Below are 63,013 nucleotides of genomic sequence, written 5' to 3' on the forward strand. Positions count from 1 at the left end.
AGAGACTACAGGCAAGACTGGGGGCACTACCCATGAGTAGGGCCGTGGAACAGCTTAGGAAGGCGAGGGGCGTGGTGTACGAGCATGGGGAAAAGGCTAGCAGACTGTTAGCGTAGCAACTCAGGAGGAGTGGGGCGGCCAGGGAAATAGGTAGAGTGAGGGATGGGGAGGGGCGCAAAGTGGAGGACCCGGCAGGATTGAATAAGGTATTCCGGGACTTCTATCGCAAGCTGTATACTTCGGAGCCGCCGGAAGAACCGGAGGAGATGAAAAGGTTTCTGGACGGGTTAACATTCCCAACAGTAGGTGGGGGCGAGTGGATGAGCTGGGGGCCCCGATTAGAGTGGAGGAGGTATTGGGAGGCCTAAAGGCCATGCAGTCGGGGAAAGCCCCGGGGCCGGATGGATACCCAGTAGAGTTCTATAGGAAGTTCTCTGAGCTGGTGGGCCCGGTCTTGGCGAGGGTTTTCAATGAGGCAAGGGACAGAGGGACCCTGCCGCCGACAATGTCGCAAGCCACTATATCACTGATATTGAAGCAGGGTAAAGACCCGGAGGCGTGCGGGTCCTACAGGCCAATCTCCCTGATTAATGTTGACGCCAAGCTCCTGGCAAAGGCTCTGGCGGTTAGAATGGAGGACTGCGTACCGGAGGTGATTGGGGAGGACCAAACTGGGATCGTGAAAGGTAGGCAGCTGGCAGCCAACCTGAGAAGATTACTTAATGTGATAATGATGCCCCCGGCGGGTAGGGTTGTGGAGGTTGTGGTGGCAATGGCCTTTGACTGGGTGGAGTGGGACTATCTATGGGAGGTGCTCGGACGGTTTGGGTTCGGGGAGGGATTGGTGGATTGGATCAAATTATTATATCAGGCCCCGAGGGCCAGTGTCAGGACTAACAGAGAAGTGTCGGAGTACTTTAGGTTGTACCGAGGGACCAGACAGGGCTGCCCGCTCTCCCCGCTGCTGTTTGCGCTGGCCATAGAGCCGCTGGCGATTGCACTGAGAGCCGCAGAGGGTTGGAAGGGGATGGTGAGGGACGGGGTAGAACATAGGGTCTCTCTTTACGCAGACGACCTGCTCTTGTACGTGTCGGACCCAGTGGCCGGGATGGGAAGTATACTGGGAATGCTGAGGAAGTTCGGCCAGTTCTCAGGATACAACTTAAATACGGCCAAGAGTGAAATGTTTGTGGTACAGGCAAGGGGCCAGGAGAACAGATTGAGAGGGCTACCGTTTAGGCTAGTTGAGGAAAATTTCCGGTATTTGGGAATCCAGGTGGCACGAGACTGGGGCAGGCTGCACAAGTTAAATTTGGCCAGGGTGGTGGAGCAAATGAAGGGAGAGTTTCGGAGATGGGATGCACTCCTGCTGTCGCTGGCAGAGAGGGTGCAGACTGTAAAGGTGACAATCCTCCCTAGATTTCTGTTTGTTTTTCAGTGCCTCACGATCTTTGTCCCACAGTCCTTCTTCAAAAGAGTTAACAGGATGATCATGAGCTTTGTCTGGGCGGGAAAATCCCCGCGGGTGAAGAAGGCGATGTTGGAGAGGAACCGCAGCGAGAGAGGGCTGGCCTTGCCGAGTCTGATTAATTATTACTGGGCGGCCAACATCGCTATGATAAGGAAGTGGATGGTGGGTACGGGGTCTATCTGGGAGCGGGTGGAGGCGGCTTCGTGCAGGGACTCCAGCTTGGCAGCCCTGGTTACGGCTCCTCTACCGCTGCCGCCGGCCAAGTACACCACCAGCCCGGTAGTGGTGGCGTCCCTGCCGATATGGAGCCAGTGGAGGAGGCATGTAGGAGACGGGGGCGTCGGTTTGGGCGCCAATCTGCGACAACCATCGGTTTGCCCCCGGGAGTATGGATGGGGGGTTCCGAGTATGGCGGCGGGCGGGGGTGGGAAGGGTGGGTGATATGTTCCTGGAAGGGAGCTTTGCGAGTTTGAGGCGCTTGGAGGAGAAATTTGGGCTGGTAAGGGAAATTATTTTAGGTACCTACAGTTTTTGTTTCTTATTTAGTGGCATCCCCCATACAAACTGCAGAGGGAGCCCCTGCCACCTCCCGAAGCCAAAAATTGTTCTTTAAGTACTGAATAACGATCCACAGACTATTGCTAGGTACCTAGAGTTGCGGGACTTTGTTCGTAGACAGGTCCCATCTTTCCCACGCCTCCCGCCAATGGGGATCCTAGACAGAATAGTCTCTAGGGGGGAAGAAGGGGAGGGTAGAGTCTTGGGTATTTATAAGGTGCTCATGAGGGAGGAAGGGTCCCAGACAGAGGAACTGAAACTTAAATGGGAGGAGGAACTAGGCGGGGTAATGGAGGACGGGCTGTGGGCAGAGGCCCTGAGTAGGGTCAATTCGACCGCGACATGTGCTAGGCTCGGGCTGATTCAATTTAAGGTCGTTCACCGGGCCCATATGACGGTGGCTCGGATGAGCAAATTCTTTGGGATAGAGGACAAATGCGCTAGGTGCGCGGGAGGACCAGCGAACCACGTTCACATGTTTTGGGCATGCCCAAAGCTGAGGGGGTACTGGGAGGGATTTGCGGGGATCATGTCCCGGGTGCTAAAAACAAGGGTGGTGATGAGTCCAGGGGTGGCAATTTTTGGGGTTTCGGAAGACCCGGGAGTCCAGGGGGAGAAAGAGGCCGATGTTTTGGCCTTTGCTTCCCTGATAGCCCGGCGACGAATACTATTGGCGTGGAGGGACTCAAAGCCCCCGAAGACTGAGTTGTGGCTTGCGGACATGTCGAGTTTCCTGGGTATGGAATAAATTAAGTTCGCTTTGAGAGGATCTGTACAGGGGTTCGCCCGGAGGTGGCAACCATTTATTGACTTCTTTGCGGGAGAGTGAGCGTCAGCAGGGGGTGGGGGGGGGGGGGGGTAGAGTAGAGTAGAGTAGGAGGGAAAAAATGGCGGGTAGTACCGGTGGGAGAGGAGCGGGCTTGTGCAGTATGTTACGATTGAAGTATTGAAAGTACATGGATGTTTGCACATTTTTGCCTTTTTTTTGCTTTCTTTCTGTTGATGTCTGTAACTGTTTACAAAGCCAAAAACTACCTCAATAAAATTGTTTATTAAAAAAAAAATATGTGCTGTTTAAAACTTCAGTTAACTTACGTGAACCACTTCTGTGTCTGTGGGTTTTGGTTTAATTTCAAGCTGTGTCAGCATTATAATTAAAAGGTAATGAACTCCAATTGGCTTTATTGGTTGGCCAATTGGAGTATCAGCTCCCTCAATGATATCTCATTGAGGGGGCCCATATAATCACCTGTGTAGGCTTTGTGAGCCAGTCTTAAGTTGACTGGACTGCTAGCAGCACTGTTTGTAGCTGCTCCTGTAATATCGTTATTGTAAATAAATATTGGTGTGGTGACGGAACTCCTGCCTCCCGTGGATTACTACAGTGGCGACGAGGTAAACTAAGAATTTTGCGGAGACCAGCTGCCGCACTCGGAGGGTAAGCCTTGCCATTTTAAAAATGCCGTTTTTTGGAAGGTTAGAGGCATTCGACCTGGCTATTGAGGACTGGTCCCAGTATGTGGAGAGAATGTGTTACTTCTTCCGGGCAAACGATATACTGACGGAGGAAAGGAGACGGCTTATCCTGCTGTCGGCGTGCGGACCCTTAGCTTTTGCCATTATACGTAGTCTGACTTATCCCGATGCGCCGGACACGAAAACTTTCCGGGAAGTAACGGAATTGGTGAAAGAGCACTCCGACCCAAAACCACCCCTCATTTTGCGTAGGTACAGATTCTACACAGCGAAGCGGGAAGACAGGGAGTCAGTCACAAATTTCTTGACCCGCCTGAGAAGGCTGGCGGAAAAATGTGAGTTCGGCCCGACGCTAAATGAAATGCTTCAGGACCGGTTAGTGTGTGGTATAAACGACCTCACAATACAGAAACGCCTGTTGGCGGAAATAGAGCTAGACTGCAGGCAGGCGTTACAGCTCGCACTGTCCCTAGAAAAGGCAGCAAGTGGGGCACAAGAACTACAGGGCACGCCAATGGAGGTAGATACCTGTGAGAGGGACTACCACAACGGGTCCTGCTACCAGATAGCCGCCCTCAGGAAAATCCTGAGGAATAGAGGGAAAAAGGAAAACCCCAGAACTGCCCCCAAGTCTGCCAGGACTAACTGGAGACAGAGGGAAGTACCGTCTGAGGCTCCCCCAACAGAGAAGGACCGTTTCTGGCACCAGACAGAGTGGGGTAACAACAACAGAAACCCTAGAAGGAGGTGGTAAAAGAGAAATAGCAAGTGGGGACGCAGGGAAGTACACAACCTAGACATCCCATCCTCCTCCGAAGAGGAACAATTATATAATATTGCAACGAAGAAAGTAGAACCCATTAGGATTACCCCACGGGTGAACGGGCGGCCGACAATAATGGAAATAGACACGGGTGCGGCCGTATCAGTAATGGGAGTGGCAGCATTTAGAAAAATCAAAGATGGACTCCAGCCACTAACCCTAACAAAAACATTGACGAAACTTAAAACCTACACGGGGGAACCCCTGGAAGTTCTAGGCACAACTCATGTACCTGTAGAATATGAGAAACAATTGCTCAGATTACCGTTGACGATAGTAGAGGGCTCCGGACCAAGCTTAATTGGACGGAACTGGCTGAAAGACCTAAAATTAGATTGGATGAAAATTTTCCAGAGTGGAAGCGGGCAGTTGAGTGGAGTACTCCAAAAATACCCGGAGGTCTTCCAGGAAGGTTTGGGGGAAATCATAGGCACCAAAGCAACTTTGCACGTAGACCCAGAAGCCCTTCCGAAATTTTGTAAGGCCAGGCCGGTACCTTTTGCATTAAGAAGGAAAGCAGATGACGAAATAGAAAGGTTACGGCGCGACGGCATTATCAGACCAGTACAATTCTCGGAATGGGCAGCGCCGGTGGTACCAATTTTGAAGCCAGACGGCTCGATACGTCTCTGTGGAGATTTCAAGCAGACAGTAAACAAATACGCACTGCTGGACAAATACCCAATCCCGAAAATAGGCGACCTATATGCCAAATTGGCAGGTGGGCATTTGTTCACGAAACTGGACATGAGCCACGCCTACCTGCAGTTAAAACTGGACAAGGGTTCCCAGAAGTTTGCTACGATCAACACCCTGAAGGGCCTTTTTCGTTATACTAGGCTACCTTTCGGAGTGTCATCAGCCTGCGCTATATTCCAGCGTACGATGGAAAATATTCTGCAGGGACTACCGCAGGTGGCGATTTATTTGGATGATGTCTTAATCACGGGTAGGACAAACAGGGAACACTTAAGGAACCTGGAGGAAGTGCTCAGGCGTTTCGCAAAGGCAGGCGTACGGCTAAAAAGGGAAAAATGTGTTTTTCTGGCCCCACAAGTGACGTACCTGGGATATAAAGTAGACGAGTCAGGCTTACATCCATTAGAAGACCGAGTAAGGGCAATAAAAGAAGCCCCAGCTCCCACCACGGTCCAGGAGTTACGATCATTTCTAGGGTTGGTAACCTATTATGGAAAATTTATTGAAAACAGGGCGTCCATCCTAGAACCCCTCCACCAGTTACTACAAAAGGGGCAAGAATGGAAATGCTCCACCCGCCAAAACCGTGCATTTAGGGACATTAAGGAACAGCTGTCATCCGAAAATGTCCTAGAGCATTATGACCCAAGGAAGGAGTTGATGGTCACTTGTGATGCATCCCCTATGGGGTAGGAGCTGTCTTAGCCCATAGAGGAAGGAATGGGGAAGAACGGCCAATAGCCTATGCTTCGAGGACCTTGGCGATGGCTGAGAAGAAGTACGACCAAATCGAGGAGGAAGAACAACTTCCAAGGAGGTCATCAAGGAAAAGACGGGCACCTATAAGGTACACCCCGCCCACTTCGGAGAACGACCCGGCGGACGACACGGAGGTGACAGACCCAGACATGAGGTGCAGGAAGAAGCTCAGAGGAATGCCAGCTGGCAGGAATCCCTCGGACCTTGGGGGGGGGGGGGGGGGGGGGGAGGGGTGTAATGAACTCCAATTGGCTTTATTGGTTGGCCAATTGGAGTATGAGCTCCCTCAATGATAGCTCATTGAGGGGGCCCATATAATCACCTGTGTAGGCTTTGTGAGCCAGTCTTAAGTTGACTGGACTGCTAGCAGCACTGTTTGTAGCTGCTCCTGTAATATCGTTATTGTAAATAAATATTGGTGTGGTGACGGAACTCCTGCCTCCCGTGGATTACTACACTTACAATGTGAAAACAAAGTATTTAAAGAAAGATTAGGCTGGTGCTTAGCAACCAGAGCCCACACTGAAATGCATAAATCCTTGTAGTTCAGTTGGAAGGTGAGAAGAAAGCAGCTCTCACAGAAACTGCCTGGGGAGAGGCAGGACAATTTAGTAAGGGGCAGAAAACAAGTCCCAGAAGCTAAAGAACAGATAGTTCTAGCAACCAGGGAATGAAAGAGAAGTTCCAGGGAGTCTAAAGTCAAAATCACCTCATGATCCATTGGCTGGAGTTTGGACGTGGAGTTGGGAGGCAAGAACAACAATTTGACATTATTCAGCTAGCGATGCTGGCATGCGCAGGGGCAGTTGCCTGATGATTGTAATCTTCCTTTTCTTTAATTGATATGTTTTGTTCGCTTTCCTGCCCCACACCTCAAAAATGCTGGCGGTTATCCAGGCAGTTTTATTTCCCTTGTGCTTTGTGCGTTGTGTCTTGACTTTCGTGAAGCGCCATTGGCTTCTTGGACTTCCCAATCACGAGCAGCAGCTTTTCGATGCTGTCCATGTTGGTGCACAGCATAACAGTGACACATTCCTTACTCTGCTTTCCACTATTACACGTGTTCCATACTGATGCTGCTGTGCATTGGTGGTGGAGGGAGTGAATATTTGTGGAACGGATGCCAATCAAACAGGCTGCTTTGTTGTGAATGGTTTCAAGCAGCACTCGTACAGGCAAGTGGAGAGTATTCCATCACACTCCTGACTTGTGGATTGTAGATTGTGGACAGGTTCTGGGAGTCAAGAGGTGAGTTACTCACTGCAGGATTGTTAGCCTCTGACCTGCTCTTGTAGCCACAGTATTTATATGGCTAGTTCAGTTGAGGTCTGGTCCAGGACTTTGATAGTGGGGGTGTCAATGATGGTAATGCATTAAATGCCAAGTGCCGGTGGTTAGATTCTCTACTGTTGGAGATGGCCGTAACTGGCATTTGCAACATTAAATATTACTTGCCACTTGTCAGCCCAAGCCTGGATATTGTCCAGGTCTTGTTGCATTTGGACATGGACTGCTTCAGTATCTAAGGAGTCAGGAATGGTAAATAACATTGTGCAAACATCCCCACTTCTGATCTTAGAATGGAAGGAAGTTCATTGATGAAGCAGTTGAAGATGGTTGGGTCTAGGACACTACCATCTTCCTTTGTGCAGTGGAGAGTATTCTCCCGATTCCCACTGATTCCAGTTTTGCTTGGACTTCTTGATGCCACACTGGGTAAAACGCGGACTTAATATCACTCTCACCTCACCTCTGGAGGTTAGCTCTTTTGTCAATGTTTGAACCAAGGCTTTACTGAGGTCAAGAGCTGAGTGGCCCTGGCGGAATCCAAACTGAGCATCATTGAGGTTATTGCTAAGCAAGTGCTAGGGCTGCTTGATAACATTGCTGACAACCCCATCCATCACTTTACTGATGGTTGAGAGTAGACTGATGGGGCAGTAATTGGCTGGGTTGGATTTGTCCTGCATTTTGTGAACAGGACACACTTGGGCAATTTTCTAACTTTGCTGGGTAGATGCCAGCGTTGTAGCTGTACTGGAACAGCTTGGCTAAGGGTGCAGCAAGTTCTGGAGATCAAGTCTTCAGTGGTAGTGCCAGAATATTGTCAGGATCCATAGCCGTTTGCAGAAATTAATGCCTTCAGACATTTATTGATATCACATGGACTCAATCAAATTGGCTGAAGACTGGCATTTGAGATGTTGGGGACCTCGGAGGAGACGGAGAATAATCTTTCACTTCGCACTTCTGGCTGCACATTGCAGCAATGCCTCAGATGTATCTTTTGTACCGTTGTGCTGGGATTACTCCATCATTGAAGATAAGGATATTTTTGAAGCCTGCTCCAGTCGGTTTTTAATTGTACTATCAGCATTCACGATTGGATGTGGCAGGACTGCAGAGCTCAGATCTGATTCATTTGTTGTGGGTTCGCTTATCTCTATCACTTGCTGCTTATGCTGTTTGGCATGCAAGTAATAACGTGTTGCAGTTTTACCAGGTTGACACTTAATTTGTAGGTATGCCTGGTGCTGTTCCTGGCATGTCTTCCTACACTCTTCATTGAACCAGGATTAATTCCCTGGCTTGGTGATAATGGTACAGCCGGTGATATGCCAGGCCGAGGTTACAGATTGTGGTTGAGTATAATTCTGCTGCTGTTGATGGCCCACAGCACCTCATGGTTGTTGAGTTTTGAGTTGCTAGATTTGTTCGAAATCTATCCCATTTCACACAGTGGCGGTGCCACACAGCACGATGGAAGGTTTCCTCAATGTGAAGACGAGCTTCGTCTCCACAAGTACTGTGTTGTGGTTACTCCGACTGATACTGTCATGGACAGAAGCATTTGTGACAGGCAGGTTGGTGAGGCTGTCAAGTATGTTTTTCCCTGCCCCCAAGTGTGGAGACCTGAATCAGTGACATGGCGGGATTTATAAAACTGGAAAGGGTCAAATTTGCCCTGAGAGGATCAATACAAGGGTTCTATAAACGATGGCAGTCTTTTCTGGACTTCCTGGCTCAAAGATCTTGGTCAATAGCAGCAGCAACACGGGGGTGGGGGGGGGTTTCCTTATTGTAGTGTCTATTCTGTAACTTTATATTGTGTTAATTTGCATTTGCGTTGTTGTTAAAATGCTGTGTTGTTCATGGAGGTGGGGCGAATGTTTATGATTGTTAATATTATTGTTATTTTTGGTATTTTACTAAGGTGCGTTATTGTTGTATAAATTCAAAATTTTTCAATAAAAATTATTTTTTAAAAAAAAGTATGTTTTTCCCTCTTGTTGGTTCCCTCACCACCTGCCACAGATCCAGTCTAGCAGCTATGTCCCTTAAGACTCTACCAGCTCAACTTGAGAAGATTGCTTAATGTGATCATGATGCCCCCAACGGGCTAGGAGGTGGAGGTAGTGGTGGCTATGGATGCTGAGAAGGCCTTCAACCGGGTGGAGTGGGGCTATTTGTGGGAGGTGCTTGGACGGTTTGGGTTCGGGGAGGGACTGGTTAATTGGGTCAGACTATTGTACCAGGCACCAAAAGCTAACGTTAGGATGAACAGGATAATGTCAGATTATTTCAGACTACATCGCGGGACCAGACAGGGATGCCCACTCTCCCCATTGCTGTTCGCGCTGGCCATAGAGCCGTTGGCGATTGCATTGAGAGCTGCGAAGAGGTGGAAGGGAATGACTGGGGGGGGGGGGGGGGGGGGGGGGTGGTTCGAACACAGGGTCTCTTCTATGCGGACGACCTGCTTCTGTACATGTCAGACCCACTGGCCCGGATGGAAAATATACTGGAAACATTGAAGAAGTTCGGCTGGTTCTCAGGGTACAAATTAAATATGGCCAAGAGTGAGATGTTTGTAGAACAGGCAAGGGGCCAGGAGAATAGACTGAAGGAGCTGCCATTTAGGCTGGTTGAGGAAAGCTTCTGGTACTTGGGGATACAGGTGGCACGAGACTGGGGCAGGTTGCATAAGTTAAATTTGACTCGAGTGGTGGAACAAATGAAGAGGGAGTTTCGGAGATGGGATGCACTCCCGCTGTCACTGGCGAGGAGGGTGCAGACTATAAAGGTGACAATCCTCCCTAGATTCCTGTTCATCTTCCAGTGCCTCCCGATCTTTATCCCACGGTCCTTCTTCAAAAGGACTGGCAAAATAATCATGAGCTTTGTCTGGGCGAGAATATCCCCGCGGGTGAAGAAGGCGATGCTTGAAAGGAGCCGCAGCGAGTGAGGACTGGCATTGCCGAGTCTGATCAACTACTACTGGGCAGCTAACTTAGCCATGATAAGGAAGTGGATGGTGGGTACGGGGTCTATCTGGGAACGAGTGGAGGCGGCTTCGTGCAGGGGCACCAATTTGGCAGCCCTACCGCTGTCGCCGGCCAGGTACTCCACCAGCCCGGTAATGGGGGTGGCCCTGCAGATATGGGGCCAGTGGAGGAGGCATGTAGGGGAGGTGGGTGCGTCTGTCTGGGCTCCAATATGTGATAACCATCGATTCGCCCCCGGGAACATGGATGGAGGGTTTCGAACATGGCGGCGGGCGGGGATGAGGAGGGTGGGTGATATGTTCCTGGAGGGGAGCTATGTGAGTCTGAGGGGTTTGGAAGAGAAATTTAGGCTCGCAAGGGGAAATGACTTCAGGTACTTACAGATGCGGGATTTTGTACGCAGACAGGTCCCATCCTTCTCATGCCTCCCGCCAATAGGGATCCAGGACAGAATAGTCTCTAAAGGAGAAGGAGGAGAGGATAGATTTTCGGATATTTACAAGGTGCTCATGAAGGGGGAAGAGTCCCAGACGGAGGAACTGAAACTCAAATGGGAGGAGGAGCTTGGTGGGGAGATGGAGGACGGGCTGTGGGCGGAAGCCCTGAATAGGGTAAACTCAACCGCAACATGTGCCAGGCTCGGCCTGATTCAATTTAAGGTCGTTCACCGGGCCCCACATGACGGTAGCTCGGATGAGCAAATTCTTTGGGGTAGAGGACAAGTGCACTAGATGCGCGGGGGGACCAGCGATCCACGTTCACATGTTTTGGGCATGTCCTGGCTTCGGGGGTACTGGGAGGGATTTACGGGGGTCCCGGGTGCTGAAAAAAAGGGTGGTGATGAGTCCAGGGGTGGCAATTTCCGGGGTTTCGGAAGACCCGGCAGTCCAGGGAGAGAAAGGGGCCGATGTTCTGGCCTTTGCTTCCCTAATAGCCCGGTGGCGAATACTGCTGCCATGGAGGGACTCAAAGCCCCCGAGGACGAAACTATCGCTTTCGGACATGTCAGGTTTTCTGGGTATGGAAAAAATTAAGTTCGCCTTGAGGGGATCTGTACTGGGGTTCGCCCGAAGATGGCAACCACTCATCAACTTCTTCGCGGGAGAGTGAGCGTCAGCAGGGAGGGGGGGTCGGGGGGGGGGGGGGGGGGGGGGGGGGAGATTAGAGTGGAGTAGGAGGGATAAATAGGCAGGTAGTGTCAATGGGAGGGGAGCGGGTATGTGCATTATGGTTTGATTGAAGTATTGGTTTTACGTTGATGTTTGCATATTTTTGTTATCTGTAACTGTTTACAATGCCAAAAAATACCTCAAGAAAATTGTTTGTTAAAAAAAAAGACTCTACCAGCTCAGTCAATAGTAGTTCTACCAAGCCACTTTTGGTGATGGACATTGAGGTCTCTCATCCAGAGTACATTCTGTGCCCTTGTCACCCTCAGTGTTTCCTCCAAGTGGTGTTCAACATAGACTGCTGATTCATTAGTTGAGCAGGTTATGGTGTAATAATCAGCAGCAAATTTCCTTGCCCATGTTTAGAACACAGAACAGTACAGCACAGAACAGGCCCTTCAGCCCTTGATGTTGTGCCGAGCATTGTCCAAAACCAAGATCAAGCTATCCCACTCCCTGTCATTCTGGTGTGCTCCATGTGCCTATCTAATAACCGCTTGAAAGTTCCTAAAGAGACACAGGATAATATCTAGGGGCCCAGGTTCAAATCCCACCACGGCAGGTGATGGAATTTAAACTCAACAAAGTATCTGGAATTAGAAGTCTTATGATCACAGCAGGCAGTCCATTCCACACCCTAACCACTCTGAGTAAAGAACCTACCTTGGATATCCCTCCTATATCTCCCACCTTGAATCTTATAGTTATGACCCCTTGTGACAGCTACATCCACCCGAGGAAATAGTCTCTGAACGTCCACTCTATCTATCCCCCTCATCATCTTATAAACCTCTATTAAGTCGCCTCTCATCCTCCTCCGCTCCAAAGAGAAAAGTCCTAGCTCCCTCAACATTTCCTCATAAGACCTATCCTGCAAACCAGGCAGCATCCTGGTAAATCTCCTTTGCACCCTTTCCAATGCTTCCACATCCTTCCTATAATGAGATGACCAGAATTGCACAACATACTCCAAATGTGGTCTCACCAAGGTCACGTATAGTTGCAGCATAACCCCGCGGCTCTTAAACTCAAGCCCCCTGTTAATAAACGCTAACACACTATAAGCCTTTTTCATGGCTCTATCCACTTGAGTGGCAATCTTCAGAGATCTGTGGACATGAACCCCAAGATCTCTCTGTTCCTCCACATTCCTCAGAACCCTGCCGTTAACCCTGTAAACTGCATTCCAATTTTTTCTACCAAAATGAATCACCTCGCACTTATCAGGGTTAAACTCCATCTGCCATTTTTCGGTCCAGCTCTGCATCCTATCAATGTCTCTTTGCAGCCTACAACAGCCCTCCACTTCATCCACTACTCCACCAATCTTGGTGTCATCAGCAAATTTACTGACCCACCCTTCAGCCCCCTCCTCCAAGTCATTGATAAAAATCACAAATAGCAGAGGACCCAGCACTGATCCCTGTGGTATACCGCTGGTAACTGGTCTCCAGTCTGAAAATTTTCCATCCACCATGTGATAGCCAGTTACTTATCCAATTGGCCAAATTTCCCTCTATTCCACAGCTCCTCACTTTCTTCATGAGCCAACCATGGGGAACCTTATCAAACGCCTTACTAAAATCCATGTATACAACATCACCTGCTCTACATTCATCTACACGCTTAGTTACCTCCTCAAAGAACAAAGAATTCAATCAAATTTGTGAGGCAAGACTTACCCTTCACGAATCCATGTTGACTATCCCGGATTAAGCTACATCTTTCCAAATGGTCATAAATCCTATCCTTCAGGACCTTTTCCATTAACTTACCGACCACCGAAGTAAGATTAACTGGCCTATAATTACCAGGGTCATTCCTATTCCCTTTCTTGAACAGAGGAACAACATTCGCCACTCTCCAGTCCTCTGGCACTATCCCCGTGGACAGTGAGGACCCAAAGATCAAAGCCAAAGGCTCTGCAATCTCATCCCTTGCCTCCCAAAGAATCCTTGGATATATCCCATCTGGCCCTGGGGACTTGTCGACCCTCAGGTTTTTCAAAATTGCTAATACATCCTTCCTCAGAACATCTACCTCCTCCAGCCTACCCACCTGTATCACACTCTCATCCTCAAAAACATGGCCCCTCTCCTTGGTGAACACTGAAGAAAAGTATTTTTTTTTTTTTAAATTTAGATTAGCCAATTATTTTTTCCAATTAAGGGGCAATTTAGCGTGGCCAATCCACCTACTCTGCACATTTTTGGTTTGTGGGGGCGAAACCCACGCAGACACGGGGAGAATGTGCAAACTCCACACGGACAGTGACCCAGAGCTGGGATCGAACCTGGGACCTCAGCGCCGTGAGGCGGTTATGCTAACCACTAGGCCACCGTGCTGCCCCTGAAGAAAAGTATTCATTCAACGCCTCTCCTATTTCTTCTACTCCATGCACAAGTTCCCACTACTGTCCTTGACTGGCCCTACCCTCACCCTGGTCATTCTTTTATTTCTCACATAAGAGTAAAAAGCCTTGGGGTTTTCCTTGATCCGACCCGCCAAGGACTTCTCATGCCCCCTCCTAGCTCACCTAAGCCCTTTTTTTTTTTTTAGCTCATTCCTTGCTACCTTGTAACCCTCAAGAGACACAACTGAACCTTGTTTTCCCATCCTTACATACTCTTCCTTTTTCCTCTTGACAAGACATTCAACGTCTTTTGTGAACCATGGTTCCCTCACATGGCCATTTCCTCCCTGCCTGACAGGGACATACCTATCAAGAACACGCAGTATTTGTTCCTTGAACAAGCTCCTCTTTTCATTTGTGCCTTTCCCTGACAGTTTCTGTTCCCATCTTATGCTCCCTAATTCTTGCCTAATTGCATCACAATTACCCCTCCCCCAATTATAAACCTTGCCCTGCCATATGGCCCTATCCCTCTCCATTGCAATAGTGAAAGACACCCAATTGTGGTCACTATCTCCAAAGTGCTCTCCCACAAACAAATCTAACACTTGGTCCAGTTCAATAGCCAGTACCAAATCCAATGTGGCCCCACCTCTTGTCGGCCTATCCACATATAGTGTCAGGAAACCCTCCTGCACACACTGTACAAAAACTGCCAAATCCGAACTGTTCGACCTATAGACGTTCCAATCAATGTTTGGAAAGTTAAAGTCACCCATGACAACTGCCGTGAGACCTCCACACCTATCCATAATCTGTTTTGCAATTTCTTCCTCCACATCTCTATTACTATTTGGGGGCCTATAGAAAACTCCTAACAATGTGACCGCTCCTTTCCTATTTCTAACTTTGGCCCATATTACCTCAGTAGGCAGATCCCCTTCGAACTGCCTTTTGGCAGACGTTAAACTATCCTTGATTAACAATGCTACTCCTCCACCTCTTTTACCACCTTCCCTACTCTTACTGAATCATCTATACCCCGGAACTTCCAACAACCATTCCTGTCCCTGTTCTCCGTACTGGCCACAACATCGTAGTCCCAAGTACCAATCCACGCTCCAAGTTCACCTACCTTATTCCGGATGCTCCTTGCATTGAAGTAGACACACTTCAACCCACCTTTATGTTTGCCGGTACACTCCTGCGACCTTAATACCCTCCTCAGTACCTCACTACTCTCAACACTGGCTTCTGGACTACAGCTCGTTTTCCCAGCCCATGACAAATTAGTTTAAACCCCCCCTGAAGAGCCGTAGCAAATTTCCCTCCCAGGATATTGGTGCCCCTCTGGTTCAGGTGCAAACCGCCCTGTCTGTACAGCTCCCACCTTCCCCAGAATGTGCTCCAATTATCCACACACCTGAAACCCTCCCTCCTACACCATCCCTGCAGCCACGTGTTTATCTGCACTCTCTTCTGATGACCTGATACCATGAGACGCCATGGGGCCCGGACTAGATGTTGACTCCGAGGGCACTCCCTCACAACTCAATACCACTGTGCTGCCACCTCTACTGTGCTGGTGAGACAGGAATATCCAGAGTGTGCACTATGCCATGAAACACCTTGCGACCCCGAGGTGCTATCTGGCCCTCCCAGAAACTGCAGAAGCACCTCAGTAGCAGGGTCACTGGGCAGCTGCAACAATGGGGAAGGCCCCATCGCCCCCCCCCCCCCCCCATGCTTTGGCAGTGGGCGCACTGGTATTATAACAGAGACGGGGTCAGGGCAAGGACCCGGATCCCAAATGTCAAACGGAGCAACCAAAGATAAGGAGGCCAGAGAAGATGTCTCTGCCATTAATCCTGGGGTTGGGATCGAGGTTAAGGGACAGTTGATTGGTGACTCTGAACCAGCCCCCACACTCAGTGTGAGTCTTACTTTCGTTTTGTGCTGGAAAGTGGTTTTGGCTGTGTTCAGTTTTGCTATCAGTTGGGAGAGCTACACGTGAACCAAGCAGATGTGAGTATTGATCTTTCTTGTCCTGGGCTGGTTTAGCACACTGGGCTAAATCGCTGGCTTTTAAAGTAGACCAAGGCAGGCCAGCAGCACGGTTCAATTCCCGTACCAGCCTCCCGAACAGGCGCCGGAATGTGGCGACTAGGGGCTTTTAATTGAAGCCTACTTGTGACAATACGCGTTTTCATTCATTCATTCATTCTCTCTACAAGCTAAAGAATGTCTTTAGCGCATTGATGATTTCAAAGTAGTACCTGTTTCTGTAGAGAATTGAAACCTGCTGTCTTTGTTAAAGTGTTTTGGGCTTATGGAATTTGTTAGGAAAGTTACTCAGGGTTACCTATAGAATATTGTATTTGGGAAAGTATCAGTGTCTGTAGTTGATAAGATGTTTACTGTGTGTTTATAAAGTGTTCACTGAATTCATAGAATAAACATTGTTGTTTTTAAAAAATACTTCAGATCTCTTGCATCAAACCTGTAAAGTGGGCCCTTGTACTCCCCATAACCAAAATCTATTAAAAGTTGTGGGTCAGGTGAACTCCATGATATATTTTGGAGTTTTCTAAACCCTGGTCCATAGCAAATTGCGAGCTCGTCCAGGATAAAAGTCTATCTTTCGTGATTGTGTTGGCTTAGTGAACTTAAAAACAGTGAGAGGTGAGCATATTTCTGTTTGCTTTTCAGGTATGGTATACCAGTTTAAGTAGGGAGTGTGTTGTGGACAATGGCTCTTTCAGAGGCTCGGATGTTTTTGGGGGTGGAGAAGGTCACACGCAGTACCTTACGAACAGAGACTAAAAAAAAGGCAAAACATTGCAGTTAGCATTACCTGACAGCACACAAAAATAAGAGGTACTTACGGCAGTAGCTGAGCATTTAAAATTGCATGAGATGGAGTCTGACTCATTAGAAATGGCAAAAAATTCAGTTACAGATTAAACAACTGGAACATGAAAAAGAATTAAAGCAGCTTGAATACAAAATGAGGGAAAAGGAAGAATAGACCTAGCAGAACAACAAGAAAGAGAAAGGGAGGTACAGATCAGGGAAAAAGAAAAAGAGAGGAAAGGGAAAAAGAGAGTTTGAAATTCAGAAAATGGCCATGAAACATGATAGTCAGTTAAAACTGGTGGATGTAAAGTGAAACGTACAGTTGGAGGATAGTGATGAGGATAAAGAGAAAGAGCGTCTAGACGAAGGCTTGGTTGGGATCTATTTAAATATGTCCAAGCATTGCCAAGGTTTGATGAAAAGGGTGTAGAAGCTTTTTTCATTTCATTTGAGAAGGTAGCTAAACCTTTGAGAAGGTATGAGGTGAAAAAAATCAATTTTAGGTGCATATGAACTAGTGCCTGAAGCCTACAGACAAAGGTTTAGAAATTTCACGAAAGAACGTGGTCAAACATACATAGTTTTATTATCATAGAATTTACAGTGCAGAAGGAGGCCATTCGGCCCATCGAGTCTGCACCGGCTCTTGGAAAGAGCACCCTACCCAAGGTCAACACCTCCACCTTATCCCCATAACCCAGTAACCACACCCAACACTAAGGGCAATTTTGGCCACTAAGGGCAATTTATCATGGCCAATCCACCTAACCTGCACATCTTTAGACTGTGGGAGGAAGCCGGAGCACCCAGAGGAAACCCACGCACACACGGGGAGGATGTGCAGACTCCACACAGACAGTGACCCAAGCTGGAATCGAACCTGGGACCCTGGAGCTGTGAAGCAATTGTGCTATCCACAAGGCTATCGTGCTGCCCAGGATCAAAGGATCAAACAGAGTAATTTTGATAGGTGGATAAAGGCTTTGAAAATAGACCAAATAGAAGCTCACAGAGAAATTATACTTTTGGAGGAGTTTAAAAATCGAATTCCTGACGTAGTGAGAACTCGTGGAAGAGCAGAGGGTTAAAACTGTGAGGTTAGCAGCAGAAATGGCAGATGATTATGAATTAGTTCATAAATCAAAGTTTGGTTTCCGACATCAGTTTCAGCATGTGAGGGATAGAAACTGGGGAAAAGAGAAATACTCAAGTGGTAAAGGTAAAGGAGATCTGATGGGAGATAATAAGGAGAGTGTACCTCAGATTAAAAAAGAAAGCCAGGAGGGTGGAAAAGAAATGAAAAGTTTCAAATGTTTTCACTGTAATAAACTAGGCCATGTAAAGTCAGTGTTGGTGTGGGTGAAGAAAAGCACTGGGAAGGCTGATGTGGTAAAACTGGATAAGACAGTGAGATTTGTTAAAGTGGTAAAGGAAAGCCCAAGTGAAGCAAATTATGCTAAATGTTGCTAAGTGTGCTTTACACTTAATTGCTCTGTTTTATAACCTTGCTCTAGAGTCGCCAGGTATCTTTATACCACCATGAGGTTCAAGTGCTGATCAATAACTCAATACACCAGTTAGTAAGGTTCAAATCAAAACACATTTATTATATACACAGTCAATCGCTACTCATGCATAAAATACTATTCACTAGGCTATTTCTAACACTAACAGGCCAATACTTAGCTTTGGAAAAGGGACCCGCTAGGTCAGGGGAACAATTGGCCTCTCGTTCGATCCTGAGTCTGCAGGCTTCCAGCTGGTATGGATTAAAGGTTAGGAGCGCCTATCTCGTAGTGTGCGTTGACTGGACACTTACTTGGTTGGTGCAGCTGCTAGGCAAGTCTCTCTCAGTTGAGAGTCACAGTCAAGAGTTCTTTGAGAGCTGCCAAGATCGAACTGAACTTGGGGACTCTATTTTATAGTCCCCTGGGGTTTCATGCCCTTGCGGGCGGACCCTGTACCTGGTTCCAAGTGATTGGACTGAGTTCTGATTACTTGGATTGATTTCTCCAATACTGGAGCTGTTTCCTGATCGCTGGGCGGTTCCTAAGTGTCTGTTGGCCTTTCTTTGTTTTGGCTCCTGCTGGCGCCGAGGAGTCTGGCTTGGCCTCGATTATCTTAACTGTTTCAATTGTTCCCGGGATCGCTCATCAATATGTAGATGGTTGTCAGTTTCAGTGCTGTCTGGGTTTCTGCAAGTTCTAATATACAGGAGACTTTGCACCTGCTTGTTTTTCTGTCCTTGGCTGAATTTCCCTGCATTCTTAGCGAATCTCCATTTTAAAGTCGGGAAGTGGCCAACCCAGGTGGCTACACAAAGGAGGTGCAAAAGATTGTACAGCCTGATCAAGAGGTGATTGATTAGAAGGTGCCAGATCTCTTTAAAGAATTTACTTGTGTGGGTAAAATTTACTCATGTGTACCAGGATTAGGTAAAGAAGTCACAATTTTAAGAAATAAGGGAGCTAGTCAATCTTTGATGGTAAGATATGAGGAGTTATGTAATTTGGGAGGAATATTGCCAGACACGGTGGTAATATTTGGAATTCAGGGTGAGATGAGTAGTGTTCCATTATATAAGGTAAGGTTGGAAAGTTCAGTGAAGCGTGGTGAAGTGGTAGTAGGAGTAATAGAGAAACTATCTTTTCCATGAATACAGTTTATCTTGGGTAATGATATAGCTGGATCGCAAGTGGGAATGATGCCTACTGTGGTTGATAAGCCAGTGGAAAATCAGGCAACTGAAGTGTTGAAGGACGAATATCCTGGGATTTTTCCAGATTGTGTAGTAACAAGGTCGCAAAGTCACAGGTTAAGACAAGAGGAGAAATCAAAGGGTGAAGATGAAGTTGAAGTGCAATTATCAGAAATGATTTTTGATCAGGTGATTAGAAAAGAACAAGAACAGATGGAGGATGAGGCGGATTTTTAAAAATAAATTTAGAGTACCCAATTATTTTTTCCAATTAAGGGGCAATTTAGCATGGCCAATCCACCTACCCTGCACATATTTGGGTTGTGGGGGTAAACCCATGCAGATATGGGGAGACACGTGCAAACTCCACACGGAGAGTGATCCAGGGCCGGGATTTGAACCCAGGTCCTCAGCGTCATAGGCAGCAATGCTAACCACTGTGCCACCCCGGCGGATATTTTTAGTTCTGGAAAATTGGCGGAGTTACAACAGAAAGATCTAGAAATAAAATGGATGTATCAGAAAGCATAGACGGAAGAGGAATCTGAGTGTATACCAGAATGTATTGCCGAAAAAATGATGTCTTAATGAGAAAATGGAGACCTTGACATATGCAGGCGGATGAAAAGTGGTCAAATTCATCAAGTGGTATTGCTGGTAGGGTATAGAAAGGAGGTGTTGCGAGTAGCACATGAGGTACCAGTGGGAGGTCATTTGGGAGTAAGGAAAACTCGAGGTAAAATCCAAAAACATTTTTATTGGCCTGGACAACATGAAAATGTAGTTAAATTTTGCCAATCATGTCAAGTGATAGGGAAACCTCAAGCAGTGATAAAACCATCTCCCTCAATACCTATTCCAGCATTTGAGGAAACTTTCACAAGGGTCTTAATTGATTGCGTAGGACCGCTTCCTAAAACAAAAAGTGGGAATCAATATCTTTTGACTATAATGGATGTGTCTACTAGGTTTCTAGAGGCCATTCCATTACGCAATATTACAGCTAGAAAGGTTGTGGAGGAGTTACTTCAATTCTTTACTAGATATGGACTACCCACAGAAATACAATCGGATCAAGGATCAAATTTTACCTCAAGGTTATTCAAAGAAGTTATGGATAGCATAGGAATAAAACAATTAAAATAAACTGCGTACCATCCAGAATCGCAGGGAGCGTTAGAAAAGTGGCATCAGACATTAAGGACAACATTGAGGGCTTAATGTCAAGATTATCCAGAGGATTGGGATAAAGGAATTCCATTTGTACTATTTGCAATTAGGCATGCACCTAATGAGTCAACCAAATTCAGTCCTTTTGAACTAATTTTTGGTCATGAGGTAAGAGGACCACGTAAATTGATTAATGATAGTAAAACTAACTTTTACTATAGGTAAAAGGGGTTAAAGGAAGAAATGATGTAAAGAAATCATAATAACTAAGATTTTCAATTATTATATATCAACCATAACAGTGAGAAATAGCTCACTGCTTTTGAAAAGAAAACTACAATAGTTTGCAAGGCCGAACTGACAGAAAGACTATTTGTGTTAGAGAGCTGGGATAAGATCCAGTTCCGCATCCATGGTAACCACAAAATCGCCCCATGGAAAGAATTTTTGCTGAGAAAGCTTTTCATTGAGTGGAAAATTACTGAAATGTTTTATCTCTTAAATTAACAGACACTTTAGTCAAATTATAGATTAGTTAAAACCAATCACAGCTGTAAAGAGGACAACACTTTATAGATAGTAATCTTCTTAAAAGTTTAGGTACCGGGATGGAAAGCCATTCTGGAATCAATTCAACCTATCCTCTGAAATGTAGTCTATCCTCTTGCTTTGCAAAATTGCTATTTTATTCTATTTTAAACTGCACAGTCCTTTTGTACTGTGTATCTTGATTTCAAGAAATTACTTTGAGCTGTCATTGTATTTTGAATTCAACAAACTGTATTTGCGAAAGACAATCATTCTGATTAGCTTCTACAGGGCTAGTCAGAACATCCTAAATTCTGTACTCGTGAAAATTGAAACTTACCAATAGACACTAGAAGCTGACAAAATAAAAGTGGCAAATTGCCTTTAACCCAAGAAGCCAGTCTTGAATCTGTTATTTGGCATATGTGCGGCGTTACCGGTATATGAATAGACACAGAGATCCAACAATTAAGGAAAAATTGGTGAGTGAGCAGTCGGAACTTACATTATTGGATTACGTGTCAAACTTTAGGGAACGATTAGAGCAGGGGAATTGGCTAGCCAACATTTAAAAGTTGCACATGTGATGAAACGGGTAGCGGACAAGAAAGCAAACGTTTGTAGTTTTGCCAGTGGAGATAAAGTTTTAATATTGTTACCAGTGGTAGGTGAACCTTTAAAAGCAAGGTTTTCTGGATCGTATCAGATTGAAAGGAAATTAAGTGAGGTGAATAATGTGGTAAGAACGCCTGATAAAAGGAAAACTCACCAAGTGTGTCATGTGAATATGCTTAAAATGTACTTTGAAAGGGAAGGAGAGCAAAAGGAGGTTTTAATGATTCTAAGTGAAGAACCAAATCCAGATGACTGAATTTGACATCCCTTAAATTAAATTAGATATTCTTAAAAATTGGGATAAATTGTTGAGTTACCTTCCAGAGGAAAAACGGACTGACCTGAAAGAGTTAATGATATCACATGGGCAGGTTTGTGGAGATAAGTTGGGAAGTACTAAAATGGCTATACATAATGTAGATGTGGGAAATGCTGTTCCAATTAAACACCATCCAGATAGACTTAACCCTTTAAAATTGGCACAGGTTAACAAGGAAATTGAAAGTATGCTTAAAAATGGCATAATTGAAGTGGGTTGCAGCCAATGGAGCTCACCCATAGTGATGGTACCGAAACTGGACTGTACCCAATGGTTGTGTGTGGACTATAGAAAGGTTAATGCAGTTCCAAGAACGGACTCTTATCCTATCCTACGTTTGGAGGATTGCATTGAGAAGGTGGGACAATCAGCTTTTATTTCCAAACTGGATTTATTTAAAGGTTACTGGCAGGTACCTTTATCCAAAAGGGCGAAGGAGATTTCAGCTTTTATGACTCCAGATGGCATATACCAATTCAAAGTTATGCCATTTGACATGAAAAACGCTCCAGCCACATTTCAACCGTTAACTAACAAAGTTGTTTCAGGATTACCCAATTGTGCGGTATACATCGACTATGTTACTTTTTTGTCAGACATGAAAAGAACATTTGAAGCATCTGGAGTTATTCGATCGATTTCAGGAGGCGGGTTTGGTGGTAAACCTAGCTAAAAGTGAATTTGGAAAAGCCCAAGTCACTTTCCTTGGCCACACAATCAGACAGAGTCGAATGGTCACACAGGATGTGAAATCAAAAGTTATTAGAGTTTCCAATACTCTTGGCACGAAGGGACATAATAAGATTTCTTGGCATGAGTGGATTCTACCGGAAATTTGTGCCACATTTTAGCAGCGTGGTTGCTCCACTGACGAACTTGCTAAAGAAGCGTAGCAAATTTAAGTGGATAGCGGAGTGTCAACAGGCATTTGACTGCCTGATGGCTGTGTGAACTAATGTTCCTGTGTTGGAGAAATATAAGGGGCTCTGTGATCGTATTGAACTAAAGTATCTGACCGTAAAGAGAAATGCCGAGGCGTAGAGAAATGGATGGATCTTCTTGAGACCTTCTTGTCCAAAGAGACGGTCAACCAAGAGGGATTCCAGTTGCAGGAAAAATAACTAAATTGGACTGTTATTAGAAATGTTGGCATGTTTTGTTCAAAAAAAGTATTTTGCTGTCAGTATTTCTTAAAGGAAAGTGAAAAATGAAACCATCTTGAAATTGATGGTTTATTTATTTTATTGGGGGAAGGTGTCAGGTGGATGTACCTTTAAGAAATGGGTGTTTATCAAATAGCTGCAAATAGCTGGGCTCTGCTCTGCTTTTTACTTTTGTTTTGTGCTGAAAGCTGGTTTTGGCTTTGTGTTTAGTTTCACTTTCAGTTGGAGAGCTACATGTGAACCAAGCAGATGTGTGTATTGATCTTTCTACAAGTTAAAGAATGTCTTCAGCTCATTGATGATTTCAAAGTAATACCCGTTTCTGTAGAGAATTGAAACCTGCTGTCTTTGTTAAAAAGTGTTTTGATGTTGTTAGGAAAGTTATTGTAGAATATTGTATTTGGGAAAGTATCAGTGTCTAGTTGATAAGATGTTTACTATGTGTTTATAAAGTCTTTACTGAATTCATAGAATAAACATTGTTTTGTTTTTAAAATGTTGCATCACACCTGTATAGTGGGCCCTTGTGCTCCCCATAACCAAAATCGATTAAATGTTGTGGGTCAGGTGAACTCCATGATATATTTTGGAGTTTTCTAAACCCTGGTCCATAACATTGTTTTATCAATAAGACTGTAAATAGAGGAAAACTGACATTGAGTGAAATGGGAGGAGAGCTATGAGACTAACTCTGTCAATGAAGGAAAGCTATGTGCCTTGGTTTTGGTTTCACCAGGTGGCTTGGATCCTATTAACAACTTATTTATGCTAATGTAAGACTTTCTGATAGTCACTTTACACGGCATTTAATTACAATGACACACAATTTATTGGCTGTGAAGCAGTTGGGGACACCTGGGGGATATGGAAGGCAATGTATGAATGCTAGCTCTTCCTTTTACTTTGCTAGAAGTTAAATGCACTGGAAAATAATACATCTCACTAACTGCCCTCAGCAGCCCATCTGTAGGGTAGCATTGGGAGCATCAGTTAAGACCAATGTTAATGAAGTGTTAAACTGATGGTGGGGTGGGCAGCACGGTGGCGCAGTGGTTAGCACTGCTGCCTCATGGCGCCAAGTCCCAGGTTCAACCCTGGCTCTGGGTGGAATTTGCATTCTCCCCGCGTTTGCGTGGGTTTCTCCCCCACGAGCCAAAGATGTGCAGGTTAGGTGGATTGGCCAAGCTAAATTGCCCCTTAATTACGTTTTTTAAAAAATGAATTGGGTAGTCATAGATCATAGAATAGATCATAGAACAGTACAGAACAGGCCCTTCGGCCCTCGATGTTGTGCCGAGCAATGATCACCCTACTCAAACCCACGTATCCACCCTATACCCGTAACCCAACAACCCCCCCCCTTAACCTTACTTTTTAGGACACTACGGGCAATTTCGCATGGCCAATTAAAAAAATCTGTGGTGAGGAACATGGGTACGAACGCATCCCTACTTGTCAATTGCATCAACCTTCTGACATCTCTCCCTACTTAGCACTTGCCCCGTTGACTCCTATTGGCTGTCCTGCAGCGTCTCATCAATTAGCTTTCCTGATATGCCAATATGGTCAGCCAGATGTCACAAGGGACATCACAGCCAGGTCTTTGCTCACTATCTACAAACACATTGCAATACAAGTCAGCAGAACTGATGCAACGCCGAGCTGATCTTGGTTTAAAGTATTCAAATGACAATGCTTCCAACATAGTGCTACACTGGAGCCACAGCAACAATTCAGTGAAATTGCTTGATTCAAGTTGACCCATTGATAAGAGAGTAGGAAATTCCAGCTCTCCTTTAGGCTGCCATCTGTAGTCAGCAGGGTCTAAGAGGAAACTTTCAGGCTCCCAGTTAATTAACTGAGTGACAGCAATCCAGTCTGTAGGTTTTCATCCATTCGCCCACATTGGTCTTTCAAAGACTGCAATACAAACTTCCTCACCCATGAAGAAATCAAGCTTGGATGTGACATATAGATCATGGATTAAACCCACACCATACTGGTTATGTAATGTAGCTAATGATTGTTTTAACCAACTGAGCCAGAATCCCATTATAACACGAGTTTAGTTTTTAATTATTTTAATAAGGAATTTATGAAACAACAGAGACACACAAGGAAAACAAAATGAGAGAACCCATCTTCTGACCTATTTTACACTACTTTAATACAGCACCAAGAATGCTCTGTGGGTCTACATCAATACAAATTGTATAAAATAATGGGTTTGTCCTTACACTGATATAGGAAATGGCAAACATTGAGCGAGCTATGCCAGTTTCAACCACCTGAAAACAATGAATGAATAATTTATCTCATTACAAATTTTTAAAAGCTACATTAGGAGCCAAACACAGATAGAATAAAAAAATAGTTTGCTAAAATGGATTTTTTGGGACTTAGAAATCTGGTTTGGTCACGTATTCATACTGCTGCAGACTTCAGTAAAAACCATTTTGATTCTGATTGTTCTGTATAACTGGTCATTTTTATTATTTAAACTTGAATGTAATAAGATTAACCAGCAAACCATAAAAGCTCTTATGAAGGTGTACGTGGACGTAAAATATTCTACAAGTGTTTTCCAAACTGCTGCTGAGAGTAACTTGCTGCTTTGTCAGAAGCGTTGATGATCCATGGATCAGACAATTACATGGGATAGGAGAGCAGTCAGTACTGACCCCCAGTCTGCTGCTGGAATACATCAATCGTGTCCTCATCTTCCATCTCCAACTGCAACAACAAGACAACTGTTACAATGAGACGAGGCCTACCATCAATACAAGACACATCTGCTGTACTGTAGTGAGACTGGAAATCTTCCACTTCGCCTCTTCAAATTTATATTTTCTCTCTCCAGCACCCCGCACCCGCTAACACCATTCGGTATCATAGAAATATACAGCTCCAGGGATGAGATTGTGTGAAGATAAAAAGGTCAAAATTTTGTTGTGACATGGAATCATGTACATGTTATAGTGCAAAGTGGTGATGTCACGGCAATGTGAGGGGCTGGAAAATCATAGCACTTTTTATGATCTGCAGTGAATGCAAATGCTTTTAGACTACTTCAAACAGGTGGAATTATTAGACTTCCAAGTGGGTAGAAAGTTTCTCCTTTGTCTACCTTTTATTACCATCAAAACTGTGACCAATGCATTTGTATAAGTCACCCAGTGACCTCAGCATTTCAGCATTCAATGCAGTTATTGTCTGTAACACAGGATCTGTTACTTACAAGAGAACATAACTTTGCTGGATTATGTACAGCAGCTCCTAATATGATGAAAATCACTTTCCCATTAATATACATGTAATAAAGGTAGTTACGTTGCTGACCTGTAATTTTTACATTAAAAAAACCTATGGCTGCCTTGAATCTAACTGGCTCAAAAATCATTTAACTAACTCGTGAACTCTGAATAACCCAAGAATTCTTCCTACTTAGTTCAAAACTACCATTTCCCCTCCCAGTTGCCTTGCTCCGTTTCCCTCCCTCTTGTTGTTTCCTTCCCTCTGACTTACCTCTTGCCGTTTCGCTCCACGTCCCGCCCACTTGCCATTCCCTCCCCTGTCCCTCCTCCTTTCCCCTTCCTTCCCCATCCCTCCCATTCACCACTTGCCTCATCCACCCCACCCTCTTGACACTTCTATCTTGCCCCTCCTGCTCACTGGTTTCAGATGCCCATCAACAACATTACGTAACCTCCCGGCTTTATGTCAAAGACCTCAGCCAAGTTATTCAAACACAATTTGCCTTTAACAAACCTATGCTGTCTTTCAGGGTCCAAACCATTCCAAATGTTAATTATTTTTGTCCAAGATCATCGTGTCTAAACATTCCTCACCACTGTATGGCTGACTGGTTTGTAGTTGCCAGGTTTATCTCTTTCCCTTTATTTGAAGAGCGGTGTAACATTTCCAATCTTTATTTCCTTCAGTAACTTCTCTCTCTCTTCAGTAGTGAGATATTTTCTTGTCTCTACCTCACTAATGATGGAACATTATTTTCTCTCCCTCCCTCAATAGTGACAGGTTTTATTTGTTCTCTGATAGGTTCACACCATGTTATCTGCCAGTTAGCACAAGACCATTCTTGTCAGTACAATCTAGTCAACAAACGTACTAAATTCTGTAGCACTGGATATACCTTTGCCCCACAGTCTGAGTCTTAGAATCCATCTATTTCCCATAGGAAGCTTCACACAGTAACTGCTCTTACTGTAGTCATAAAGTTACCGTATCCTAGAACTCCAATAAAATGCCACACGGTCTTGATTTACTTTCATGAGCCAATGGAAGAGTTCATTATTGTGCTCCTCAGACTTCCAGGACCAGTTGCTATAGGCTGGTGTTCCAGAGATGGGCAACGGGGTAAAATTGACAGGACTATATGTTTGGGCTTCACTTCACTAGTTACAGCGGTGGGTGATTGATTTGATTTGATTTATTGTCACATGTACCAAAGTACAGTGAAAAGTATTTTTCTGCGGCCGAGGAAACATACACAGTACGTACATAGTAGACAAAAGAATAATCAACAGAGAATATTGACAAATGGTACATCGACAAACAATGATTGGTTACAGTGCGGAACAAGGGGCCAAACAAAGCAAATACATGAGCAAGAGCAGCATAGGGTGTCGTGAATAGTGTTCTTACAGGGAACAGAATTGGCATGTAGGAGTCAATTATCCATTCACCTTAAGGCAGCACAGGTCATTACAGAACTATAGCAGTAAAGCTGTGATGGTATACAACTAAATTAAAGGGATTTATAATGAGGTTGGCCAATGTCTGGAAGTGAACTGCTGCCTGACCCAGGCCTAAACATTTCTTTCACTGTGAGGCCTTATGTCAGGGCAAGGTCATACCTGTGCAGGTGTATCTGTTTCATTAATTGGCTGTCCGTCAAATCGGAATCTGATCTGTCGAATTGCCAAACCCTAGAAATAGAAAATAGAAACATCTGTGAGGCCAAAAATATGTGCAGAAATCAGCAGTTTTAGCATTCGACACTTTGCACACCATAGATTAATAGTGGGCACAGGGGACTCGAGTTCAAATCCCGATAGCAGTGAAATTTGAATTCAATAAAATTCTGGAATTATAAGTTTAATGATGACCATGAACCATTTTTGATAGTCATTAAAAACCCATTTGGTTCACTAATATCCTTCAGGGGAGAAAATCTGTTGGTTCTTACCGGGTCTGTGACTCGGGAGCCACAGCAATGTGGTAGACTCTTAAGTGCCCTCAGGGTTGGGCAATAAATGCTGGCCCTGATAGCGAAGCCCACATCTCACGAACAAATAAATGATACAGTGTGACAAAACATTGACCCCTGTCTGATACTCTCTCCACAAGGTAGTGCCCAATTTCACCGTTACCTGCAGAAGATGATTCCCCACAAGGGTGTGGAGATTGTCTAAGAGGGAGAGCTACAGTGAGCTCTGTTGGCTCATTTCTCTGCAGAAGCTCATCGGCAGAGGCCTGCAAACAGGTCCGTCATTCAGGTATTGCAAACAATACATTTGCAACAAGAATCAGTTTAGCAAGCGTGCCAAGAAACAATTTATTTTCCAAAAGTGAGCTAACGGGATTGCTTTTAATTTTATAAAAATGTCCTCCCTGAAAGCGATGTGATCTGTCTGGGTCACAGCATCAAGAGTTGTCAGCAATGACCATTTCTCATGCACAAGTCCGTTGGTGAATATTGTGATTGCCATTCAAGTGAATCAGAATCAAGCTCCACCCTGTTCCTATCCAAAACCTACACACAACTGCTGCTTGCACACAAGCAGTTATCTGGGGCAAAATCCCTGGCTGATTTCTCCCTGATCTAAACCAGAAGCACTGAAGTTGACTGGAAAATATTTGTTTCGAATCCTGTCAAACTGAAAATCTTAAAACTCAGATTTTTCACTTAATTTATTATCTGAGGGCAGCACGGTGGCACAGTGTTTGCATTGCTGCCTCACAGCACTGAGGACCTGGGCCACTGTCCATGTGGAGTTTGCACATTCTCCCCATGTCTGTATGGGTCTCACGTCCACAACTCAAAAAGATGTGCAGGGTAGGTGAATTGGCCACACAAAATTGCCCCTTAATTGAAAAGAAAATGGTTACTCTAAATTTATTTTTAAAAATACTTTATTATCTCAGCTAAAATTGGTTAACTTCGTAAAGATGGCGAAACTTGGAACCTCTTCCTAACATGTAGCTTAATATAACCCATAGGATATACTTACCCAGAACCAACAGCAGTCATAGAGCTGGCTTTATTTATCTCGCTGATTGGTATATAACCCTCAATCAATAATGGAGTTTGATCACATGCTGTTTGGCACCATATTTAACAGGGTCTTTAGCACTGAGTCAGGGATAAACTTAATACAACATTTTAAAAAGCTGTTTGGGGCACAGACTTGATTTACTCATCCAATTTATGGATAAAGTTCACTATTCAGTGGTCATGGAAATCAGCGATCAGACCTGTTAATTGATACAAGCCTGCAAGATTTGTGCACTGCAACTCCAAGTTCCCATACCTGACGTTCACAGTACGCTTTCATCAGTTTGCTTAAAGGTGTATGCTTTTTGATTTTGAACTGCACAACGGAACCATCTTGGCCTGCCACCTTCAGGTTAATGTGGTCGTTTTCTGATTTCAGTACATCCTGTGGAGGTAAAAAGGATGGATTTGAGCACATGCGGTATCTCTTGGTAGAATTAATGGATGACACTTTCCAACTGGAAATTATAACTAATTAGTGCAATTACTAAGACATGTGATTACATTATAAACTTTTGGTTCATTGGGTAAAGCTCATCTATAACTAAATCAACTGGGATGGCAATTCAAATACATTGATTTGGTCCAACCACTTCACTTCAACATTTCTTTTCCAATTAAGGGGAAATTTAACATGGCTAATCCACCTACCTTGCACATCTTTGGGTTGTGGGGGTGAGACCCATCCAGACACAGGTAGAATGTGCAAACTCCACACGGACAATGACCCAGGGCCGGGATTTAACCCGGGTCCTCAGCACCGCGAGGCAGCAGTGTTAACCACCGCGCTACTGTGCCGCCCGGTCAACATTTAACCTCCACATGAGCAAATACTGTAGCTCCAATCACAATTATCCAGCCTGTTCCCATATTCCTTCAACTGTTTACCCTTCATCCATCCTATCCAACCTAATCTTCAATATTACCAGTGAATTCCACGGCCTCAACTCCTCGTGAAATTTCTCACAACTCCTCGTGAAATTTCTCCTGCCCTTTGTTCCAAGCCTGACATTTAATCTTGTATCTGTTCTCAACTACTCCCTCATCTGTTTCTATCTACAGTCCCTTTTTTTAAGAAACCCAAACTTCATAGCAGGTTACCCATTAGTCTGCATTGTTAGTAAAATGAAAAACATTTTATTACTGCAATCACAGAGCTGCATTCAACCTATGGCACTGAAATATGCCATTTGGCTCAACTATTCTATACTGGCATTTATATGTTAGACAAGCCACTGCTCTTGATTTAACTTAATCTAGCTTCCCCTTAAATGCATCAATGTTATTTACTTCATCGTCTCCATGTAGTACGGAGTACCATACCCATACCACAATCTGGATAAATAAGTTTAACTAGAATTTTCTATTTGACTTATTAGCAACATCTTGTGTTTATGGCCCTCCCACGACTTAAAATATTTTCTCTACACCGTAAAACCTGTTTATAATCTCAAGGACTATAAGGTTCCCCTGGCCTTCTTGTATCTAGAGAAAAGTCTGCTCAATTTTTCTTGAAGGTGCAATCTCTCAGTTTTGATGTCAGCCTTGTAAACCCAGATGATATAAATTGGCCTTTCTGACAATTGAATTCAATATTAAATTTGAAAGAAATGTACTCCAGTCTCAAACAAAACTAATTACGAAGGTATGAGGGGTTATTTGGCTACGGTAGATTGGTAAAAAGCTGGAACGTATTAGTAATTTTAACAATGCACTTAGAATATCATAGCATGACCAAAGTCAACAGGGTTATACAAAATGGAAATTCTGTTTGACAAATTTATGAAAGTTTTTTGACGATGTAACTAGTAGTGTAGATAAAGGGGAACCTGTAGATGTAGAATAGTTGGATTGTAAAAAGACATTTGATAGGGTGCCATACAAAGGTTAATAGACAAGACAAGGGCTCACAGAGTTGGGGGTAACTTTTAGCACGAATAGTGGATTTGTTAAGACAGGAAGCAAAGTGAGATTTTCATATCGGCAGGCTGTGTCTAGTGGATGTCACATGGATTATTGATTAGGTGTTCAGCTATTTATAATCTATATGAATGATTTAGGCAGATTCTGACAATTGTAAGGATACTCCTTTTTAAACCCTTTTTTCTCCATTCTTTTGTTTTGCTATTACAATCTTTGTCCAAGGACAATTGATGGGCCTGTGCCTTTAATGTGGACTTTTGTCTTTATTTCGAGCAGAAGCATGGGCTGGCTTGAACTGAAGCTTGACCCATGACCCTAAGGCAAGGCAGTTTTCATGACGCTGTCTGTAATTCCAACCAGCAGATTCCAGAGGGTCACACAACCTTTAATTCAAAAAAACAGATTCCAGAACGATTTGACTGACAGTGACGACTCAGACTGATGGACTTGGCTGGCATTAATGAGCTGGCTCAAAATGCTGGGCTTTGCCAATACCCGGTGGGGATTGGTTCTGACTTCTCTGGAATATTTCCCTCATCCCAGTAAGGCTGGGTTGTTTTCAGTTTCACTTTCTCTTTGATATGATAGATTCTCTCCGAAACATAAGTCTGAGGGTACTTATCTCGCTCTAGAAAGTCTGGGCATAGTTTTCTTCAGACTGCAGAAAAGTAGTCAGTCAACAAGCTGGAAGCAGGGGCTAATGCAAACTCAAGTGTCTCTTTAGGAAGACGTGATGTGGAGATTACGGCGTTGGCCTGGACCCCAGTCTTTAGGAAGAGAGAAGCCTGCTTGCAAACCTGGAGCTGAAGGCCCAGTTTGATAAAAATTAAAGTGCCTCTCCAGGTGAGATCCTAGTACTGAATACATGTTTCTGCTGGAGGACTATCGCCAACTGTACATCGTTGCTTCGATCGTTCAGCATGCTGGGAGGACAGTCTGCTGCAAACAATCCAACATCGAAAGCAAGGACTCACATATTTGTTCATCTTAATCATTATTATTTTCACCCTTTCCTCTGTGTTTGTTTGTCTTGTGCGTGTGTGTGCGCGCGCTCGCACGAGTGTGTGAGTAGAGGCTGGGACAGTTAAAGGGGGGCAGTAGGTTAGCTTGCAGTTATTCCATTTTGGGGGGGGGGGGAGAGAACTAGGGAGGTGCATATACATTTGGGTGCCGGAGAAACAATTATATTAGTTATGTCCAATACAGAGAGGGCAATACGAGCATGGATTTGGTGTTGTTATTATTCACCTTAATAGTAAGTGCAGAAAAGTAGAAATTTGAAAAAAGCGTGAAACTTGTTAATGTTGAGGTTTGAAGAGAATTTGGTATACTTGTACAAGAAACTTGGAAATTTAGCATGCAGGTATTGGAAGCAATTAGAAAGACAAATGGCATGTTCTCCTTTATTGTAAGGAGATTGAAGTCTAATAATAAGGAAGTCTTGCTATAATTATTCAGGACTTTGAGGAGACTATACTTAAAATACTATGTGCAGTTTGGTCTCCAACGTTAAGTACGGTTATACTTTCATTGGAGGTTGTGCAGCTAAAGTTAACTTGGTTGGTCCCCGGGAATCAAATGCTTCTCATAATGAGGCTGAGCAAATTGAGCCTATATTCTTTGGAGTTTAGAAGAATGAGAGGTGATCTAATTGAAACATACGGGATTCTAAAGGGGCCTGACCAAGTAGACAGAAGTTGTTTCCGCTGGCAGGGGAATCTAGAACACGGGTACAGTCTCAGAATGAGAGGTTGAGTTTTTAGGACTGAGATGAGGAGAACATTTTCACTCAAAGGGTTGTGAATCTTAGGAAGTTTCTATCTCCTGAGTGTTGTGGATGCTCCATTTTTGAGTATATTTAAGGCTGAGAAAGACAAATGTTTGCTCTTAGGAAATTAAGGAAAATGGGGCAGATAGGAACATTTTATTCAGGTGGAAAATCAGCCATGATCTTACTGAATGGTGGAGTAGGCTTGAGAGATATAATCGGCTCCTGCTCCTATTTCTTATGTTCTTTATAAGAACTCTAGCCTGGAGATAGAGGCAGAGATCTTGTTACTACTGAGATCTCAGAATGGCAGCAGTGTGAACTTTTCACCCAAGCTTGCAACAATTTAACAAGCATAGATTGAATTATTCCAAATTCAGGTTGGATCTGCAGAGAGCACGCCGAGCTGTGTAACAATGGGGTACAGGACTGACAGGTGCAGATGTCACTGTGCGACAATGGATCTGTCCAGTTTTAGTGACCATTGCTAGGATCAATTGGAGATGATAAATTAAATGTCTCCGACAAGCATACCCCTCGAGTGGCATTTTCCCTGAAGCAGGTTAGTACACCGATAGTAAGCTACCCACATGAAAAAAATATACATTTTTTTATGACTTCATGTGAGTGATGCAAGTGTCACTGGCAAGGCCAGTATTTATTGTCCATCCGAATTTCCCATGAGACGGTTGTGGTGAGCTGTCTTTTTGAACTGCTACAGACCATGTTGTGTACGTACACCCACAGTGCTATTAAAAGGAAAGAGGAACAGTGAAGAAAAGGCTGGGTAGATGAGGTGCAAATCAAGCAGGCTGCTTTGTCCTGTATGATGTTCTTTCATGTTGGAGCTACACTCAGCCAGGCAATCGAATATGTTCCATCACAATCCTGACATTGCTTTGCGCATTGTGCTGTTTCTAATGAAATCAAATTGGCTGAAAACTGGCCTTGTTTCTGGTGATCCCAGGAACAGGTAGAGGTGGATCATTTACCCTATACTTCTGTCTGATAAAACACATCACCGCCTTGTCTTTTACACTCACACGCTGGGATTCAGCATCATTTCAGAAGGCATGCTCATGGAGCTGCCTTCTTCCATTAGTTCTTCAATTATCTTCCACCATACTTGACATTAGATTGTTTTTGAATTTTTTTTTTTAATATAGAGTACCCAATTCTTTTTTTTTCCAATTAAGGGGCAATCTAGCGTGGCCAATCCACCAACCCTGCACATCTTTGGGCCGTGGAGGGGGAGAATGTGCCAACTCCACACTGACAGTGACCCGGGGCCGGGATTGTTGATAGCAGATTGTTGATCTTATTACTTGGCTTGTCTATATGATGCTTCTTCTGCTGTTTAGCATGAATGAGGCTCTGTGTTGTAGTTTCACCAATCTAGCACTTCATTTTCAGATGCACTTGGCATAATCTTCTACATTCCTCATTGTAAGAGGAGGGGCAGCACAGTAGCATTGTGGATAGCACAATTGCTTCACAGCTCCAGGGTCCCAGGTTCGATTCCCACTTGGGTCACGGTCTGTGCGGAGACTGCACATCCTCCCTGTGTTTGCGTGGGTTTCCTCCGTGTGCTCCGGTTTCCTCCCACAGTCCAAAGATGTGCAGGTTAGGTGGATTAGCCATGTAAAATTGTCCTTAGTGTCCAAAATTGCCCTCAGTGGGGTTACTGGGTTATAGGGATAGGGTGGAGGTGTGGACCTTGGGTAGGGTGCTCTTTCCAAGAGCTGGTGCAGACTTGATGGGCCGAATGGCCTCCTTCTGCACTGTAAATTCTATGATAATTCTATGATTCTATGATCCCCCTTTTTGATCAGGGATCAGTGTTGGGACCTCAAATGGGTACAATCTATATTAATAACTTGGTTGAAGGGACCAACTGTATTGTAGCCAAATTTGCTAACAACACAAAGATAGGTAGGAAAGCAAGTTGTGCAGAGGTCAGAAAGAGTCTGCAAAGGGATGTAGATAGGTTAAATGAGAGGGCAGAAAATTAGCAGATTCAGTATAATGTGGGCAAGTGTGAGCAGGAAGAATAGAAAGGGAGATTATTTAAATGGAGACTGCAAAATGCTGCAGTAGAGGGGGATCTGGGGTCCTTCTACATGAATCACAAAAAGTTAGCATGCAGATACAGCAATTGAATAAGAAAGGCAAATTATAATGTTTGCCTTTACTGAAATTTTTTTTTTTTTTTTTTTTTAAATTTAGAGTACCCAATTCATTTTTTCCAATTAAGGGGCAATTTAGCATGGCCAATCCACCTAGCCTGCACATCTTTGGGTCGTGGGGGGCGAAACCCACGCAGACACGGGGAGAATGTGCAAACTCCACACGGACAGTGAACCAGAGCCGGGATCGAACCTGGGACCTCGGCGCCGTGAGGCTACAGGGCTAACCCACGCCTTTACTGAAATGAGGATGGAGTACAAAAGCAGGGTGATCTTCCTCAAGCTTGCGCTTCCATTCAATAAGATCATGATTGATTTGATTGTGGCCACTTTCACTGTTGCCCACCCCCCAACCCATGACTCCCTTGTATATCAAAAATCTGTCTAACTCAGCCTTGTATATATTTAATAATCAAGCCCCGCTTCGGGGAAAAGCATTCCAAATATTAATAACCCTGTAAGGGAGGAAATTCCTCATCTCTGCCTTAAATTGGAGACCACTTATATTGAAACTGTGTCCCTAGTTCTAGATTCCACCAAGAGGGGAATCATCATCTCAGCATCTACCCTGTCAATCTCCCTCAAGCCGTAATGTTTCAATAAGATCAGTTCTAGTTCTTCCGAATTCCAATGAGTATCGGCCCAACTCATTCAACCTTTCCTCATAAGACAACTCCTGCATTCCAGGAATCAGCCTAGTGAACCTATCTCAACTGCTTTCAATGCAATTATATCTCTCTTTAAGTAAAGAGACCAAAACTGTACATAGTATTCGATGTGCTGTCTCACCATGCCCTCCAGTCATAGCAAGACTTGCCTAATTTAATACTACATCGCTCTTGCCTCGGTTGACCCAGATAGCCCATGGTTTTTGTCTTAATGCTTGGAGTATTTTGTTGAGCCATATCAAAGGATAGTTAAAGAGTTAACCATCTACAAGATTCTCACCAAGACTTCTTCAACAACACCTTCCAAACCATTGACCTCTACTACCTAGATCAGGGGTGGGCAAACTACGGCCCGCGGGCCGCATGCAGCCCGCCAAAGGTATTTCTGCGGCCCACCAAGTCATTAAAAAAAAAAAAAAAAAATTTTTTTTTAAAATTTAAAAATAAAATTTAAAAAAAAATTTTTTTTTTAAAATTTTTTTTACGGTTAATGGGGGGGGGGGGGCTGTTGGGTTACTTACTGGTATAGGGTGGATACGTTGACTTGAGTAGGGTGATCATTGCTCGGCACAACGTCGAGGGCCGAAGGGCCTGTTCTGTGCTGTACTGTTCTATGTTCTATATGAGGCGCCCAGAATCATAACCGGGTGAAGTAATTATTTTACTTAATATACTATGCGGCCCTTTGTGAATTGTGAATTTCTGAATGTGGCCCTTGCACGGAAAAGTTTGCCCACCCCTGACCTAGATGGATGAGGGGGAAACAGTTGCATGGGGCAGCAGAACATGCAAGTTTCCCTCAAAGCCACACACCTTCCTGATTTGGAACTGTACCTTACTGTTCCTGGGTCAAACTCCCTCTCTAACAGCACCGTGGTGTACTTACACCACATGCGCTGTGGCGGTTCAAGAAAGAAGTTCACCACCACCTTCTCAAATGCAGTTAGGGATGGTCAATAAATGTTAACCTTTCCAGTGATGACCACATCCCCTCTGTAGATACTTGGTTTTTATTCCAGGTTATGTTTAACTAACTGAATTTAAATTCCCCAGCTAGTGGTAGGATTCGCGTTCATGTCTCTGGACCATTAATCCAGGCTTTCAGATTACGAGTCCAGTAATATTACCACTATATTACTGCACACAGACAGTAATTGAAGGGCACCTATTAATGCATCTACAGCAGCATGCCACACAATACTAAAAGGCTAGTACTTTTAAAGCTTTACTCCTCCAACTTGTTTTCTTTCAACATATACAGCAGGCCGCATTTACAGTAAATTAATTACAAGAAAAACTATATTTTAGCCAAATCTGGTAATTAACTTCTTTATTAACTCGAAGACTCAACATTGTTTTCTTGTTAAGCTATCACTGGACCTTAGTTCCGTTACAACTGATCAGAAATTATGATTGAGAACTAGTGAACATTATAAAAGAATGATAGCAACCAATAGCACATAACTGAAGTTCAATTCAATAACATTCCAATCAACAATGACTTGCATTAATATAACATCCACAACATATTGAAACTTAAACAATTCTGGGAATTATGCTAATTATAACGTCCAAGGACATTTTTCTAATTCTTTCATGGAATGTGAACATTACTGGCAAGGCCAGCATTGTTGCTCATCCATAATTGCCCTTGAAAAGGTAACCCAATATTGGACATTTTACCTAAGTATTACCAGATAGAAAACATGCATACAAATTAGGAGGAGTATGCTACTGGCCCTTCAAGCCTGCTCCACCATTCAATAAGATTATGGCTAAATCTTTTTTAAAAATACATTTAGAGTACCCAATTCTTTTTTTTTCCAATTAAGGGGCAATTTAGCGTGGCCAATCCACCTACCCTGCACGTCTTTGGGTTGTGGGGGTGAGACCCACACAGACATGGGGAGAATGTGCAAACTTCACAGGGACAGTGACCCGAGGCCAGAATTGGACCCGGGTCCTCGGCGCAGTGAGGCAGCAGTGCTAACCGCTGCGCCACCCAAGATTATGGCTAAATCTGATTGTAACCTCAACTCAACATTCCCACCTGCCTTCAATAACCTTTTACTCTCTTGCTCATCAAGAATCTATCTATCTCTGCCATAAAATATTCATGGGCTTTGTTTCCATTACCATTTGAGGAAGAGAGTTCCAAAGACTCTCAACCCCCAGAGAAAAAATTTCTCATCTATCTTAAATGGACGACACCTTATTTTTAAACAGCGGCTCCTAATACTAGTTCCTCCCACAAAAGGAATATCTTTTTCCCATCCACCATGGTCAAAACCCCTCAAGATCTTGTATGTTTCAATCAAGTTGCTTTTTACTCTTCTAAAACTCCAGCAGCTATAACCTAGCCTGTCCAATCTTTCCTGATAAGACCTGCCCAATCGAGGTATTAAGTTTATTAAACTTCACTGAACTGCTTCCAGTGCATTTAGATCCTTTCTTAAATAAGGATACCAATATTCTACAGAATATTCTACATGTTGCCTCATCAATGTCCTGTAGAATATGTTTTTTGCCATGTTTCAAACCCAGGATCTTTTGTGTTTAAAGCGAACATGATAACCATTACGTATAATCTCCCTACTTTTGTACTCCCTTGCAATAAATGATAATATTCTATGAGCTTTCCTAATTACTTGCTTTACCTGCATGCTAACCTTTTGCAATTCGTGCACTAGGACCCTTTGATCCACTGCACCTCAGAGCCCAGCAATCTCTCACCATTTTGTTATGATTCTTTTACATTTTTCTTACCAAAATGAACAATTTCCCACATTACACTCCCATTTGCCAGATTTTTGTCTACTCACTTAACCTATCTATAAATCTTTGCAGTTCATTTATATGTATCTAATGGGATCTTTGTGAACAGTGCATAGAAGACCACACTGAACAGATTGCAATGACCAGAACCTACAAGTTAAAAAAAATAATATTTTATTGGAATTTTGCAGTTTATAAATTCAAAACAAAATAATCAATTACCCCTTTTAGTGTACAGTACTCATTTCCATGGATAATTGGTGCAACCATGGACCTTCCCAATTTAATGAATCTTCTGAAGGTAGATGATAATTACAGACAGAAGTGAAAAAGGGATGGTTCAATTGGTGAAAACTGTGTCACTGAGCCAGTCATAAAAGACTCCATAGTGAGTTCTCATTCAATAATCAATTAACTTCTGTCAACTTAAATACCATTGCACCATTTGTAATGACTATTTCGACATGTCTAATGTTTCTTGATTGTATTGAAGCATCTGAGTGTAACATGATCCATGTAGAAACATGAATATTATTGCACTGTGATGGCCAGTTTGAAATGTTTGTCATGCTCTTTCAAATATTTTACAAATAAAGAATATTTTTGGGAAAGAAAATAGCTGCTGTTAGCCAGGGTAGAGGATAACTTCACATTTTGTCACATTTTATTTTTTCTGCCATGTTCTTGATCACTGACCCCATGTTAATCCATAAGCCCCTACCCAGTCCTAATTTAGTGCAATAACCACTTGTAGGGCATCTTGCTTTTTTGAAAAACAAAATACACAACATCGACTGGTTCCCCTATCGACCTTGCAAGTTACACCCTCAGAAAACTCTAACAGATTGTCAAACGTAATTTCCCTTTCGTAAAAGTGTGTTGATTCTACTTTAAAATATTATAGCTTTTTAAAAAAAATTCTTGTTGGGGCGGCACAGTAGCACACAGGTTAACAGTTGCTTCACAATGTCAGGGACCCGGGTTCGCTTCCTGGCTTGGGTCTGCGTGGGTTTCCTCTGGGTGCTCCGGTTTCCTCCCACAAGTCCCGAAAAACCTGCTTGTTAGGTGAATTGGACATTCTGAATTCTCCCTCACTGTATCCGAACAGGTGTCGTAGTGTGGTGACTAGGGGATTTTCACAGTAACTTCATTGCAGTATAGTATAAGCCTACTTGTGACACTAATAAAGATTATTACCACATCCTTAATAATAGATTCTATCATTTTGCCTACGCCTGATGTCATCTTTCTTAAATAAATTAGATTATGTTTGCTACCTTCCAATCTTTTGGAACTGTTCCAGAATCTAAGGTATTCTGGAAGAGCTAAACTAGGCTTATCTAGGCTGGATGGAACCCATGAAACTCCTCTCTGCATTCCTCCAGAGCTAGTTTTCAAAAGCCCGGTCAAATAGATAGATTTGAGTGGGACATTCGGCATAATCTGCTCCGCCAATCACAGGCATTTGCTATGTGGAAGATAACAATTTCTGATCATCGCCACAGCGCATTCGGGGGCCTGGAGAGCCCAGAAGCGGGGGTGGTGGATGCTGATGGCGAGGCCCAAGAAGCCGGGGGCAGTTGGAGAAGGGCAAGGCCCAGGGGCAGGGGAGATGAGGGCACAGGACTGGGAGAAAAGAGCTTGTTGGGGACTGGTGGGAAAGTGTAATTTCAAGTATAAGGTTGTGCCAAAATCTATCTTCCAAACTTTGCTGATAGGCCCCTTGAGTGAGAAAAAATTTGAAATGTGGCCCCCAGGTGAATAGGTTGGACAATCCTGATCTAAACCAATGCACTCACTACTGCTGTAGCTAACGCTTTTAAACGTTAAGATGCAGGACATCAGTTCATCAGAATATGCCACAATTAAGTCCTGTTACTTTCTTCATTTAGTCATAACGACTCAGATGGAGGCCATTTGGCTCAGAGTCCACGTTTCAGTACATTTCTTCAAGTCGCTCTTTCTTGTTAGACCCTTGATTCTCCATTATTTCTGAAATTTGGGGCAGCACGGTGGCGCAGTGGTTAGCATTGTTGCCTTACGGCGCCGAGGTCCCAGGTTCAACCCCGGCTCTGGGTCATTGTCCGTGTGGAGTTTGCACATTCTCCCCGTGTTTGCGTGGTTTCGCCCCCACAACCCAAAGATGTGTAAATTAGGTGCATTGGCCACGCTAAATTGCCCCTTAATTGGAAACAATGAATTAGGTACTCTAAATTTTTTTTTAAATTCTGGAATTTGAGCCCACTACCATGAAATCGGTACAAAGTATTTAAAAACATTAAAAATAGGAACAGAGTTGACAATATGGCCCATCAAACCTATTCAGTCATTCAATATGATCTTGGTTGATTGTTAATGCCTGCATTATAGTTATCCTGACTATCTCTGATGGGTCCACATTTATTTTCACAATTCCCTTCCTATTTAAAGGCAAAATATGTCTAACAAACTTGAGTATGTTCTTTAATGAATGATAATGTGGTTGATGTTGAACTTTTATTTATTTTTAAAAGATGTAATTGAATTTTTCCAATTAAGGGGCAATTTAGTGTGGCCAATCCACCTAGCCTGCACGACTTTTGGGCTGTGGGGGTTAGACCCGCGCAGACACGGGGAGGAAGTGCGAACTCCACACTGACAGTGACCCGGGGCCGGGATGGAACCAGGGTCATCAGCAGTGTGCCACAGTGCCGCCCTCTGTTGGACTTTTATACAATATCAATGAAGTAATAGACCTGTTAAGAAAATCAAAGCAGTGGAATTAGAGGGGCAGTGTCATCATGTATATGAAGTTGACTAAAACACTGATAGCAGAGATTAATGGTAAAGTTTATCTTTCAGGCTAGAGGGCAATTTCCAATCGTCCCCCTGAAGGGTTGGTGTTGGGACTACTGCTCTTTTTAATCTATATTAATGGCCCAGACTTAGAATAGAATAGAACAGTACAGCACAGAACAGGCCCTTCGGCCCTCGATGTTGTGCCGAGCAATGATCACCCTACTCAAACCCACGAATCCACCCTATACCTGTAACCCAACAACCCCCCCCCTTAACCTTACTTTTAGGACACTACGGGCAATTTAGCATGGCCAATCCACCTAACCCGCACATCTTTGGACTGTGGGAGGAAACTGGAGCACCCGGAAGAAACCCACGCACACACGAGGAGGACGTGCAGATTCCGCACAGACAGTGACCCAGCCGGGAACTGAACCTGGGACCCTGGAGCTGTGAAGCATTTATGCTAACCACCATGCTACCATGCTGCCGTGCTGCCCTTGGGTACAAAAGTTTCAAAGTGTGCAGATGACAAACAATTTGGAAATGAAACAAAGAGCAAGTAGCAAATTAACAGATTTCAGGAGTCCAGCAAGTGAAACAGTCAGACACATGAAAGATTAATTTGAATGCTGAGACTGTAAAGTGATGTATTTTGGTCAGAAGAATAGGAGAAGCAATATGAACTAAATGGTCACATTTTAAGGGATTGCAGGAACAAGAGCCCTGGGGTTGGAGTTAGTAGGGCAAGTGCCAAAGCTGTTAAAAAAAGCATACAAGGTGCTGGAATTCATAAGCAGAGACACAGAGTGTAAAAGCAAAGAGGATATGATAAACCTAACGCTAACAAGTCAGGTCTCAGCTGGAGTATTGCATCCAATTGTGAAAAGTTTTGGTCTCTTTATTTAAGGAAAGATATACTGGCATTGGGAGGCAGTCTGGAGAAGGTTCACTCGATTGATCCCAAGTATGGATCCCGGATATTCTTATGAGGAGAGGTTCAGTTGGTTGGGTCTGTTCTCATTGGCATTTAAAAGACCTTATTGAGACATATAGGATTCTCAGGGGGCTTGACAGAGTAGATGCTGAGAGGTTGTTTCCCCTTGTGGGAGAGTCTAGGACCTGAGGGCATAATCTCAGGGTAAGGGTCGCCCATTTAAGACAGAGATGAGGAGAAATTTCTTCTCTCAGAGGATAGTGAATCTGTGGAATTCTTTACCACAGAGGGCTTTAGAGGCTGGGTCATTAAATATGTTCAAGGCTGAGACAGACATTTTTAATCAGTAAGGGAATCATGGATTATGGGGAAACGGCAGGAAAGTGGAGTTGAGGATTATATAAAAACAGCCATGATCTCATCGCATGGCGGAGCAGACCCAATGGGCCAAATGGCTTACTTCTGCTCCTACGTCTAATGGTCTTAATTCTGAGCACCACTCTATAAGGACATGAAAGCATTGGACAAGGTACAGAGATTTACTGAAATAGCACCATGAATGAGGAAATTCAGTTATGTGGAGAGAGTAACTAATTGTTCTCCTTAGAGCAGATAATGGTAAGAGGAAATTTGACAGTGTTCAGTGCTTCAAGAGATTTTCATAACAATGAATCAGAAAAAACTATTTCCACCAGCAGGACTGCCAATGACCAGAGGGCACAGATTTTAACATAAGTGCCAAAAAGAACAAGAGGGAAGCAATGGGATTTTTGTTTGCACAGTTGAGACTTTAGATTTATAAAGAAAAAAAAATCAGAATACCCAGCTCCTTTTTTCCAATTAAGGGGCAATTTAGCGTGGCCATCTTTGGGTAGTGCGGATGAGACCCATGCAGACACGGGGAGAATGTGCAAACTCCACATGACCAACGACTCGGGATCGAACCTGGGTCCTTGGCGCCATGAAGGGGTAGTGCTAACCAATGTGCCATTGTGCCACCCTACACAGTTAAATCTTTGTGATCTGAAACTCACTGCCTGAAAGTAGTGCTGGAAGCAGATTTAATAGGGATTGAAGTTATTAGAAAAGTAAAGATTTCTCTGAAGAAAGAGGAAAGGAGTGGAACTTATCGGATAGCTTTCAAAGAGCCAGGAATGATGGGCCAAATAGCTTTCTTCTGCGTTGAAAGATCCTGCAATGCTGTATCATGTCTTCAGGAGAACCCAACATATTACTTATATAAACAGGAAATGCTGGATAAACTCAGCAGGTCTGGCAGGATCTGTGGAAACAGTGCTAACGCTTTGGATCTAAATTATCCTTCTACAGACCTCCAATGTATTACTTGTTATGTAGATAAACAAAGCAGCCAATTTGCATTCAGCAACATCACAAAAAGCAGAGATGTCATTGCAACTTTCCCTCAGCAGAAGCTCATTAACATCTCATTTTGAAGATGAAACCGTAACATTGCAGCACTCTTGTCCTTAGCGTTCACTGGTGTTAGTGTACATGTATTTTGAACCTGCAACTTGCCAAGAATAACTGAATCAAGTTGACACTTGAGGTACTTTTACACATCTTACAGAGCCACAGAATAGGGGCAGACCATTCAGACGAATTGATCCATGCCAGTGTTTATATTCCATACAAGCCTCCACCCATCATTCTTCACATAACCCTATTAACTTATCCTACTCCTTGATCCTGAAGCGGGACAAGGACCCTCTGCAGTGTGGATCATATAGGCCGATTTTGTTGCTGAACGCCGACGCTAAGCTGCTGGCAAAGATCCTGGCCACTAGAATAGAGGATTGTGTGCCGGGGGTCATACATGAAGACCAGACGGGGTTTGTGAAGGGAAGGCAGCTGAACACAAATGTGCGAAGACTCCTCAATGTCATTATGATGCCGGCGGTGGAAGGGGAGGCGGAGATAGTGGTGGCGTTGGACGCGGAGAAGGCCTTCGATAGGGTGGAGTGGGAGAACTTGTGGGAGGTGTTGGAGAGGTTCGGGGTGGGATTTATTCGGTGGGTGAGGCTGCTCTACGAGGCCCCGATGGCAAGTGTAGCCACGAATAGGAGGAGGTTGGAGTACTTTCGGCTGCATCGGGGGACGAGACAGGGGTGCCCCCTGTCCCCCTTGCTCTTCGCGTTGGCAATTGAGCCCCTGGTCATGGCATTGAGGGAGTCAGGGAACTGGAGTGGCATGGTGCGCCGGGGGGGGGGGGAGGGAGGGGGGAGGAGCATAGAGTGTCACTGTACGTGGACGACCTGCTGCTGTATGTGGCGGACCCGGTGGGGGGGATGCCGGAGGTGATGAGGATCCTTGGGGAATTCGGGGGTTTCTCGGGGTATAAGTTGAACCTGGGCAAGAGCGAGGTGTTTGTGGTGCACCCGGGGGATCAAGAGGAGGGGATTGGGAGGCTCCCAATGAAGCAGGCAGGGAAGAGCTTCAGGTACCTAGGGGTCCAGGTGGCTGGGAATTGGGGGGCCCTGCACAAGCTCAGCCTCACAAGGTTGGTGGAGCAGATGGAGGAGGAGTTTAAGAGGTGGGATATGTTACCGCTGTCGCTGGCGGGGAGGGTGCAGTCCGTCAAGATGACGGTGCTCCCGAGGTTTTTGTTCTTGTTCCAGTGCCTCCCCATCTTTATCCCAAAGGCCTTTTTCAGGAGGGTCAACAGCAGTATTACAGGATTTGTGTGAGCGCATGGGACTCCAAGGGTTCGAAGAGTGTTCCTGGAACGAGGCAGGGATAGGGGGGGGGTGGCTGGCGTTGCCCAACCTCTGTGGGTACTACTGGACAGCCAACGCAGCGATGGTGCGTAAGTGGGTAATGGACGAGGAAGGGGCAGCATGGAAGAGGATAGAGGCGGCGTCATGTGTGGGCACGAGCCTGGAGGCGCTGGTAACGGCGCCGCTGCCGCTCCCTCCAACGAGGTATACCACGAGCCTGGTGGTGGCGGCTACCCTCAAAATTTGGGGGCAATGGAGATGGCACAGAGGAGAAATGGGGGGCTCGATGGAGGCCCCGATACGGGGGAACCATCGGTTCGTCCCAGGGAGCATTGATGGCGGATTCCGGGGCTGGCACAGGGCAGGGGTTAGGAGGTTGAGGGACCTGTTTGTGGAGGGGAGGTTCGCGAGCTTGGGGGAGTTACAGGGGAAGTTTGGGCTCCCCCCGGGGAGCATGTTTAGGTACATCCAGGTGAGGGCGTTTTCCAGGCAGCAGGTGAAGGGGTTCCCCTTGCTGCCCCCACGGGGGGTGCGGGATAGGGTGCTCTCGGGGGTGTGGGTCGGAGGAGGGAGGATCTCGGACATATACCGGGTGATGCAGGAGGTAGACGAGGCCTCGGTGGAGGAACTGAAGGGTAAATGGGAAGAGGAGCTGGGTGAGGAGATTGAGGAGGGGACATGGGCGGATGCCCTGGAGAGAGTGAATTCCTCCTCTTCCTGTGCGAGGCTTAGCCTCATACAGTTCAAGGTGCTGCATAGGGCCCACATGACGGGGACAAGGATGAGTAGGTTCTTCGGGGGCGAGGACAGGTGTGCTAGGTGCTCGGGGAGCCCAGCGAACCACGCCCATATGTTTTGGGCGTGCCCAGCGTTGGGGGAGTTTTGGAAGGGGGTAGCAAAGACGGTGTCGAGGGTGGTGGGATCCAGGGTCGAGCCAGGCTGGGGACTCGCAATTTTTGGGGTGGCAGTGGAGCCAGGAGTGCAGGAGGCGATAGAGGCCGGGGTCCTGGCCTTTGTGTCCCTAGTAGCTCGGCGGAGGATCTTGCTCCAATGGAAGGATGCGAGGCTCCCAAGCGTGGAGGCCTGGATCTCGGATATGGCGGGGTTCATTAAATTGGAGAGGGTGAAATTTGCCCTGAGGGGATCAGTACAAGGGTTTTCAGGCGGTGGCAGCCGTTTCTGGACTTCCTGGCGGAACGGTAGGGAAATAGGCTGACAGCCGCAGCAGCCCGGGGGGGGGGGGAGGGGGGGAGGATTGGGGGGAGGGAGAACTGTGCACATGAGTTTGTGGAGGGTGCTATCTCCCTCTTGTTTGTTTTTTTCTTCTTCTTCTTTTTTTTTCTTTGTTGTTTTTTCTTTTTGTTTGAAGTTGCTATTTAAGCTGGGGGGGGGGGGGGGGGTATTGTTCATGGGGTGTTACCGCGGTTGTATGTTAATAGAGCTAAGATGTTTATATTTTCTATTTTGTTTTGTAAAAATTTCAATAAAAATTATTTTTTAAAAAACTTATCCTACTCCTTTCGCCCGCACTCACATATTTATCGTCCCTTTAAATACAAGTATGCTTTTCAACTCAACCTGTCGGTGAGGTCTCATGCTCCACATTCTAACTGCTCTCTCAGTAAAGTAGTTTCTTCTAAATTGTCTAATGGATTTATTAATAACTATCTTGTACATGACCTCTCTCTAACAAGTTGAACCATTTTCTGCTCCATCAAATCCTGTCATAATTTTAAAGACACTCGGCATCCCTCAGTCTTCTAGTTTATTTTATTCAAAGGATGTGGGCATTTATGGCTAAACCAGCATTTTACTGCCTATCTCTAATTGCCCTCTGCTGCTTGCTTGAACCACTGCAGTCCATGTAGTGTACAAGAACCCACAGTGCTATTAGGGAGGCCGTTTCAGGATTTTGACCCAGGAACAGTGAAGGAGAGGCGATAGAGGTCCAAGTCACGATGATGTGTGGCTTGGAGGGGAACGTGCAGTTGATGTTAATTAGGAGGAAAATTAGGGATAGTATTCGATCCAAGGAAGTAGCATATAAATTGTCCAAGAAAAACAACAGGCCTGAGGATTGGGAACTGTTTAGAATTCAGCAAAGAAGGACCAAGGGATTGATTAAGAGAAAAATAGAGTATGAAAGTAAGCTTGCAGGGAACATAAAAACTGACTGTAAAAGTTTCTATAGGTACATGAAGAAAAAAAGATTGGTGAAGACAAATGTAAGTTCCTTAGGACTGATGTACGAGGAGAGATTGAATCGGTTAGGATTGTATTTGTTGGAGTTCAGAAGAATGAGGGGGGTCTCATAGAAACCTATAAAATTCTACCAGTTCTGGACGGCGTAGATGCAGGAAGGATGTTCCGATGGTGGTTGTGTCCAGAACCAGAGGGCACAGTCTGAGGATACGGAGTAGACAATTTAGGACAGAGATGAGGAGGAATTTCTTTATCCAGAGAGTTACCAACCTGTGGAATTCATTACCACCGGAAGTAACTGAGTCCAAAACATTGTATGGTTTAAAGAAAGTTAGATATGACACTTAGGGTGAAGGGGTTCAAAGAATATGTGGGAAAGCAGGACTAAGCTATGGAGTTGGATGATCAGCCATGATCATAATGAATGGCAGAGTGAGCTTATAGGGCAGAATGGCCAACTCCTGCTCCTATTTTTTTCTGTGTTGTCAGGTATCTGCTGCCTTTGTCCTCCAAGATGGTAGTGGTCAAGGGTTTGGAGCGTGCTGTCGAAGCAGCCTTGGTGAGTTCCTCAGTTCCTGTATGGTACAAACTGTTGCCACTGAGCGTGGAGGGAGTAATGTTGAAGGTGGTGGATGGGTGTGTTGTCTTGGATGGTGTCAAGCTTTTTGAATGTTGCAAGAGCACCCATCCAGGCAAGTGGAGAGCATTCCATCACAGTCCTGACTTGTGCCTTTTAGATGATGAACAGGCTTTGGGGAAGTCAGGAGGTCAATTACTTTCCGCAGAATTCCCAACCTCTGAACTATCCTTGTAGCATTTATATATGTAGCTAGTCCAATTCAGTTTCTGGTCAATAGTAACCCCAGGATATTGATGGTGGGAGAATCAGCTCTGGTAATGCTACAATGTCATGGGGAGATGGTTAGATTATCTCTTGTTGGAAGTGTGCATTGCTTGTTATTTATGTGGCATGAATTTTACTTGCCACTTATCAGCCCAAGTGTGAATATTATTTAGGTCTCGCTTCATATGGGCACAGACTACTTCAGTATCTGAAGAGTCGTGAAATTTGCTGAACATTGTGCAATTGGCGGTGAACATCCTTATTTCTGATCTTATGATGGAAGGAAGGTCATTGATGCAGCTGAAGATGGTTGGCCCTAGGATACTACCTTTTTAAAAAAAATTTAGAGTTCCCAATTATTTTTTCCAATTAAGGGGCAATTTAGCATGGCCAATCCACCTACCCTGCACATCTTTGGGTTGTGGGGGTGAAACCCACGCAGACACGGGGAGAACGTGCAAAGTCCACACGGACAGTGATCCAGGGTCGGGATTCAAACCCGGGTCCTCAGTGCCGTAGGCAGCAATGCTAACCACTGTGCTGCCCAGGATACTACCTTGAAGAACTCCTGCAGCAATGTCCCAGGACAGAGATGATTGACCTCCAATGACCACATTATTTTAAAAAATAAATTTAGGGAGTACCAAATCTTTTTTATTCCAATTAGGGGGCAATTTAGCGTGGTTAATCCACCTACACTGCACATCTTTTGGGTTGTGGGGGTGAAACCCACGTAGACATGGGGAGAATGTGCAAACTCCACACAGACTGACCCGGGATCGAACCTGGGTCCTCAGCGGCGTAGGCAGCAGCGCTAACCACTGCTCCATTGTGCCACGCAAACCATCTTCCTTTGTGTTGGGTATGGTTCCAACCAAATGATATCAAATGACAAGTCGCTCCTTTCTCCAGCAGTCCAATACAATATCTGAAACCAATTTAAATGAACCTTAAATTCTGATAACAAGTTTGATCCTTGCATTCATCAGCATCAGAGAATTGGATCCTAAACTCAGCGAAGTTAAAAAAAAACTGAATAGTTAATTTGTTTAAATTCAAATACCCTACTTTGGCAGTTTACCTCTCCCCTATTTTCTCACATTTCTTTTTGTTCCGATTCCTCCAATGTCTTCTCATCTAAAAAACATTATTTTGCCATTTTTACTGTCTTACATTATCCACTGATAATGTTTTATATTGAACAGTTTTCTATTAAACATTTCGCAGGTTATTTAGCACACTAACTCCCAGTGTAATTGGCTATTTCTCCTACCCGTTTTCATGTTTCTGACTTGACCAAAATACTCAATTATCATTCAATTTTCAGTTCTGTTGGCTGCAGTGACAACACAACTCCAGCCAAAATGGAAATGAGTGGATACATTAAATCTTGATTTTATGCACCATCACTTACATTTAACTTTCCTCCAATCACTGCACTTTGTGGGAGAATTAATCCTGCCTTTAACAGGAAATTTTGCTGTTGTTTTGGTCATAAGTTCTGTTTGCTTTAGTCTGTACAGATTCTATTTAAATGAACTTTGCCAAATAAATAGTTTGCTGTAAAGTCACACCCAGCTTCCATTCTGTGGTTTCATATTTCCAGCATTTATAACATTTTAAAAACTATTTTTCTTCTGATCCTGCTCAACACTTCACCCTTTTGATGGCAGAGATAGGTAGGAAATGGTGCATCATCCAAGTAGATGTGCACCATGACATTATGGGGGAATGGAAGTCTTCAAGTAGAGCCTGATCCTGACCTCACCCGTTCTTTACTCAGGTTGATGAAAGTGTGAAACTCAATACCATATCAAATGATAAATCATTTTCTTCTCCGGCTATCCAATATAAAATCTGAAGTCAATTGAAATAAACCATAAATTACGATCCACAAGTTTGATCCTTGCATATATCAACAACAGCTAAATGGATCCTAAACTCAGCGAGGTAACAAAACAGTACTTAACAGCTAATTAGTTTAAATTCAAATATCCTACTTTGGCAGTTTACCTCTCCCCTATTTTCTCTCATTTCTTTCTGTCCAGATTTTTCTAATGCTTTCTCATCCCTTAAAAACTGGGATGAATATCATATGTTGAGAACGTACCATTAGATGGAGAGGGGTGTAGCATACACGCTGGCACAGATCAAATGACTGGTTTCTGTGCTGTAAATTCCCTGCAAAATACGCAGCACTCACAGCAGAGGTTACTAGATGGCCACCAGGGTTGTTCAGTTTGTTTTTAAATTTAGAGTACCCAATTCATTTTTTCCAATTTTTTTTTAGCATGGCCAATCCACCTACCCTGCACATCTTTGGGCTGTGGGGGCGAACCCCACGCAAACACGGGGAGAATGTACAAATTCCGCACAAACAGTGACCTAGAGCCGGGATTGAACCTGAGACCCCGGTGCCGTGAGGCAGCAGTGCTACCCACTGCACCACCTTGCTGCCTGGGTTGTTCAGTTTTGCCTCCCTAATCTATAAGCACTAAAACTATTTGGAACATATCCAAAATAAAAACGGAATTGCACAGACTGGGGTCTAATCTGGGAATTTTAGTCTTTATGGTTCAGGCGCTACAGAATAGACTCCAGCAGGAAGGGTCTGAGCAGCATATTTCAAATGCAGACACAATCAGTGAAATTAGGTACAGAATTAACACAATACATTTGCATGCAGCCTCCAGGTTTCACTCACCCCTATAATCATTTGTCTACCCAAAGGTAACATTACAAAATCCAAGACACTTGATAACATCATTGCACTACAGTATCTATGAAATCTGTTCAATACCAGCCAACAATTTCAGAATCCCTCTCACTTGACTCAAGCCAGTAGGCAGTTGTAGAGTCAGACTACTCCCTGTACTAACTCGTCTAAACTCAGAAGCATTGTATATTTTCACATTTGCCTGTACATCTGCATCCTACACCACACAAGTATGTAAGCAATGTTCAATGTTAAAGAGAAAACACAAATACCAAGTGTGTGTGTGTATGTGTGTCCGAACAGCACAAATTGGCCAGCCACAAGGAAGATGTGTTAAAGAAATCTCACTCAGGCCAGCCAGGTAAATCTTACACTAGGGAAGGTGGCCCCCAACAATTACTTTTACAAAAACTTTCTAAAATGCATAGCTTATAAATCACACCTCGATTTTCTCCCCTATGCTTGAAGATTATCATTCTAGTTCCAATGGCACAGACACCAGTCTCCCTCTGATACTTTACATAATTGGCTAATGTCTGAACATAGGGAGTGAGTATTAGCAGTCTATTTGTAGGGATGAGGGGTGGCATTCATAGTTGAGCCCAATCCAATCTCCTTTACAGAAGGGATGACTGCACAGGATTCAGATCCGGAAACAGACAAATTTCCTGCTCCCCAGCTAAAGAGCACTGAATCCAATTGTAGAACCTCAACTGGAACTACACCACCTCCAGATTAAGCTTGAGAACTGTACCCTAAGGCATATGACTCAGTTATGGACAAATTGCAACCTGCCCACAACTTTAACATAAACAGTGGATAAACAACCCCCATGGTGCTAGAGTTACAACACCACCAGCAAACTAAAAGTACCAGCAACACAATTTGGTTTCACCCATGATCTATACGTTAATTTTGGTAGTGTGTACAGATATCTTCCTACCCCCACCTCTCACACAAGGCAGTCAGCATCTCATCTGCAATCATGTTGAAAATCTTAATTTTGACTTCTGTAATCACATTATGTTTTACAAAGTTCCTAAATGGAGCTTCCCCTCCCCCCACCCCACCCCCACAAAGGTCTGTGTACCAAAGCCTTGTATTTACATGTTGTAGAGAGACTTTGCACGACCACTGGATATCCCAAGGTGGTTTATAATCAATTAAGCACTTTAAGTCACTGATGTAATGTCTGAAACTGGACTGCCAATGTGCACACAGCAAGCTTCCACAAACAACAATGTGATAGCAGACAAAATCTGTTTTTGAGATGTTGAGGATAAACATTGGCCAGGAGGCTGTGGGGATAACTCCTGTTTTTCTTCAAGATAGTGCCATGGGATCTTTTACATTCACTTGAGAGGGCAGAGGTGCAGATGATAAATTCACACAAAGCATTGGCTTTATATATATACATATATATATATAGCCCGCTACAGCCTGACCAATATAACTGGGCCATTAAATCTACCAGGCTTGTCCAGCCAGGGTATTCTGGACCACTGCAGCCAGACGGAGATGATGAATATAAATGCGGCAGAGAGGAAGGGTTGGGATCCTCTCACCACAGGCCCTGAGTTTGGGCCCTGTTCAAGTGCCAGGGTTGGCCAGGCCGGCCCCAGCCTGGAGGATGCGACTGGTGAGACCAGGCCTTGGGCCTGGGCGCGGGCCGCTCCGAATATGGCGGCAAAATTTCAAACGGGGCCTCGGGGAAGGAGGGAAGCGGCCTCGGTCCGAGAAACCACACGGCGGTATCGGGGGCGGGTGGGGGAAGGGAGAATGGGAGAGCGGCGGGAGGCTAGCAGCTGTCCCCGGACCCGGCTCACGCTGCCGGTTACCTTAGGCTTCTCGTCCGCCATTGTGTCTTCTCGCCCGCGTCTCCTCGGCACAAAGAGACAGAGAGAAGGAGCAGGAGAATCGGGGAGGGGAGGCGAGCGCGCGCCCCCTGCACCTCGCGGGTGCGAGCACGTCGCACGCCAGACCCATCGGGTGCGCGCACGCCGGGTCGCGTGCCCGCCCCCGCGAGTTGCCCCTTCCCGGGCTGATTGGCGGGCGGGCTCGAGGGAAGGGGCGCGGCCAGGGCCCGTGAGCGCGCCGGCGAAAAGGGCACCTGACCACGGGGCGCCCAGACTGATTACGTCAGCGGCTGCGTGTGCACGAGTGAATGCATGGAGAGGGGTGGAGGGATGTGGAGGGATGAAGAGGGTGGAGGGGATGTGGAGGGATGAAGAGGGTGGAGGGATGAAGAGGGTGGAGGGGATGTGGAGGGATGAAGAGGGTGGAGGGATGAAGAGGGTGGAGGGGATGTGGAGGGATGAAGAGGGTGGAGGGATGAAGAGGGTGGAGGGATGAAGAGGGTGGAGGGGATGTGGAGGGATGAAGAGGGTGGAGGGGATGTGGAGGGATGAAGAGGGTGGAGGGGATGTGGAGGGATGAAGAGGGTGGAGGGATGAAGAGGGTGGGGATGTGGAGGGATGAAGAGGGTGGAGGGGATGTGGAGGGATGAAGAGGGTGGAGGGGATGTGGAGGGATGAAGAGGGTGGAGGGGATGAAGAGGGTGGAGGGGATGAAGAGGGTGGAGGGGATGAAGAGGGTGGAGGGGATGAAGAGGGTGGAGGGGATGTGGAGGGATGAAGAGGGTGGAGGGGATGTGGAGGGATGAAGAGGGTGGAGGGGATGTGGAGGGGTGATGGGGAGGGGTGGTGGAGGGGTGATGGGGTGGGATGGTGGAGGGGTGATGGGGTGGGGTGGTGGTGGTGGAGGGGTGATGGGGTGGTGGTGGTGGAGGGGTGGAGGGGTGATGGGGTGGGGTGGTGGAGGGGTGATGGGGTGGGGTGGTGGAGGGGTGATGGGGTGGGGTGGTGGAGGGGTGATGGGGTGGGGTGGTGGAGGGGTGATGGGGTGGGGTGGTGGGGAGGAGGGATGGGGAGGGGATGAAGAGGGATGGGGAGGGGATGAAGAGGGATGGGGAGGGGATGAAGAGGGATGGGGAGGGGATGAAGAGGGATGGGGAGGGGATGAAGAGGGATGGGGAGGGGATGAGGAGGGATGGGGAGATGAAGAGGGATGGGGAGGGGATGAAGAGGGATGGGGAGGGGATGAAGAGGGATGGGGAGGGGATGAAGAGGGATGGGGAGGGGATGAAGAGGGATGGGGAGGGGATGGAGAGGGAGAGGGTGGAGGGATGAAGAGGGTGGAGGGGAAGGGGAGGGATGAAGAGGGTGGAGGGGAAGGGGAGGGATGAAGAGGGTGGAGGGGAAGGGGAGGGATGAAGAGGGTGGAGGGGAAGGGGAGGGATGAAGTGGGTGGAGGGGAAGGGGAGGGATGAAGAGGGTGGAGGGGAAGGGGAGGGATGAAGTGGGTGGAGGGGAAGGGGAGGGATGAAGAGGGTGGAGGGGAGGGGGAGGGATGAAGAGGGTGGAGGGGAGGGGGAGGGATGAAGAGGGTGGAGGGGAAGGGGAGGGATGAAGAGGGTGGAGGGGAGGGATGAAGAGGGTGGAGGGGAGGGGTGAAGAGGGTGGAGGGGAGGGGTGAAGAGGGTGGAGGGGAGGGGTGAAGAGGGTGGAGAGAAAGAAAAGAGTCCAGAGGAGTACTTTTTCCTCACAGAGTGTGGTGAGTGTCTGGAACGAGCTGCCAGAGGCAGTAGTAGAGGCTGGTACAGTTTTGTCTTTTAAAAAGCATTTAGACAGTAATATAGGAAAGCTGGGTATCGAGGGTTATGGGCCAAATATGGGCAATTGGGACAAGCTTACTGGTAAAAACCTGGCGGCATGGACAAGGTGTGCTGAAGGGCCTGTTTTCATGCTGTAAACCACTATGACTCTATGGGGAGGGATGAAGAGGGTGGAGGGGATGGGAAGGGTGGAGAGGGGATGGGAAGGGTGGAGAGGGGATGGGGAGGAATGAGGGGGGGGAGATGAAGAAGGGGAGGGATGGAGGAGTTAAGGGGGGTGGGGGTGTGGAGAGGTGGGGAGATGAGGGGGATGGGTGGGGGAGACGAGGAGGGGGAAGGATCGGGATGAGGGGTGGGGGAGTTGAGGGATAAGAGCGCTGGGGGAGATGTGAGGGTGGGGAAGAGGGGGTGGGGGGCTGAGGGTGAAAGTAGGTCGACGAGGGTTGGGGTGAGGAGGGATGGGGAGATGAGGGGGTGGATGGGTGGGGGAGATGGGAAGGGTGGGGGAGAATGGAAGAGTGGGGGACTATAAGGAGGAGAGATGGAATGCTCTAATGTTTAGAGGATTGGAGTATAAAGACACACGTTATGCTGCAGCTGTACAAAACCCTGGTTAGACTCCACTTGGAGTACTGTGAGCAGTTCTGAGCACCACACCTCAGGAAGGATATATTGGTCTTGGAGGGAGTGCAACATAGGTTTACAGAAATGATACCTGGACTACAGAAGTTAAGATATTCGGACAGATTGGATTGGTTTATTGTCACGTGTATTTTTCTGTGAGCAGCTCAACAGGTCATTAAGTATAAGAAACGAAAATAAAATTTAAAAAATACATAATAGGGCAACACAAGGTAACTACATAAACACCTGCATTGGGTGAAGCATACAGGGGTATAGGATTAATCAGGTCAGTCCATAAGAGGATCATTTAGGAGTCTGGTAACAGCGGGGAAAAAGCTGTTTTTGAGTCTATTTGTGCGCTTTTTCTATCTCCTGCCCAATGCAAGAAATTGGAAGAGTGAGTAAGCCGGGTGGGAGGAGTCTTTGATTATGCTGCCCGCTTTCCCCAGGCAGAGTCAATGGATGGGAGGCAGGTTTGTGTGATGGATGGACTGGGCTGTGTTCACGACTCTCTGAAGTTTCTTGCCGTCTTGGGCCGAGCAGTTGCCATACCAGGCTGTGATGCAGCCCGATAGGATGCTTTCTATGGTGCATTTGTAAAAGTTGTTAAGAGTTAATGTGGACATTCCAAATTTCCTTAGTTTCCTGAGGAAATATAGGCGCTGTTGCGCTTTCTTGGTGATTTTGTTGACGTGGGTGGACCAGGACAGATGTTTGGTGATGTGTACCGCTAGGAATTTGAAACTGCTAACCATCTCCACCTCGGCCCCGTTGATGCTGACGGGGTGTGTACAGTACTTTGCTTCCTGAAGTCAATGACCAGCTCTTTAGTTTTGCTGGCATTGAGGGATAGATTTTTGTCGCTGCACCACTCCATTAGGTTCTCTATGTCCCTCCTATATTCTGACTCATCATTTTTCAAGATCCGGCCCACTATGGTTGTATCGTCAGCAAACCTGTAGATGGAATTGGAACCAAATTTTGCCACGCAGTCGTGTGTGTGTGTGTACAGGGAGTACAGTAGGGGACTAAGTACGCAGCCTTGTGGGGCCCGGTATTAAGGACTATTGTGGAGGTATTGTTGTTTATCCTCACTGATTGTGGTCTGTGGGTCAGAAAGTCGAGGATCCAGTTGCAGAGTGAGGAGCCAAGTACTAGGTTTTGGAGCTTTGATATGAAAATCGCTTATTGTCACGAGTAGGCTTCAATGAAGTTACTGTGAAAAGCCCCTAGTCGCCACATTCCGGCGCCTGTCCGGGGAGGCTGGTACGGGAATCGAACCGTGCTGCTGGCCTGCTTGGTCTGCTTTAAAAGCCAGTGATTTAGCCTGGTGAGCTAAACCAGCTCCTGATATGAACTTGGTTGGGATTATTGTGTTGAAATATGAGCTTGGTTCGGATTATGGTGTTGATTACACAAATTGGGCCTGTTTTCGCTAGAATTTAGAAGGTTAAGGGGTGATCTGATCAAAGTCTTCAAGATATTAACAGGAAAGGACAGAACAGATAAAGATGAACTGTTTCCACTGGTTGGAGATTGTGAAACTAGGCGGCATAGTCTAAAAATTAGGGCCAGACAGTTTAGGAGAGATGTTAGAAAGAACCTTTTCACTCAAAGGATGGTAGAGGTTTGGAACTTTCTCCCACAAACAACAGTTGAAGCTGAAACAGTTGTTAATTTTAAATCTGAGATGGATAGATTTTTGTTAAGCAAAGATATTGAAGGATATGGACCAATATATGGAGTTCGGTCACAGATCAGCCATGATCTCATTGAATGGTGGGACCGGCGCCAGGGGTTGAATGGCCTACTCCTGTTCCTGTGTTCCTAAATCTTGAATTAAAAACTAGTCTCAGTATTGGTAACAATGAAATTATTGTTGATTAACGGACGGCACAGTGGTTAGCACTGCTGCCTCACAGCACCAGGGACCCGGGTTCAATTTCGGCCTTGTGTGATTGTGTGGAGTTTGCACTTTCTCCCCACATCTGAGTGAGAACCGGGTGCTCCGGTTTCCTGCAATAGTCCAAGGATGTGCAGGTTAGGTGGCGTTACAGGGATAGGGTGGGAAAATAGGCCTAGGTAGGGTGTTCTTTCAGTGGATCGGTGCGGACTTGATGGACAGAAGGCCTCTTTTTGCACCGTAGGAACATTGAAGTCAATGGGAATCGGCAAAACTCTCCACTGATTTAAATCCTCTGCAGCACAAAGGAAGTTGAAGGCCAATCATTTCAGACCCAGGCGATCACTGCAGGAGTTCCTCAGGGTAGTGTCCTAGGCCCAAACATCTTCAGCTGCTTCATCATAAGGTCAGAAGTTGGAATGTTTGTTGTGATTCTACAATGTTTAACACCATTTGCAACTCCTTAGATATTGAAGCAGTCGATCCCCATATGCAGTAAAATGTGGGCAACATTTAGGCTTGGGCTGACAAGGAGCAAGGAATATTCATGCTGCGTAAGTGCCAGACAATGACCACCTTCAACAAGGGAGAATCTAACCATACCCCCATGACATTTATTGACATTATCATCACTGAATGCCCCACTATTGACATCCTGGTAACATGGTGGGTGTTACCATTGACTAGAAACTGAACTGGACCAGCCATATAAATATTTTTGCTACAAGAGCATCTTTGAGGCTGGGAACTCTGCGGTGAATAACTCACTTCCTGACTGTTGAAGCTTGTTGATCTTCTACAGCTTGTTGATCATCTACAAGTTACAAGTCAGGAGTGTGATGGAATACTCTCCACTTGCCTGGATGAATGCAGCACTAACAACACTCAAGAAGCTTGACATCATCCAGGGCAAAGCAGCCCGCTTGGTCAGCATCCCGTCCACCACTTTAAACATTCACACCCTCCTCCACCGACACACTGGCAACCATCTGCACCATCTACAAGATGCACAGCAAATCACCAAAACTCCTTGGACAGCACCTTCTAAACACTCAATTTCTACCACTTAGAAGGCAAGTGCCTCTCCAAGCCACACAATATCTTGACCTGGAACTGGACAGTACAGTAGCACAGTGGTTAGCACTGTTACTTCACAGCTCCAGGGTTCCAGGTTTGATTCCCGGCTTGGGTCACTGTCTGTGTGGAGTCTGCACGTTCTCCACGTGTCTGCGTGGGTTTCCTTCGGGTGCTCCGGTTTCCTCCCACAAGTCCCAAAAGACTCGCTGTTAGGTAATTTGGACATTCTGAATCTTCTTCGGAGTACCCGAACAGGCGCCGGAATGTGGTGACTAGGGGCTTTTCACCGTAACCTCATTGTAGTGTTAATGTAAGCCTACTTGTGACAATAAAGATTATTTAAAAAAAATAATCTATCCCAGTTCCTTCACTGTTGCTGAGTTAAAATGCTGCAACTCCCTTCCAACAGCACTGTTGGTAAACCTACACTACACAGGCTGTAGCAGTTCAACAAGACAGCATACCATGACCTAATTGCCCTTTAGAAGGTCATGGTAAGCTGGATGGACAGTAAATGCTGGTCTGGCCGGTGATGCCACAAACTGTCAAAGAATAAATAATATCCCAAATCCCACTCTATCTCTTTAGTCATACAACTTTTACTCATCCATCCTCTCAACTGGAAAAAGTGCATGGTACATCTGTCAATACCTGGCTAAGTTACTGATGCGCTTTTAGCGCCCTGGGGACTTAGCACTTTCTAACAGCTCTGAGTACCAGTGGAGAGAGAGTTCCTCTGGAGAGAGCAGCGAGAGTCATGACCAGAGTGCCATGGGTGGCTCAGCTGTGAAGGGAGGGAGGAGAAAAGACAGGAGAGCAATAGTAGAATCATAGAATTTACAGTGCAGAAGGAGGCCCTTTGGCCCATCGAGTGCGCCCCGGCCCATGGAAATTGATAGGGGATTCTATCATTAGGGGAGGAGAAGTCACAGGAATGATTCTCAACAATAACCACCTGGGGTTCAGCATCTGTGTCCAGCTGAGTGGAGTTCGGCCCAGATTTGAGTTCCATGACATGGACTCCACACAGCTGTTCCTGCCATCAGTGTCTACTTGTGTTTGCTTGTGAGGTATGAACATGCATCTAACTGTCCAAGTGGAGCCACTGAATTGACTATCTACATGGTTGTACATCTTGTGACGGTGTGCTCATTAGAAAGAATAAGGTCCTCTGTGGAATTGTCCTCATTGATGCCCTGTGACATATGCTGCCTGCATAAAGGCCCTCAAAGACAAAAATGCATTCGTAGCAATGTCACAATCTTAACAATCATCATATACTCACTTCTTCTGGTTAAGTCAGTGAGGATGAGGATAGAGCACGAGTTCCAGGTAGCGATGGGGCTTCAAAAGGAAACTGGCATGAGGATAGAGCGAGTCATTAACATTTTATTATGTTTACTTAACTTCCAATTCCATGCAGTAAATAAATAATTTGAGGCATGGTACGGTTGCTCACACCCGTTGAGTGCACATCCTGTACCACGTGGGGACTCAGGACACTACACATGTCTTGGACAACTACATGTGCAAAAGTGCCACCAAACGCAAAAACTCAAGTGCCATTTCTTGGTACTTAAGAAGCGGCTGATGTCACTGAGGTCCATTCGCAAGGATGAGTTGCATCGATAGCATGTTTTAAGAGGTGGTCACCCTGCAGCTTAAGAAGGTGCAGTCAGGGGCAGCACGGTGGCGCAGTGGGTTAGCCCTGCTGCCTCACAGCGCTGAGGTCCCAGGTTTGATCCCGGCTCTGGGTCATTGTCTGTGTGGAGTTTGCACATTCTCCCCGAGTTTGCCTGGGTTTCACCCCCGTAACCCAAAGATGTGCAGACTAGGTGGATTGGCCACGCTAAATTGCCCCTTAATTGGAAAAAAAAATGAATTGGGTACTCTAAATTTTTTTTAAAAAGAAGGTACAGTCAGAGAGGGACTGGGTTGGCGCCAGACAAAATAGAAAGATAAGGCAGGTAGTGCAGCAGTCCCCTGAGGACTTTCCACTTTCCAACAGCTCTGAGTGCCAATGGGGGAGAGGGTTCCTCTGGAGAGAGCATCAAGAGTCATGCCCCGAGCACCATGGGTGGCTCAGCTGTGAAGGGGAGAAGGAGAAAAGACAAGCGAACAATAGTGGTAGGGGAATCTATAGTTGTGGGAACAGAAGCTGCTTATGTGGTCACAGATGTGATTCCAGGATGATATGGTGCAAGTGTCATGGATAACACTGAGTAGCTACAGAGCATTCTTATGGGTGAGGGTGCAAGGCCATAGATTATGATCCACATTGGTACCAAAGATATAAGTAGAAAAAGGGATGCGATCCTGCAGGCTGAATTTCGGGAATTAGGGGAGAGATTAGTGAGCAGGACCTCAAAGGTAATAATCTCTGGATTGCTCACAAAGTCCATGCTAGTGAATATAGAAATAGTAGTATACAACAGATTCATTTGTGGCAAGAGAGATGGTGCAGGAGGAAGGGTTTCAGATTTCTGGGGCATTGGGGACGGTTCTAGGAAAGATGGGATCTGCCCAAGCCAGACGGTCTATCCTGAAAACGACTGGGACAAATGTCCTTGCAGGTAGATTTGCCAGTGTTGTTAGGAAGGGTTTAAACTAGATTGTCAGGGGGATGGGAACCTGAGGGCAGTTCAGGTAGGACAAATTGAGAGCAGGGAATGGGAGAGAGAAAATTAGCAAGTGACTGCGCAAGAACAAACAAAGGTTAAAACATGTACTGCACAGGATTTGACAGTGCTAAAGGGTATATATATATATAAAGCAGAAGAGGCCACACAGCTGTTCCATATGTGGGGAGCGCCAAGAGAGCAGTGAGAGAACCAAGGACCTGACCTGCGTGAGGCCAGAGAGTGTGGGGCCTACAAAAGACCTCGAAGGGACAGCAGGAGTGGCGAGAACACTGAGGACCCGACCTGGGCGAGGCCAAACTGCATGGGGCGTACAAAAGGCCCAGTAGAAGCAGTGAGAGGAGTGGGAGCAGTGAAAGCATTGGGGGATCATCAATGCCACTGTGCTCAGAGTGTGACATCACACTTCAACATTTAAAAAAAATAATAAATTTAGAGTATCCAATTATTTCTTTTCCAATGAGGGGGCAATTTAGCGTGGCCAATCCACCTACTCTGCACACCTTTGGGTTGTGGGGGTGAGACCCACGCAGACACAGGGAGAATGTGCAAACTCCACATGGACAGTGACCCAAGGCTGGTATTGAACTGGGGACCATGGCACCGTGAGGCAGCAGTGCTAACCACTGTGCCACCATATCACACTTCAAAAATGGCGTCACTGACAGGGGCCTCACGGTCACCACTTCCCCCACCTATGAAAGTCTGTGGCTCCAGGATTGGTCTATTCAGCCACAATAGAAACCCCCTCCCGTTCCCACCACCACCGGAGTGGTTGCAAGTCATCCTTAACCAGAGGAACTGCCCAAGAAGAAAGAATATTTAAGGGTAAGGAGTATTGAAAACAAAGTCAATGAGCTGAGGGCACAGATAGATCCATAGCAGCAGAATATAATTGCTATTATAGCAAGATGGGCAGCTCAACATCCCTGGATATAAGGTGTTCATGCTGGATAGAGAGGGAAGTAGCAGTATTGGTTAAATAATCTATTACAATTGTGAGGAGAGATGATATATTAAAGGAATCATCAAGTAAGGCCATATGGGTTGAGCTCATAAATTTTCAAAAAGGCAGCCACACTAGTGGGAGTGTATTATACACCTCCAAATGGTGAGAGGGAGATAGAAGAGAAAATATGTCAGCAAATTTCTGAGTGCAAGAACAATACGACAGTAATAGCTGGGGAAATCCTACAGATGTTGTATCAGTACATTGTTAAGACACTCTGGGCTAATGCGTGGTCGATTCCACTCCCACAGACCCCGGAGTCTCAACACAAGTGAATTAACCAATAATTTGTATCAAGTTTGCAGAATGTTTGACTCCTTGACAACTCAATAAGTTGAAACCGCCATGTTTATATGTTGAATAAAATAACTGTTAATTTATAACACGAACAGGGCAGTACGGTGGCACAGTGGTTAGCACTGCTGCCTCATGACGCTGAGGTCCCAGGTTCGATCCTGCTCTGGGTCACTATCCATGTGGAGTTTGCACATTCTCGCCGTGTTTGTGTGGGTTTCGCCCCCACAACCCAAAGATGTGCAAGGTAGGTTGATTGGCCACGCTAAATTGCCCCTTAATTGGAAAAAATGAATTGGGTACTCTAAATTTATTTTTAAAATGATAACAGGACCCAATTGAAATAATCAATGATTATGACGGACAAATGGCCAACTAATCTACCACCACCTTTTATCATCCCACTCTCGACCCAAACACACACAAGATGGACAAAACAGAGGGAGGTGTAAAAATAAGAGGGAGTAAGATGAAAAGAGAGAGATGAATGGTCTTGTTTCCAATGTTGGGCTTGTTGTTGCAGGCTGTCCTCCCAGGACACAAAGTGATTGAAATCACTGGTTGGATTGCTAATGAGAATCTTCTGGCAGCAGCATCCTGTCGGAACTCCCAGGCTGTAGATTTCTCTCTGGGAGTCGCTTTTACTTTTATTAACCTGGCCTTCACTCAGAGGATCTGCCTCAGGCCTGTTTAATTCTTACTTGTTTCCAATTCCACCAGAAAGACCAACAGCCTTACTGAGATAAGAACAGAGTTACTCACACAAGACTTTAAATAGGGTTTTTCAACAACTAACCCTGCCTGCAGCTGGTGGCTGGGTTGAATATTCCTGCAGTTCAATCTGGCTATGGAGAGAGAAATGTCTTTACTTTGGGTCTTCAGAAAGAATCCATTAGATGAGAAAGGGAGATCGGGGCTATGCCTCTCCAGCTGCTGACCAAAACAAAAGTAAAACTTGGTCTCCCTAAGGAACATTCCAGAGACTGCATAGCCAATCACTGCCTCGTCCTAGAGAAGAACCCGG

The 63,013-nt window shown here is 45.3% G+C and overlaps 1 protein-coding gene across 1 annotated transcript; it reads right to left on the bottom strand.

Annotated features, from left to right (window-relative positions):
* Nucleotides 1–25,007: 25,007 nt before the first annotated feature.
* LOC119953303 (small ubiquitin-related modifier 3) lies at nucleotides 25,008–52,776 on the bottom strand. The gene is made up of 4 exons (XM_038777435.1): nucleotides 52,609–52,776; nucleotides 29,495–29,623; nucleotides 27,818–27,889; nucleotides 25,008–25,676 (listed from the first exon to the last, which is right to left on the bottom strand). Exons 1-4 carry the CDS (start codon nucleotides 52,627–52,629, stop codon nucleotides 25,614–25,616), a joined length of 285 nt encoding a protein of 94 aa, XP_038633363.1. The 5' UTR covers nucleotides 52,630–52,776; the 3' UTR covers nucleotides 25,008–25,613.
* Between the last annotated feature and the right edge of the window lie 10,237 nt (nucleotides 52,777–63,013).

Source organism: Scyliorhinus canicula, chromosome 18 (genome assembly GCF_902713615.1).
Source record: "Scyliorhinus canicula chromosome 18, sScyCan1.1, whole genome shotgun sequence".
Classification (NCBI taxonomy): Eukaryota; Metazoa; Chordata; class Chondrichthyes; order Carcharhiniformes; family Scyliorhinidae; genus Scyliorhinus; species Scyliorhinus canicula.

Bases quoted from the DNA above. Each gene is read 5' to 3' on its own strand.
- LOC119953303 (XM_038777435.1), bottom strand. From the start codon at position 52,629: ATGGCGGACGAGAAGCCTAAG. The intron at 29,624-52,608 runs GTAACCGGCAGC...TTACCTCCACAG, and splicing joins TGGCGGACGAGAAGCCTAAG to GATGTACTGAAATCAGAAAA. The intron at 27,890-29,494 runs GTATGGGAACTT...TTCTATTTCTAG, and splicing joins AAGCGTACTGTGAACGTCAG to GGTTTGGCAATTCGACAGAT.